The 72,089-nt window shown below is 42.5% G+C and overlaps 2 protein-coding genes and 1 long non-coding RNA gene across 7 annotated transcripts; 2 read left to right on the top strand and 1 right to left on the bottom strand.

Annotated features, from left to right (window-relative positions):
* Positions 1–33,179: 33,179 nt before the first annotated feature.
* Positions 33,180–37,175, top strand: LOC307031094. Its single transcript, XR_013805870.1, has 2 exons — positions 33,180–33,584; positions 34,080–37,175. It is a non-coding gene; the product is annotated as an uncharacterized lncRNA (long non-coding RNA).
* A 2,376-nt stretch (positions 37,176–39,551) lies between these two features.
* Positions 39,552–43,698, top strand: LOC307034351 (uncharacterized protein). Of its 4 annotated transcripts, none has more exons than XM_079673170.1 (5): positions 39,552–39,775; positions 40,489–40,588; positions 41,135–41,870; positions 42,222–42,440; positions 42,904–43,698. In XM_079673170.1, the coding sequence occupies exons 1-5, from the start codon at positions 39,728–39,730 to the stop codon at positions 43,118–43,120; spliced, it is 1,320 nt and encodes a 439-aa protein (XP_079529296.1). In that variant the 5' UTR covers positions 39,552–39,727; the 3' UTR covers positions 43,121–43,698. The 4 variants fall into 4 exon arrangements, with proteins under 4 accessions (XP_079529296.1, XP_079529295.1, XP_079529298.1 ...); XM_079673169.1 differs by having other exon boundaries at positions 41,129–41,870; XM_079673172.1 differs by lacking the exon at positions 42,222–42,440 and having other exon boundaries at positions 39,553–39,775; positions 41,129–41,870.
* A 77-nt stretch (positions 43,699–43,775) lies between these two features.
* Positions 43,776–48,929, bottom strand: LOC307034350 (G2/M phase-specific E3 ubiquitin-protein ligase-like). Of its 2 annotated transcripts, none has more exons than XM_079673168.1 (13): positions 48,714–48,929; positions 47,716–47,833; positions 47,469–47,581; positions 47,039–47,348; positions 46,822–46,913; positions 46,381–46,422; positions 46,086–46,153; positions 45,910–46,002; positions 45,493–45,803; positions 45,206–45,384; positions 44,884–45,056; positions 44,537–44,751; positions 43,776–44,425 (listed from the first exon to the last, which is right to left on the bottom strand). In XM_079673168.1, the coding sequence occupies exons 1-13, from the start codon at positions 48,759–48,761 to the stop codon at positions 44,184–44,186; spliced, it is 2,004 nt and encodes a 667-aa protein (XP_079529294.1). In that variant the 5' UTR covers positions 48,762–48,929; the 3' UTR covers positions 43,776–44,183. The 2 variants fall into 2 exon arrangements, with proteins under 2 accessions (XP_079529294.1, XP_079529293.1); XM_079673167.1 differs by having other exon boundaries at positions 47,460–47,581; positions 48,714–48,926.
* Positions 48,930–72,089: the final 23,160 nt, after the last annotated feature.

Below are 72,089 nucleotides of genomic sequence, written 5' to 3'. Positions count from 1 at the left end.
AGACGCGTTATCCATTGCGCCACTAACCCCTTGGTTTTGCTTTTGTAGCAGCTTTTAAACAGTAGAAAATTAACTAAAAAAGCAGTAGGTAGGTTGAAGCAAAAACATAAAAGCAGACTTGAACTGCTGCTGTGACCTGGATACAAACCGGGCTTGCTGCGGCCACAACGCAGAGTACTAACAACTAATAGATCACGGCCACTGTAGTTCTCACAGTATTGCAAAAATACCGTTCTAAAGACAAGTACACTTACAAAGGGGGCACCCAGATTTGAACTGGGGACCTCTTGATCTGCAGTCAAATGCTCTACCACTGAGCTATACCCCCTATGACTGACACATTTCAGACACGTACTGATAGGCTGGGCATTACTGTAAAGCTCAAATGACCAGAAGTCAAAAGCCCACGTAGGCTAAAAACCAAATACTTCACATTCGCTTGGTTTCATGTTGAAGGGCCATAATAGTGTTGTTCCTCATTTCAAATGTTCATTGACTTTGATGTACTGTTTGTTGAGAAGTACTGTTGGAAATGTTGAAAGCCCATTGACCCATCTCTATGTCGATCCCTCATTCCAGGTGTACTTTGACGGACAGTTTTTTGAGAAGTGCATTCGGAAATGAGGAACAATTGATTTACTAAAGTTAGACGAGCTAGCCAGGAGTCGAACCTGGAATCTTCTGATCCGTAGTCAGACGCGTTATCCATTGCGCCACTAACCCTTTGGTTTTGCTTTTGTAGCAGCTTTTAAACAGTAGAAAATTAACTAAAAAAGCAGTAGGTAGGTTGAAGCAAAAACATAAAAGCAGACTTGAACTGCTGCTGTGACCTGGATACAAACCGGGCTTGCTGCGGCCACAACGCAAAGTACTAACAACTAATAGATCACGGCCACTGTAGTTCTCACAGTATTGCAAAAATACCGTTCTAAAGACAAGTACACTTACAAAGGGGGCACCCAGATTTGAACTGGGGACCTCTTGATCTGCAGTCAAATGCTCTACCACTGAGCTATACCCCCTATGACTGACACATTTCAGACACGTACTGATAGGCTGGGCATTACTGTAAAGCTCAAATGACCAGAACTCAAAAGCCCACGTAGGCTAAAAACCAAATACTTCACATTCGCTTGGTTTCATGTTGAAGGGCCATAATAGTGTTGTTCCTCATTTCAAATGTTCATTGACTTTGATGTACTGTTTGTTGAGAAGTACTGTTGGAAATGTTGAAAGCCCATTGACCCATCTCTATGTCGATCCCTCATTCCAGGTGTACTTTGACGGACAGTTTTTTGAGAAGTGCATTCGGAAATGAGGAACAATTGATTTACTAAAGTTAGACGAGCTAGCCAGGAGTCGAACCTGGAATCTTCTGATCCGTAGTCAGACGCGTTATCCATTGCGCCACTAACCCCTTGGTTTTGCTTTTGTAGCAGCTTTTAAACAGTAGAAAATTAACTAAAAAAGCAGTAGGTAGGTTGAAGCAAAAACATAAAAGCAGACTCGAACTGCTGCCGTGACCTGGATACAAACCGGGGTTGCTGCGGCCACAACGCAGAGTACTAACAACTAATAGATCACGGCCACTGTAGTTCTCACAGTATTGCAAACATACCATTCTGAAGACAAGTACACTTACAAAGGGGGCACCCAGATTTGAACTGGGGACCTCTTGATCTGCAGTCAAATGCTCTACCACTGAGCTATACCCCCTATGACTGACACATTTCAGACACGTACTGATAGGCTGAGTATTACTGTAAAGCTCAAATGACCAGAAGTCAAAAGCCCACGTAGGCTAAAAACCAAATACTTCACATTCGCTTGGTTTCATGTTGAAGGGCAATAATAGTGTTGTTCCTCGTTTCAAATGTTCATTGACTTGATGCACTGTTTGTTGAGAAGTACTGTCGGGAATGTTGAAAGCCCATTGACCCATCATTATGTCGATCCCTCATTCCAGGTGTACTTTGACGGACAGTTTTTTGAGAAGTGCATTCGGAAATGAGGAACAATTGATTTACTAAAGTTAGACGAGCTAGCCAGGAGTCGAACCTGGAATCTTCTGATCCGTAGTCAGACGCGTTATCCATTGCGCCACTAACCCTTTGGTTTTGCTTTTGTAGCAGCTTTTAAACAGTAGAAAATTAACTAAAAAAGCAGTAGGTAGGTTGAAGCAAAAACATAAAAGCAGACTCGAACTGCTGCCGTGACCTGGATACAAACCGGGGTTGCTGCGGCCACAACGCAGAGTACTAACAACTAAAAGATCACGGCCACTGTAGTTCTCACAGTATTGCAAACATACCATTCTGAAGACAAGTACACTTACAAAGGGGGCACCCAGATTTGAACTGGGGACCTCTTGATCTGCAGTCAAATGCTCTACCACTGAGCTATACCCCCTATGACTGACACATTTCAGACACGTACTGATAGGCTGAGTATTACTGTAAAGCTCAAATGACCAGAAGTCAAAAGCCCACGTAGGCTAAAAACCAAATACTTCACATTCGCTTGGTTTCATGTTGAAGGGCAATAATAGTGTTGTTCCTCGTTTCAAATGTTCATTGACTTGATGCACTGTTTGTTGAGAAGTACTGTCGGGAATGTTGAAAGCCCATTGACCCATCATTATGTCGATCCCTCATTCCAGGTGTACTTTGACGGACAGTTTTTTGAGAAGTGCATTCGGAAATGAGGAACAATTGATTTACTAAAGTTAGACGAGCTAGCCAGGAGTCGAACCTGGAATCTTCTGATCCGTAGTCAGATGCATTATCCATTGCGCCACTAAGCCTTTGGTTTTATTTTTGTAGCAGCTTTTAAACAGTAGAAAATTAACTAAAAAAGCAGTAGGTAAGTTGAAGCAAAAACATAAAAGCAGACTTGAACTGCTGCCGTGACCTGGATACAAACCGCGGTTTCTGCGGCCACAACGCAGAGTACTAACAACTAAAAGATCACGGCCACTGTAGTTCTCACAGTATTGCAAACATACCATTCTGAAGACAAGTACACTTACAAAGGGGGCACCCAGATTTGAACTGGGGACCTCTTGATCTGCAGTCAAATGCTTTACCACTGAGCTATACCGCCTATGACTGACACATTTCAGACACGTACTGATAGGCTGGGCATTACTGTAAAGCTCAAATGACCAGAAGTCAAAAGCCCACGTAGGCTAAAAACCAAATACTTCACATTCGCTTGGTTTCATGTTGAAGGGCAATACTAGTGTTGTTCCTCGTTTCAAATGTTCATTGACTTGATGCACTGTTTGTTGAGAAGTACTGTCGGGAATGTTGAAAGCCCATTGACCCATCATTATGTCGATCCCTCATTCCAGGTGTACTTTGACGGACAGTTTTTTGAGAAGTGCATTCGGAAATGAGGAACAATTGATTTACTAAAGTTAGACGAGCTAGCCAGGAGTCGAACCTGGAATCTTCTGATCCGTAGTCAGATGCATTATCCATTGCGCCACTAAGCCTTTGTTTTTTTTTTGTAGCAGCTTTTAAACAGTAGAAAATTAACTAAAAAAGCAGTAGGTAAGTTGAAGCAAAAACATAAAAGCAGACTTGAACTGCTGCCGTGACCTGGATACAAACCGCGGTTTCTGCGGCCACAACGCAGAGTACTAACAACTAAAAGATCACGGCCACTGTAGTTCTCACAGTATTGCAAACATACCGTTCTAAAGACAAGTACACTTACAAAGGGGGCAACCAGATTTGAACTGGGGACCTCCTGATCTGCAGTCAAATGCTCTACCACTGAGCTATACCCCCTATGACTGACACATTTCAGACACGTACTGATAGGCTGGGCATTACTGTAAAGCTCAAATGACCAGAACTCAAAAGCCCACGTAGGCTAAAAACCAAATACTTCACATTCGCTTGGTTTCATGTTGAAGGGCCATAATAGTGTTGTTCCTCATTTCAAATGTTCATTGACTTTGATGTACTGTTTGTTGAGAAGTACTGTTGGAAATGTTGAAAGCCCATTGACCCATCTCTATGTCGATCCCTCATTCCAGGTGTACTTTGACGGACAGTTTTTTGAGAAGTGCATTCGGAAATGAGGAACAATTGATTTACTAAAGTTAGACGAGCTAGCCAGGAGTCGAACCTGGAATCTTCTGATCCGTAGTCAGACGCGTTATCCATTGCGCCACTAACCCCTTGGTTTTGCTTTTGTAGCAGCTTTTAAACAGTAGAAAATTAACTAAAAAAGCAGTAGGTAGGTTGAAGCAAAAACATAAAAGCAGACTTGAACTGCTGCTGTGACCTGGATACAAACCGGGCTTGCTGCGGCCACAACGCAGAGTACTAACAACTAATAGATCACGGCCACTGTAGTTCTCACAGTATTGCAAAAATACCGTTCTAAAGACAAGTACACTTACAAAGGGGGCACCCAGATTTGAACTGGGGACCTCTTGATCTGCAGTCAAATGCTCTACCACTGAGCTATACCCCCTATGACTGACACATTTCAGACACGTACTGATAGGCTGGGCATTACTGTAAAGCTCAAATGACCAGAAGTCAAAAGCCCACGTAGGCTAAAAACCAAATACTTCACATTCGCTTGGTTTCATGTTGAAGGGCCATAATAGTGTTGTTCCTCATTTCAAATGTTCATTGACTTTGATGTACTGTTTGTTGAGAAGTACTGTTGGAAATGTTGAAAGCCCATTGACCCATCTCTATGTCGATCCCTCATTCCAGGTGTACTTTGACGGACAGTTTTTTGAGAAGTGCATTCGGAAATGAGGAACAATTGATTTACTAAAGTTAGACGAGCTAGCCAGGAGTCGAACCTGGAATCTTCTGATCCGTAGTCAGACGCGTTATCCATTGCGCCACTAACCCTTTGGTTTTGCTTTTGTAGCAGCTTTTAAACAGTAGAAAATTAACTAAAAAAGCAGTAGGTAGGTTGAAGCAAAAACATAAAAGCAGACTTGAACTGCTGCTGTGACCTGGATACAAACCGGGCTTGCTGCGGCCACAACGCAAAGTACTAACAACTAATAGATCACGGCCACTGTAGTTCTCACAGTATTGCAAAAATACCGTTCTAAAGACAAGTACACTTACAAAGGGGGCACCCAGATTTGAACTGGGGACCTCTTGATCTGCAGTCAAATGCTCTACCACTGAGCTATACCCCCTATGACTGACACATTTCAGACACGTACTGATAGGCTGGGCATTACTGTAAAGCTCAAATGACCAGAACTCAAAAGCCCACGTAGGCTAAAAACCAAATACTTCACATTCGCTTGGTTTCATGTTGAAGGGCCATAATAGTGTTGTTCCTCATTTCAAATGTTCATTGACTTTGATGTACTGTTTGTTGAGAAGTACTGTTGGAAATGTTGAAAGCCCATTGACCCATCTCTATGTCGATCCCTCATTCCAGGTGTACTTTGACGGACAGTTTTTTGAGAAGTGCATTCGGAAATGAGGAACAATTGATTTACTAAAGTTAGACGAGCTAGCCAGGAGTCGAACCTGGAATCTTCTGATCCGTAGTCAGACGCGTTATCCATTGCGCCACTAACCCCTTGGTTTTGCTTTTGTAGCAGCTTTTAAACAGTAGAAAATTAACTAAAAAAGCAGTAGGTAGGTTGAAGCAAAAACATAAAAGCAGACTCGAACTGCTGCCGTGACCTGGATACAAACCGGGGTTGCTGCGGCCACAACGCAGAGTACTAACAACTAATAGATCACGGCCACTGTAGTTCTCACAGTATTGCAAACATACCATTCTGAAGACAAGTACACTTACAAAGGGGGCACCCAGATTTGAACTGGGGACCTCTTGATCTGCAGTCAAATGCTCTACCACTGAGCTATACCCCCTATGACTGACACATTTCAGACACGTACTGATAGGCTGAGTATTACTGTAAAGCTCAAATGACCAGAAGTCAAAAGCCCACGTAGGCTAAAAACCAAATACTTCACATTCGCTTGGTTTCATGTTGAAGGGCAATAATAGTGTTGTTCCTCGTTTCAAATGTTCATTGACTTGATGCACTGTTTGTTGAGAAGTACTGTCGGGAATGTTGAAAGCCCATTGACCCATCATTATGTCGATCCCTCATTCCAGGTGTACTTTGACGGACAGTTTTTTGAGAAGTGCATTCGGAAATGAGGAACAATTGATTTACTAAAGTTAGACGAGCTAGCCAGGAGTCGAACCTGGAATCTTCTGATCCGTAGTCAGACGCGTTATCCATTGCGCCACTAACCCTTTGGTTTTGCTTTTGTAGCAGCTTTTAAACAGTAGAAAATTAACTAAAAAAGCAGTAGGTAGGTTGAAGCAAAAACATAAAAGCAGACTCGAACTGCTGCCGTGACCTGGATACAAACCGGGGTTGCTGCGGCCACAACGCAGAGTACTAACAACTAAAAGATCACGGCCACTGTAGTTCTCACAGTATTGCAAACATACCATTCTGAAGACAAGTACACTTACAAAGGGGGCACCCAGATTTGAACTGGGGACCTCTTGATCTGCAGTCAAATGCTCTACCACTGAGCTATACCCCCTATGACTGACACATTTCAGACACGTACTGATAGGCTGAGTATTACTGTAAAGCTCAAATGACCAGAAGTCAAAAGCCCACGTAGGCTAAAAACCAAATACTTCACATTCGCTTGGTTTCATGTTGAAGGGCAATAATAGTGTTGTTCCTCGTTTCAAATGTTCATTGACTTGATGCACTGTTTGTTGAGAAGTACTGTCGGGAATGTTGAAAGCCCATTGACCCATCATTATGTCGATCCCTCATTCCAGGTGTACTTTGACGGACAGTTTTTTGAGAAGTGCATTCGGAAATGAGGAACAATTGATTTACTAAAGTTAGACGAGCTAGCCAGGAGTCGAACCTGGAATCTTCTGATCCGTAGTCAGATGCATTATCCATTGCGCCACTAAGCCTTTGGTTTTATTTTTGTAGCAGCTTTTAAACAGTAGAAAATTAACTAAAAAAGCAGTAGGTAAGTTGAAGCAAAAACATAAAAGCAGACTTGAACTGCTGCCGTGACCTGGATACAAACCGCGGTTTCTGCGGCCACAACGCAGAGTACTAACAACTAAAAGATCACGGCCACTGTAGTTCTCACAGTATTGCAAACATACCATTCTGAAGACAAGTACACTTACAAAGGGGGCACCCAGATTTGAACTGGGGACCTCTTGATCTGCAGTCAAATGCTTTACCACTGAGCTATACCGCCTATGACTGACACATTTCAGACACGTACTGATAGGCTGGGCATTACTGTAAAGCTCAAATGACCAGAAGTCAAAAGCCCACGTAGGCTGAAAACCAAATACTTCACATTCGCTTGGTTTCATGTTGAAGGTCAATAATAGTGTTGTTCCTCGTTTCAAATGTTCATTGACTTGATGCACTGTTTGTTGAGAAGTACTGTTGGAAATGTGGAAACCCCATTGACCCATCATCATGTCGATCCCTCATTCCAGGTGTACTTTGACGGACAGTATTTTGAGAAGTACAATAGGAAATGAGGAACAATTGATTTACTAAAGTTAGACGAGCTAGCCAGGAGTCGAACCTGGAATCTTCTGATCCGTAGTCAGACGCGTTATCCATTGCGCCACTAACCCCTTGGTTTTGCTTTTGTAGCAGCTTTTAAACAGTAGAAAATTAACTAAAAAAGCAGTAGGTAGGTTGAAGCAAAAACATAAAAGCAGACTTGAACTGCTGCTGTGACCTGGATACAAACCGGGCTTGCTGCGGCCACAACGCAGAGTACTAACAACTAATAGATCACGGCCACTGTAGTTCTCACAGTATTGCAAACATACCATTCTGAAGACAAGTACACTTACAAAGGGGGCAACCAGATTTGAACTGGGGACCTCTTGATCTGCAGTCAAATGCTCTACCACTGAGCTATACCCCCTATGACGGACACATTTCAGACACGTACTGATAGGCTGAGTATTACTGTAAAGCTCAAATGACCAGAAGTCAAAAGCCCACGTAGGCTAAAAACCAAATACTTCACATTCGCTTGGTTTCATGTTGAAGGGCAATACTAGTGTTGTTCCTCGTTTCAAATGTTCATTGACTTGATGCACTGTTTGTTGAGAAGTACTGTCGGGAATGTTGAAAGCCCATTGACCCATCATTATGTCGATCCCTCATTCCAGGTGTACTTTGACGGACAGTTTTTTGAGAAGTGCATTCGGAAATGAGGAACAATTGATTTACTAAAGTTAGACGAGCTAGCCAGGAGTCGAACCTGGAATCTTCTGATCCGTAGTCAGATGCATTATCCATTGCGCCACTAAGCCTTTGTTTTTTTTTTGTAGCAGCTTTTAAACAGTAGAAAATTAACTAAAAAAGCAGTAGGTAAGTTGAAGCAAAAACATAAAAGCAGACTTGAACTGCTGCCGTGACCTGGATACAAACCGCGGTTTCTGCGGCCACAACGCAGAGTACTAACAACTAAAAGATCACGGCCACTGTAGTTCTCACAGTATTGCAAACATACCGTTCTAAAGACAAGTACACTTACAAAGGGGGCAACCAGATTTGAACTGGGGACCTCCTGATCTGCAGTCAAATGCTCTACCACTGAGCTATACCCCCTATGACTGACACATTTCAGACACGTACTGATAGGCTGGGCATTACTGTAAAGCTCAAATGACCAGAACTCAAAAGCCCACGTAGGCTAAAAACCAAATACTTCACATTCGCTTGGTTTCATGTTGAAGGGCCATAATAGTGTTGTTCCTCATTTCAAATGTTCATTGACTTTGATGTACTGTTTGTTGAGAAGTACTGTTGGAAATGTTGAAAGCCCATTGACCCATCTCTATGTCGATCCCTCATTCCAGGTGTACTTTGACGGACAGTTTTTTGAGAAGTGCATTCGGAAATGAGGAACAATTGATTTACTAAAGTTAGACGAGCTAGCCAGGAGTCGAACCTGGAATCTTCTGATCCGTAGTCAGACGCGTTATCCATTGCGCCACTAACCCCTTGGTTTTGCTTTTGTAGCAGCTTTTAAACAGTAGAAAATTAACTAAAAAAGCAGTAGGTAGGTTGAAGCAAAAACATAAAAGCAGACTTGAACTGCTGCTGTGACCTGGATACAAACCGGGCTTGCTGCGGCCACAACGCAGAGTACTAACAACTAATAGATCACGGCCACTGTAGTTCTCACAGTATTGCAAAAATACCGTTCTAAAGACAAGTACACTTACAAAGGGGGCACCCAGATTTGAACTGGGGACCTCTTGATCTGCAGTCAAATGCTCTACCACTGAGCTATACCCCCTATGACTGACACATTTCAGACACGTACTGATAGGCTGGGCATTACTGTAAAGCTCAAATGACCAGAACTCAAAAGCCCACGTAGGCTAAAAACCAAATACTTCACATTCGCTTGGTTTCATGTTGAAGGGCCATAATAGTGTTGTTCCTCATTTCAAATGTTCATTGACTTTGATGTACTGTTTGTTGAGAAGTACTGTTGGAAATGTTGAAAGCCCATTGACCCATCTCTATGTCGATCCCTCATTCCAGGTGTACTTTGACGGACAGTTTTTTGAGAAGTGCATTCGGAAATGAGGAACAATTGATTTACTAAAGTTAGACGAGCTAGCCAGGAGTCGAACCTGGAATCTTCTGATCCGTAGTCAGACGCGTTATCCATTGCGCCACTAACCCCTTGGTTTTGCTTTTGTAGCAGCTTTTAAACAGTAGAAAATTAACTAAAAAAGCAGTAGGTAGGTTGAAGCAAAAACATAAAAGCAGACTTGAACTGCTGCTGTGACCTGGATACAAACCGGGCTTGCTGCGGCCACAACGCAGAGTACTAACAACTAATAGATCACGGCCACTGTAGTTCTCACAGTATTGCAAAAATACCGTTCTAAAGACAAGTACACTTACAAAGGGGGCACCCAGATTTGAACTGGGGACCTCTTGATCTGCAGTCAAATGCTCTACCACTGAGCTATACCCCCTATGACTGACACATTTCAGACACGTACTGATAGGCTGGGCATTACTGTAAAGCTCAAATGACCAGAAGTCAAAAGCCCACGTAGGCTAAAAACCAAATACTTCACATTCGCTTGGTTTCATGTTGAAGGGCCATAATAGTGTTGTTCCTCATTTCAAATGTTCATTGACTTTGATGTACTGTTTGTTGAGAAGTACTGTTGGAAATGTTGAAAGCCCATTGACCCATCTCTATGTCGATCCCTCATTCCAGGTGTACTTTGACGGACAGTTTTTTGAGAAGTGCATTCGGAAATGAGGAACAATTGATTTACTAAAGTTAGACGAGCTAGCCAGGAGTCGAACCTTGAATCTTCTGATCCGTAGTCAGACGCGTTATCCATTGCGCCACTAACCCTTTGGTTTTGCTTTTGTAGCAGCTTTTAAACAGTAGAAAATTAACTAAAAAAGCAGTAGGTAGGTTGAAGCAAAAACATAAAAGCAGACTTGAACTGCTGCTGTGACCTGGATACAAACCGGGCTTGCTGCGGCCACAACGCAAAGTACTAACAACTAATAGATCACGGCCACTGTAGTTCTCACAGTATTGCAAAAATACCGTTCTAAAGACAAGTACACTTACAAAGGGGGCACCCAGATTTGAACTGGGGACCTCTTGATCTGCAGTCAAATGCTCTACCACTGAGCTATACCCCCTATGACTGACACATTTCAGACACGTACTGATAGGCTGGGCATTACTGTAAAGCTCAAATGACCAGAACTCAAAAGCCCACGTAGGCTAAAAACCAAATACTTCACATTCGCTTGGTTTCATGTTGAAGGGCCATAATAGTGTTGTTCCTCATTTCAAATGTTCATTGACTTTGATGTACTGTTTGTTGAGAAGTACTGTTGGAAATGTTGAAAGCCCATTGACCCATCTCTATGTCGATCCCTCATTCCAGGTGTACTTTGACGGACAGTTTTTTGAGAAGTGCATTCGGAAATGAGGAACAATTGATTTACTAAAGTTAGACGAGCTAGCCAGGAGTCGAACCTGGAATCTTCTGATCCGTAGTCAGACGCGTTATCCATTGCGCCACTAACCCCTTGGTTTTGCTTTTGTAGCAGCTTTTAAACAGTAGAAAATTAACTAAAAAAGCAGTAGGTAGGTTGAAGCAAAAACATAAAAGCAGACTTGAACTGCTGCTGTGACCTGGATACAAACCGGGCTTGCTGCGGCCACAACGCAGAGTACTAACAACTAATAGATCACGGCCACTGTAGTTCTCACAGTATTGCAAAAATACCATTCTAAAGACAAGTACACTTACAAAGGGGGCACCCAGATTTGAACTGGGGACCTCTTGATCTGCAGTCAAATGCTCTACCACTGAGCTATACCCCCTATGACTGACATATTTCAGACACGTACTGATAGGCTGGGCATTACTGTAAAGCTCAAATGACCAGAACTCAAAAGCCCACGTAGGCTAAAAACCAAATACTTCACATTCGCTTGGTTTCATGTTGAAGGGCCATAATAGTGTTGTTCCTCATTTCAAATGTTCATTGACTTTGATGTACTGTTTGTTGAGAAGTACTGTTGGAAATGTTGAAAGCCCATTGACCCATCTCTATGTCGATCCCTCATTCCAGGTGTACTTTGACGGACAGTTTTTTGAGAAGTGCATTCGGAAATGAGGAACAATTGATTTACTAAAGTTAGACGAGCTAGCCAGGAGTCGAACCTGGAATCTTCTGATCCCTAGTCAGACGCGTTATCCATTGCGCCACTAACCCTTTGGTTTTGCTTTTGTAGCAGCTTTTAAACAGTAGAAAATTAACTAAAAAAGCAGTAGGTAGGTTGAAGCAAAAACATAAAAGCAGACTCGAACTGCTGCCGTGACCTGGATACAAACCGGGGTTGCTGCGGCCACAACGCAGAGTACTAACAACTAAAAGATCACGGCCACTGTAGTTCTCACAGTATTGCAAACATACCATTCTGAAGACAAGTACACTTACAAAGGGGGCACCCAGATTTGAACTGGGGACCTCTTGATCTGCAGTCAAATGCTCTACCACTGAGCTATACCCCCTATGACTGACACATTTCAGACACGTACTGATAGGCTGAGTATTACTGTAAAGCTCAAATGACCAGAAGTCAAAAGCCCACGTAGGCTAAAAACCAAATACTTCACATTCGCTTGGTTTCATGTTGAAGGGCAATAATAGTGTTGTTCCTCGTTTCAAATGTTCATTGACTTGATGCACTGTTTGTTGAGAAGTACTGTCGGGAATGTTGAAAGCCCATTGACCCATCATTATGTCGATCCCTCATTCCAGGTGTACTTTGACGGACAGTTTTTTGAGAAGTGCATTCGGAAATGAGGAACAATTGATTTACTAAAGTTAGACGAGCTAGCCAGGAGTCGAACCTGGAATCTTCTGATCCGTAGTCAGATGCATTATCCATTGCGCCACTAAGCCTTTGGTTTTATTTTTGTAGCAGCTTTTAAACAGTAGAAAATTAACTAAAAAAGCAGTAGGTAAGTTGAAGCAAAAACATAAAAGCAGACTTGAACTGCTGCCGTGACCTGGATACAAACCGCGGTTTCTGCGGCCACGACGCAGAGTACTAACAACTAAAAGATCACGGCCACTGTAGTTCTCACAGTATTGCAAACATACCATTCTGAAGACAAGTACACTTACAAAGGGGGCACCAGATTTGAACTGGGGACCTCTTGATCTGCAGTCAAATGCTCTACCACTGAGCTATACCCCCTATGACTGACACATTTCAGACACGTACTGATAGGCTGGGCATTACTGTAAAGCTCAAATGACCAGAAGTCAAAAGCCCACGTAGGCTAAAAACCAAATACTTCACATTCGCTTGGTTTCATGTTGAAGGGCAATAATAGTGTTGTTCCTCGTTTCAAATGTTCATTGACTTGATGCACTGTTTGTTGAGAAGTACTGTTGGAAATGTGGAAACCCCATTGACCCATCATTATGTCGATCCCTCATTCCAGGTGTACTTTGACGGACAGTTTTTTGAGAAGTGCATTCGGAAATGAGGAACAATTGATTTACTAAAGTTAGACGAGCTAGCCAGGAGTCGAACCTGGAATCTTCTGATCCGTAGTCAGACGCATTATCCATTGCGCCACTAACCCTTTGGTTTTGCTTTTGTAGCAGCTTTTAAACAGTAGAAAATTAACTAAAAAAGCAGTAGGTAGGTTGAAGCAAAAACATAAAAGCAGACTCGAACTGCTGCCGTGACCTGGATACAAACCGCGGTTGCTGCGGCCACAACGCAGAGTACTAACAACTAAAAGATCACGGCCACTGTAGTTCTCACAGTATTGCAAACATACCATTCTGAAGACAAGTACACTTACAAAGGGGGCACCCAGATTTGAACTGGGGACCTCTTGATCTGCAGTCAAATGCTTTACCACTGAGCTATACCGCCTATGACTGACACATTTCAGACACGTACTGATAGGCTGGGCATTACTGTAAAGCTCAAATGACCAGAAGTCAAAAGCCCACGTAGGCTAAAAACCAAATACTTCACATTCGCTTGGTTTCATGTTGAAGGTCAATAATAGTGTTGTTCCTCGTTTCAAATGTTCATTGACTTGATGCACTGTTTGTTGAGAAGTACTGTTGGAAATGTGGAAACCCCATTGACCCATCATCATGTCGATCCCTCATTCCAGGTGTACTTTGACGGACAGTTTTTTGAGAAGTGCATTCGGAAATGAGGAACAATTGATTTACTAAAGTTAGACGAGCTAGCCAGGAGTCGAACCTGGAATCTTCTGATCCGTAGTCAGATGCATTATCCATTGCGCCACTAAGCCTTTGTTTTTTTTTTGTAGCAGCTTTTAAACAGTAGAAAATTAACTAAAAAAGCAGTAGGTAAGTTGAAGCAAAAACATAAAAGCAGACTTGAACTGCTGCCGTGACCTGGATACAAACCGCGGTTTCTGCGGCCACAACGCAGAGTACTAACAACTAAAAGATCACGGCCACTGTAGTTCTCACAGTATTGCAAACATACCATTCTGAAGACAAGTACACTTACAAAGGGGGCACCCAGATTTGAACTGGGGACCTCTTGATCTGCAGTCAAATGCTCTACCACTGAGCTATACCCCCTATGACTGACACATTTCAGACACGTACTGATAGGCTGGGCATTACTGTAAAGCTCAAATGACCAGAAGTCAAAAGCCCACGTAGGCTAAAAACCAAATACTTCACATTCGCTTGGTTTCATGTTGAAGGGCAATAATAGTGTTGTTCCTCGTTTCAAATGTTCATTGACTTGATGCACTGTTTGTTGAGAAGTACTGTTGGAAATGTGGAAACCCCATTGACCCATCATTATGTCGATCCCTCATTCCAGGTGTACTTTGACGGACAGTTTTTTGAGAAGTCCATTCGGAAATGAGGAACAATTGATTTACTAAAATTAGACGAGCTAGCCAGGAGTCGAACCTGGAATCTTCTGATCCGTAGTCAGACGCGTTATCCATTGCGCCACTAACCCCTTGGTTTTGCTTTTGTAGCAGCTTTTAAACAGTAGAAAATTAACTAAAAAAGCAGTAGGTAGGTTGAAGCAAAAACATAAAAGCAGACTCGAACTGCTGCCGTGACCTGGATACAAACCGGGGTTGCTGCGGCCACAACGCAGAGTACTAACAACTAAAAGATCACGGCCACTGTAGTTCTCACAGTATTGCAAAAATACCGTTCTAAAGACAAGTACACTTACAAAGGGGGCACCCAGATTTGAACTGGGGACCTCTTGATCTGCAGTCAAATGCTTTACCACTGAGCTATACCGCCTATGACTGACACATTTCAGACACGTACTGATAGGCTGGGCATTACTGTAAAGCTCAAATGACCAGAAGTCAAAAGCCCACGTAGGCTAAAAACCAAATACTTCACATTCGCTTGGTTTCATGTTGAAGGGCCATAATAGTGTTGTTCCTCATTTCAAATGTTCATTGACTTTGATGTACTATTTGTTGAGAAGTACTGTTGGAAATGTTGAAAGCCCATTGACCCATCTCTATGTCGATCCCTCATTCCAGGTGTACTTTGACGGACAGTTTTTTGAGAAGTGCATTCGGAAATGAGGAACAATTGATTTACTAAAGTTAGACGAGCTAGCCAGGAGTCGAACCTGGAATCTTCTGATCCGTAGTCAGACGCGTTATCCATTGCGCCACTAACCCTTTGGTTTTGCTTTTGTAGCAGCTTTTAAACAGTAGAAAATTAACTAAAAAAGCAGTAGGTAGGTTGAAGCAAAAACATAAAAGCAGACTCGAACTGCTGCCGTGACCTGGATACAAACCGCGGTTGCTGCGGCCACAACGCAGAGTACTAACAACTAAAAGATCACGGCCACTGTAGTTCTCACAGTATTGCAAACATACCATTCTGAAGACAAGTACACTTACAAAGGGGGCACCCAGATTTGAACTGGGGACCTCTTGATCTGCAGTCAAATGCTTTACCACTGAGCTATACCGCCTATGACTGACACATTTCAGACACGTACTGATAGGCTGGGCATTACTGTAAAGCTCAAATGACCAGAAGTCAAAAGCCCACGTAGGCTAAAAACCAAATACTTCACATTCGCTTGGTTTCATGTTGAAGGTCAATAATAGTGTTGTTCCTCGTTTCAAATGTTCATTGACTTGATGCACTGTTTGTTGAGAAGTACTGTTGGAAATGTGGAAACCCCATTGACCCATCATCATGTCGATCCCTCATTCCAGGTGTACTTTGACGGACAGTATTTTGAGAAGTACAATAGGAAATGAGGAACAATTGATTTACTAAAGTTAGACGAGCTAGCCAGGAGTCGAACCTGGAATCTTCTGATCCGTAGTCAGACGCGTTATCCATTGCGCCACTAACCCCTTGGTTTTGCTTTTGTAGCAGCTTTTAAACAGTAGAAAATTAACTAAAAAAGCAGTAGGTAGGTTGAAGCAAAAACATAAAAGCAGACTTGAACTGCTGCTGTGACCTGGATACAAACCGGGCTTGCTGCGGCCACAACGCAGAGTACTAACAACTAATAGATCACGGCCACTGTAGTTCTCACAGTATTGCAAACATACCATTCTGAAGACAAGTACACTTACAAAGGGGGCACCCAGATTTGAACTGGGGACCTCTTGATCTGCAGTCAAATGCTCTACCACTGAGCTATACCCCCTATGACGGACACATTTCAGACACGTACTGATAGGCTGAGTATTACTGTAAAGCTCAAATGACCAGAAGTCAAAAGCCCACGTAGGCTAAAAACCAAATACTTCACATTCGCTTGGTTTCATGTTGAAGGGCAATAATAGTGTTGTTCCTCGTTTCAAATGTTCATTGACTTGATGCACTGTTTGTTGAGAAGTACTGTCGGGAATGTTGAAAGCCCATTGACCCATCATTATGTCGATCCCTCATTCCAGGTGTACTTTGACGGACAGTTTTTTGAGAAGTGCATTCGGAAATGAGGAACAATTGATTTACTAAAGTTAGACGAGCTAGCCAGGAGTCGAACCTGGAATCTTCTGATCCGTAGTCAGATGCATTATCCATTGCGCCACTAAGCCTTTGTTTTTTTTTTGTAGCAGCTTTTAAACAGTAGAAAATTAACTAAAAAAGCAGTAGGTAAGTTGAAGCAAAAACATAAAAGCAGACTTGAACTGCTGCCGTGACCTGGATACAAACCGCGGTTTCTGCGGCCACAACGCAGAGTACTAACAACTAAAAGATCACGGCCACTGTAGTTCTCACAGTATTGCAAACATACCATTCTGAAGACAAGTACACTTACAAAGGGGGCACCCAGATTTGAACTGGGGACCTCTTGATCTGCAGTCAAATGCTCTACCACTGAGCTATACCCCCTATGACTGACACATTTCAGACACGTACTGATAGGCTGGGCATTACTGTAAAGCTCAAATGACCAGAAGTCAAAAGCCCACGTAGGCTAAAAACCAAATACTTCACATTCGCTTGGTTTCATGTTGAAGGGCAATAATAGTGTTGTTCCTCGTTTCAAATGTTCATTGACTTGATGCACTGTTTGTTGAGAAGTACTGTTGGAAATGTGGAAACCCCATTGACCCATCATTATGTCGATCCCTCATTCCAGGTGTACTTTGACGGACAGTTTTTTGAGAAGTCCATTCGGAAATGAGGAACAATTGATTTACTAAAATTAGACGAGCTAGCCAGGAGTCGAACCTGGAATCTTCTGATCCGTAGTCAGACGCGTTATCCATTGCGCCACTAACCCCTTAGAAAATTAACTAAAAAAGCAGTAGGTAGGTTGAAGCAAAAACATAAAAGCAGACTCGAACTGCTGCCGTGACCTGGATACAAACCGCGGTTGCTGCGGCCACAACGCAGAGTACTAACAACTAAAAGATCACGGCCACTGTAGTTCTCACAGTATTGCAAACATACCATTCTGAATACAAGTACACTTACAAAGGGGGCACCCAGATTTGGACTGGGGACCTCTTGATCTGCAGTCAAATGCTCTACCACTGAGCTATACCGCCTATGACTGACACATTTCAGACACGTACTGATAGGCTGGGCATTACTGTAAAGCTCAAATGACCAGAAGTCAAAAGCCCACGTAGGCTAAAAACCAAATACTTCACATTCGCTTGGTTTCATGTTGAAGGGCCATAATAGTGTTGTTCCTCGTTTCAAATGTTCATTGACTTGATGCACTGTTTGTTGAGAAGTACTGTTGGAAAAGTGGAAAGCCCATTGACCCATCATCATGTCGATCCCTCATTCCAGGTGTACTTTGACGGACAGTATTTTGAGAAGTACAATAGGAAATGAGGAACAATTGATTTACTAAAGTTAGACGAGCTAGCCAGGAGTCGAACCTGGAATCTTCTGATCCGTAGTCAGACGCGTTATCCATTGCGCCACTAACCCCTTGGTTTTGCTTTTGTAGCAGCTTTTAAACAGTAGAAAATTAACTAAAAAAGCAGTAGGTAGGTTGAAGCAAAAACATAAAAGCAGACTTGAACTGCTGCTGTGACCTGGATACAAACCGGGATTGCTGCGGCCACAACGCAGAGTACTAACAACTAATAGATCACGGCCACTGTAGTTCTCACAGTATTGCAGAAATACAGTTCTAAAGACAAGTACACTTACAAAGGGGGCACCCAGATTTGAACTGGGGACCTCTTGATCTGCAGTCAAATGCTCTACCACTGAGCTATACCCCCTATGACTGACACATTTCAGACACGTACTGATAGGCTGGGCATTACTGTAAAGCTCAAATGACCAGAACTCAAAAGCCCACGTAGGCTAAAAACCAAATACTTCACATTCGCTTGGTTTCATGTTGAAGGGCCATAATAGTGTTGTTCCTCATTTCAAATGTTCATTGACTTTGATGTACTGTTTGTTGAGAAGTACTGTTGGAAATGTTGAAAGCCCATTGACCCATCTCTATGTCGATCCCTCATTCCAGGTGTACTTTGACGGACAGTTTTTTGAGAAGTGCATTCGGAAATGAGGAACAATTGATTTACTAAAGTTAGACGAGCTAGCCAGGCGTCGAACCTGGAATCTTCTGATCCGTAGTCAGACGCGTTATCTATTGCGCCACTAACCCTTTGGTTTTGCTTTTGTAGCAGCTTTTAAACAGTAGAAAATTAACTAAAAAAGCAGTAGGTAGGTTGAAGCAAAAACATAAAAGCAGACTCGAACTGCTGCCGTGACCTGGATACAAACCGCGGTTTCTGCGGCCACAACGCAGAGTACTAACAACTAAAAGATCACGGCCACTGTAGTTCTCACAGTATTGCAAACATACCATTCTGAAGACAAGTACACTTACAAATGGGGCACCCAGATTTGGACTGGGGACCTCTTGATCTGCAGTCAAATGCTCTACCACTGAGCTATACCCCCTATGACTGACAAAGTTCAGACACGTACTGATAGGCTGGGCATTACTGTAAAGCTCAAATGACCAGAAGTCAAAAGCCCACGTAGGCTGAAAACCAAATACTTCACATTCGCTTGGTTTCATGTTGAAGGGCCATAATAGTGTTGTTCCTCGTTTCAAATGTTCATTGACTTGATGCACTGTTTGTTGAGAAGTACTGTTGGAAAAGTGGAAAGCCCATTGACCCATCATTATGTCGATCCCTCATTCCAGGTGTACTTTGACGGACAGTTTTTTGAGAAGTGTATTCGGAAATGAGGAACAATTGATTTACTAAAGTTAGACGAGCTAGCCAGGAGTCGAACCTGGAATCTTCTGATCCGTAGTCAGATGCGTTATCCATTGCGCCACTAAGCCTTTGGTTTTATTTTTGTAGCAGCTTTTAAACAGTAGAAAATTAACTAAAAAAGCAATAGGTAGGTTGAAGCAAAAACATAAAAGCAGACTTGAACTGCTGCTGTGACCTGGATACAAACCGGGCTTGCTGCGGCCACAACGCAGAGTACTAACAACTAATAGATCACGGCCACTGTAGTTCTCACAGTATTGCAGAAATACAGTTCTAAAGACAAGTACACTTACAAAGGGGGCACCCAGATTTGAACTGGGGACCTCTTGATCTGCAGTCAAATGCTCTACCACTGAGCTATACCCCCTATGACTGACACATCTCAGACACGTACTGATAGGCTGGGCATTACTGTAAAGCTCAAATGACCAGAAGTCAAAAGCCCACGTAGGCTAAAAACCAAATACTTCACATTCGCTTGGTTTCATGTTGAAGGGCCATAATAGTGTTGTTCCTCATTTCAAATGTTCATTGACTTTGATGTACTATTTGTTGAGAAGTACTGTTGGAAATGTTGAAAGCCCATTGACCCATCTCTATGTCGATCCCTCATTCCAGGTGTACTTTGACGGACAGTTTTTTGAGAAGTGCATTCGGAAATGAGGAACAATTGATTTACTAAAGTTAGACGAGCTAGCCAGGAGTCGAACCTGGAATCTTCTGATCCGTAGTCAGACGCGTTATCCATTGCGCCACTAACCCTTTGGTTTTGCTTTTGTAGCAGCTTTTAAACAGTAGAAAATTAACTAAAAAAGCAGTAGGTAGGTTGAAGCAAAAACATAAAAGCAGACTCGAACTGCTGCCGTGACCTGGATACAAACCGGGGTTGCTGCGGCCACAACGCAGAGTACTAACAACTAAAAGATCACGGCCACTGTAGTTCTCACAGTATTGCAAACATACCATTCTGAAGACAAGTACACTTACAAAGGGGGCACCCAGATTTGAACTGGGGACCTCTTGATCTGCAGTCAAATGCTCTACCACTGAGCTATATCCCCTATGACTGACACATTTCAGACACGTACTGATAGGCTGGGCATTACTGTAAAGCTCAAATGACCAGAAGTCAAAAGCCCACGTAGGCTAAAAACCAAATACTTCACATTCGCTTGGTTTCATGTTGAAGGGCAATAATAGTGTTGTTCCTCGTTTCAAATGTTCATTGACTTGATGCACTGTTTGTTGAGAAGTACTGTTGGAAATGTGGAAAGCCCATTGACCCATCTCTATGTCGATCCCTCATTCCAGGTGTACTTTGACGGACAGTTTTTTGAGAAGTGTATTCGGAAATGAGGAACAATTGATTTACTAAAGTTAGACGAGCTAGCCAGGAGTCGAACCTGGAATCTTCTGATCCGTAGTCAGATGCGTTATCCATTGCGCCACTAAGCCTTTGGTTTTATTTTTGTAGCAGCTTTTAAACAGTAGAAAATTAACTAAAAAAGCAATAGGTAGGTTGAAGCAAAAACATAAAAGCAGACTTGAACTGCTGCTGTGACCTGGATACAAACCGGGCTTGCTGCGGCCACAACGCAGAGTACTAACAACTAATAGATCACGGCCACTGTAGTTCTCACAGTATTGAAAACATACCATTCTGAAGACAAGTACACTTACAAAGGGGGCACCCAGATTTGGACTGGGGACCTCTTGATCTGCAGTCAAATGCTCTACCACTGAGCTATACCCCCTATGACTGACACATTTCAGACACGTACTGATAGGCTGGGCATTACTGTAAAGCTCAAATGACCAGAAGTCAAAAGCCCACGTAGGCTAAAAACCAAATACTTCACATTCGCTTGGTTTCATGTTGAAGGGCAATAATAGTGTTGTTCCTCGTTTCAAATGTTCATTGACTTGATGCACTGTTTGTTGAGAAGTACTGTTGGAAATGTGGAAACCCCATTGACCCATCATTATGTCGATCCCTCATTCCAGGTGTACTTTGACGGACAGTTTTTTGAGAAGTGCATTCGGAAATGAGGAACAATTGATTTACTAAAGTTAGACGAGCTATCCAGGAGTCGAACCTGGAATCTTCTGATCTGTAGTCAGAAGCGTTATCCATTGCGCCACTAACCCTTTGGTTTTGCTTTTGTAGCAGCTTTTAAACAGTAGAAAATTAACTAAAAAAGCAATAGGTAGGTTGAAGCAAAAACATAAAAGCAGACTTGAACTGCTGCTGTGACCTGGATACAAACCGGGCTTGCTGCGGCCACAACGCAGAGTACTAACAACTAATAGATCACGGCCACTGTAGTTCTCACAGTATTGAAAACATACCATTCTGAAGACAAGTACACTTACAAAGGGGGCACCCAGATTTGGACTGGGGACCTCTTGATCTGCAGTCAAATGCTCTACCACTGAGCTATACCCCCTATGACTGACACATTTCAGACACGTACTGATAGGCTGGGCATTACTGTAAAGCTCAAATGACCAGAACTCAAAAGCCCACGTAGGCTAAAAACCAAATACTTCACATTCGCTTGGTTTCATGTTGAAGGGCCATAATAGTGTTGTTCCTCATTTCAAATGTTCATTGACTTTGATGTACTGTTTGTTGAGAAGTACTGTTGGAAATGTTGAAAGCCCATTGACCCATCTCTATGTCGATCCCTCATTCCAGGTGTACTTTGACTGACAGTTTTTTGAGAAGTGCATTTGGAAATGAGGAACAATTGATTTACTAAAGTTAGACGAGCTAGCCAGGAGTCGAACCTGGAATCTTCTGATCCGTAGTCAGACGCGTTATCCATTGCGCCACTAACCCTTTGGTTTTGCTTTTGTAGCAGCTTTTAAACAGTAGAAAATTAACTAAAAAAGCAGTAGGTAGGTTGAAGCAAAAAGATAAAAGCAGACTCGAACTGCTGCCGTGACCTGGATACAAACCGGGGTTGCTGCGGCCACAACGCAGAGTACTAACAACTAAAAGATCACGGCCACTGTAGTTCTCACAGTATTGCAAACATACCATTCTGAAGACAAGTACACTTACAAAGGGGGCAACCAGATTTGAACTGGGGACCTCTTGATCTGCAGTCAAATGCTCTACCACTGAGCTATACCCCCTATGACTGACACATTTCAGACACGTACTGATAGGCTGGGCATTACTGTAAAGCTCAAATGACCAGAAGTCAAAAGCCCACGTAGGCTAAAAACCAAATACTTCACATTCGCTTGGTTTCATGTTGAAGGGCCATAATAGTGTTGTTCCTCGTTTCAAATGTTCATTGACTTGATGCACTGTTTGTTGAGAAGTACTGTTGGAAATGTGGAAACCCCATTGACCCATCATTATGTCGATCCCTCATTCCAGGTGTACTTTGACGGACAGTGTTTTGAGAAGTGCATTCGGAAATGAGGAACAATTGATTTACTAAAGTTAGACGAGCTAGCCAGGAGTCGAACCTGGAATCTTCTGATCCGTAGTCAGACGCGTTATCCATTGCGCCACTAACCCTTTGGTTTTGCTTTTGTAGCAGCTTTTAAACAGTAGAAAATTAACTAAAAAAGCAGTAGGTAGGTTGAAGCAAAAACATAAAAGCAGACTCGAACTGCTGCCGTGACCTGGATACAAACCGCGGTTGCTGCGGCCACAACGCAGAGTACTAACAACTAAAAGATCACGGCCACTGTAGTTCTCACAGTATTGCAAACATACCATTCTGAAGACAAGTACACTTACAAAGGGGGCACCCAGATTTGAACTGGGGACCTCTTGATCTGCAGTCAAATGCTCTACCACTGAGCTATACCCCCTATGACTGACACATTTCAGACACGTACTGATAGGCTGGGCATTACTGTAAAGCTCAAATGACCAGAAGTCAAAAGCCCACGTAGGCTAAAAACCAAATACTTCACATTCGCTTGGTTTCATGTTGAAGGGCAATAATAGTGTTGTTCCTCGTTTCAAATGTTCATTGACTTGATGCACTGTTTGTTGAGAAGTACTGTTGGAAATGTGGAAACCCCATTGACCCATCATTATGTCGATCCCTCATTCCAGGTGTACTTTGACGGACAGTTTTTTGAGAAGTGCATTCGGAAATGAGGAACAATTGATTTACTAAAGTTAGAAGAGCTAGCCAGGAGTCGAACCTGGAATCTTCTGATCCGTAGTCAGAAGCGTTATCCATTGCGCCACTAACCCTTTGGTTTTGCTTTTGTAGCAGCTTTTAAAAAGTAGACAATTAACTAAAAAAGCAATAGGTAGGTTGAAGCAAAAACATAAAAGCAGACTTGAACTGCTGCTGTGACCTGGATACAAACCGGGCTTGCTGCGGCCACAACGCAGAGTACTAACAACTAATAGATCACGGCCACTGTAGTTCTCACAGTATTGCAAACATACCATTCTGAAGACAAGTACACTTACAAAGGGGGCACCCAGATTTGGACTGGGGACCTCTTGATCTGCAGTCAAATGCTCTACCACTGAGCTATACCCCCTATGACTGACAAAGTTCAGACACGTACTGATAGGCTGGGCATTACTGTAAAGCTCAAATGACCAGAAGTCAAAAGCCCACGTAGGCTGAAAACCAAATACTTCACATTCGCTTGGTTTCATGTTGAAGGGCCATAATAGTGTTGTTCCTCATTTCAAATGTTCATTGACTTGATGCACTGTTTGTTGAGAAGTACTGTTGGAAATGTTGAAAGCCCATTGACCCATCTCTATGTCGATCCCTCATTCCAGGTGTACTTTGACGGACAGTTTTTTGAGAAGTGCATTCGGAAATGAGGAACAATTGATTTACTAAAGTTAGACGAGCTAGCCAGGAGTCGAACCTGGAATCTTCTGATCCGTAGTCAGACGCGTTATCCATTGCGCCACTAACCCTTTGGTTTTGCTTTTGTAGCAGCTTTTAAACAGTAGAAAATTAACTAAAAAAGCAGTAGTTAGGTTGAAGCAAAAACATAAAAGCAGACTCGAACTGCTGCCGTGACCTGGATACAAACCGGGGTTGCTGCGGCCACAACGCAGAGTACTAACAACTAAAAGATCACGGCCACTGTAGTTCTCACAGTATTGCAAACATACCATTCTGAAGACAAGTACACTTACAAAGGGGGCACCCAGATTTGAACTGGGGACCTCTTGATCTGCAGTCAAATGCTCTACCACTGAGCTATACCCCCTATGACTGAGACATTTCAGACACGTACTGATAGGCTGGGCATTACTGTAAAGCTCAAATGACCAGAAGTCAAAAGCCCACGTAGGCTAAAAACCAAATACTTCACATTCGCTTGGTTTCATGTTGAAGGGCAATAATAGTGTTGTTCCTCGTTTCAAATGTTCATTGACTTGATGCACTGTTTGTTGAGAAGTACTGTTGGAAATGTGGAAACCCCATTGACCCATCATTATGTCGATCCCTCATTCCAGGTGTACTTTGACGGACAATTTTTTGAGAAGTGCATTCGGAAATGAGGAACAATTGATTTACTAAAGTTAGACGAGCTAGCCAGGAGTCGAACCTGGAATCTTCTGATCCGTAGTCAGACGCATTATCCATTGCGCCACTAACCCTTTGGTTTTGCTTTTGTAGCAGCTTTTAAACAGTAGAAAATTAACTAAAAAAGCAGTAGGTAGGTTGAAGCAAAAACATAAAAGCAGACTCGAACTGCTGCCGTGACCTGGATACAAACCGCGGTTGCTGCGGCCACAACGCAGAGTACTAACAACTAATAGATCACGGCCACTGTAGTTCTCACAGTATTGCAAACATACCATTCTGAAGACAAGTACACTTACAAAGGGGGCAACCAGATTTGAACTGGGGACCTCTTGATCTGCAGTCAAATGCTCTACCACTGAGCTATACCCCCTATGACTGACACATTTCAGACACGTACTGATAGGCTGGGCATTACTGTAAAGCTCAAATGACCAGAAGTCAAAAGCCCACGTAGGCTAAAAACCAAATACTTCACATTCGCTTGGTTTCATGTTGAAGGGCCATAATAGTGTTGTTCCTCGTTTCAAATGTTCATTGACTTGATGCACTGTTTGTTGAGAAGTACTGTTGGAAATGTGGAAACCCCATTGACCCATCATTATGTCGATCCCTCATTCCAGGTGTACTTTGACGGACAGTGTTTTGAGAAGTGCATTCGGAAATGAGGAACAATTGATTTACTAAAGTTAGACGAGCTAGCCAGGAGTCGAACCTGGAATCTTCTGATCCGTAGTCAGACGCGTTATCCATTGCGCCACTAACCCTTTGGTTTTGCTTTTGTAGCAGCTTTTAAACAGTAGAAAATTAACTACAAAAGCAGTAGGTAGGTTGAAGCAAAAACATAAAAGCAGACTCGAACTGCTGCCGTGACCTGGATACAAACCGCGGTTGCTGCGGCCACAACGCAGAGTACTAACAACTAAAAGATCACGGCCACTGTAGTTCTCACAGTATTGCAAACATACCATTCTGAAGACAAGTACACTTACAAAGGGGGCACCCAGATTTGAACTGGGGACCTCTTGATCTGCAGTCAAATGCTCTACCACTGAGCTATACCCCCTATGACTGACACATTTCAGACACGTACTGATAGGCTGGGCATTACTGTAAAGCTCAAATGACCAGAAGTCAAAAGCCCACGTAGGCTAAAAACCAAATACTTCACATTCGCTTGGTTTCATGTTGAAGGGCAATAATAGTGTTGTTCCTCGTTTCAAATGTTCATTGACTTGATGCACTGTTTGTTGAGAAGTACTGTTGGAAATGTGGAAACCCCATTGACCCATCATTATGTCGATCCCTCATTCCAGGTGTACTTTGACGGACAGTTTTTTGAGAAGTCCATTCGGAAATGAGGAACAATTGATTTACTAAAATTAGACGAGCTAGCCAGGAGTCGAACCTGGAATCTTCTGATCCGTAGTCAGACGCGTTATCCATTGCGCCACTAACCCTTTGGTTTTGCTTTTGTAGCAGCTTTTAAACAGTAGAAAATTAACTAAAAAAGCAGTAGGTAGGTTGAAGCAAAAACATAAAAGCAGACTCGAACTGCTGCCGTGACCTGGATACAAACCGCGGTTGCTGCGGCCACAACGCAGAGTACTAACAACTAAAAGATCACGGCCACTGTAGTTCTCACAGTATTGCAAACATACCATTCTGAAGACAAGTACACTTACAAAGGGGGCACCCAGATTTGAACTGGGGACCTCTTGATCTGCAGTCAAATGCTTTACCACTGAGCTATACCGCCTATGACTGACACATTTCAGACACGTACTGATAGGCTGGGCATTACTGTAAAGCTCAAATGACCAGAAGTCAAAAGCCCACGTAGGCTAAAAACCAAATACTTCACATTCGCTTGGTTTCATGTTGAAGGTCAATAATAGTGTTGTTCCTCGTTTCAAATGTTCATTGACTTGATGCACTGTTTGTTGAGAAGTACTGTTGGAAATGTGGAAACCCCATTGACCCATCATTATGTCGATCCCTCATTCCAGGTGTACTTTGACGGACAGTATTTTGAGAAGTACAATAGGAAATGAGGAACAATTGATTTACTAAAGTTAGACGAGCTAGCCAGGAGTCGAACCTGGAATCTTCTGATCCGTAGTCAGACGCGTTATCCATTGCGCCACTAACCCCTTGGTTTTGCTTTTGTAGCAGCTTTTAAACAGTAGAAAATTAACTAAAAAAGCAGTAGGTAGGTTGAAGCAAAAACATAAAAGCAGACTTGAACTGCTGCTGTGACCTGGATACAAACCGGGCTTGCTGCGGCCACAACGCAGAGTACTAACAACTAATAGATCACGGCCACTGTAGTTCTCACAGTATTGCAAACATACCATTCTGAAGACAAGTACACTTACAAAGGGGGCACCCAGATTTGAACTGGGGACCTCTTGATCTGCAGTCAAATGCTTTACCACTGAGCTATACCGCCTATGACTGACACATTTCAGACACGTACTGATAGGCTGGGCATTACTGTAAAGCTCAAATGACCAGAAGTCAAAAGCCCACGTAGGCTAAAAACCAAATACTTCACATTCGCTTGGTTTCATGTTGAAGGTCAATAATAGTGTTGTTCCTCGTTTCAAATGTTCATTGACTTGATGCACTGTTTGTTGAGAAGTACTGTTGGAAATGTGGAAACCCCATTGACCCATCATCATGTCGATCCCTCATTCCAGGTGTACTTTGACGGACAGTATTTTGAGAAGTACAATAGGAAATGAGGAACAATTGATTTACTAAAGTTAGACGAGCTAGCCAGGAGTCGAACCTGGAATCTTCTGATCCGTAGTCAGACGCGTTATCCATTGCGCCACTAACCCCTTGGTTTTGCTTTTGTAGCAGCTTTTAAACAGTAGAAAATTAACTAAAAAAGCAATAGGTAGGTTGAAGCAAAAACATAAAAGCAGACTTGAACTGCTGCTGTGACCTGGATACAAACCGGGCTTGCTGCGGCCACAACGCAGAGTACTAACAACTAATAGATCACGGCCACTGTAGTTCTCACAGTATTGCAAACATACCATTCTGAAGACAAGTACACTTACAAAGGGGGCACCCAGATTTGAACTGGGGACCTCTTGATCTGCAGTCAAATGCTCTACCACTGAGCTATACCCCCTATGATGGACACATTTCAGACACGTACTGATAGGCTGAGTATTACTGTAAAGCTCAAATGACCAGAAGTCAAAAGCCCACGTAGGCTAAAAACCAAATACTTCACATTCGCTTGGTTTCATGTTGAAGGACAATAATAGTGTTGTTCCTCATTTCAAATGTTCATTGACTTGATGCACTGTTTGTTGAGAAGTACTGTTGGAAATGTGGAAACCCCATTGACCCATCATTATGTCGATCCCTCATTCCAGGTGTACTTTGACGGACAGTTTTTTGAGAAGTGCATTCGGAAATGAGGAACAATTGATTTACTAAAGTTAGACGAGCTAGCCAGGAGTCGAACCTGGAATCTTTTGATCCGTAGTCAGACGCGTTATCCATTGCGCCACTAACCCTTTGGTTTTGCTTTTGTAGCAGCTTTTAAACAGTAGAAAATTAACTAAAAAAGCAGTAGGTAGGTTGAAGCAAAAACATAAAAGCAGAGTCGAACTGCTGCCGTGACCTGGATACAAACCGCGGTTTCTGCGGCCACAACGCAGAGTACTAACAACTAAAAGATCACGGCCACTGTAGTTCTCACAGTATTGCAAACATACCATTCTGAAGACAAGTACACTTACAAAGGGGGCACCCAGATTTGAACTGGGGACCTCTTGATCTGCAGTCAAATGCTCTACCACTGAGCTATACCCCCTATGACTGACACATTTCAGACACGTACTGATAGGCTGGGCATTACTGTAAAGCTCAAATGACCAGAAGTCAAAAGCCCACGTAGGCTAAAAACCAAATACTTCACATTCGCTTGGTTTCATGTTGAAGGGCAATAATAGTGTTGTTCCTCGTTTCAAATGTTCATTGACTTGATGCACTGTTTGTTGAGAAGTACTGTTGGAAATGTGGAAACCCCATTGACCCATCTCTATGTCGATCCCTCATTCCAGGTGTACTTTGACGGACAGTTTTTTGAGAAGTGCATTCGGAAATGAGGAACAATTGATTTACTAAAGTTAGACGAGCTAGCCAGGAGTCGAACCTGGAATCTTCTGATCCGTAGTCAGACGCATTATCCATTGCGCCACTAACCCCTTGGTTTTGCTTTTGTAGCAGCTTTTAAACAGTAGAAAATTAACTAAAAAAGCAGTAGGTAGGTTGAAGCAAAAACATAAAAGCAGACTTGAACTGCTGCTGTGACCTGGATACAAACCGGGCTTGCTGCGGCCACAACGCAGAGTACTAACAACTAATAGATCACGGCCACTGTAGTTCTCACAGTATTGAAAACATACCGTTCTAAAGACAAGTACACTTACAAAGGGGGCACCCAGATTTGAACTGGGGACCTCTTGATCTGCAATCAAATGCTCTACCACTGAGCTATACCCCCTATGACTGACACATTTCAGACACGTACTGATAGGCTGGGCATTACTGTAAAGCTCAAATGACCAGAAGTCAAAAGCCCACGTAGGCTAAAAACCAAATACTTCACATTCGCTTGGTTTCATGTTGAAGGGCAATAATAGTGTTGTTCCTCGTTTCAAATGTTCATTGACTTTGATGTACTATTTGTTGAGAAGTACTGTTGGAAATGTTGAAAGCCCATTGACCCATCTCTATGTCGATCCCTCATTCCAGGTGTACTTTGACGGACAGTTTTTTGAGAAGTGCATTCGGAAATGAGGAACAATTGATTTACTAAAGTTAGACGAGCTATCCAGGAGTCGAACCTGGAATCTTCTGATCTGTAGTCAGAAGCGTTATCCATTGCGCCACTAACCCTTTGGTTTTGCTTTTGTAGCAGCTTTTAAACAGTAGAAAATTAACTAAAAAAACAATAGGTAGGTTGAAGCAAAAACACAAAAGCAGACTTGAACTGCTGCTGTGACCTGGATACAAACCGGGCTTGCTGTGGCCACAACGCAGAGTACTAACAACTAATAGATCACGGCCACTGTAGTTCTCACAGTATTGAAAACATACCATTCTGAAGACAAGTACACTTACAAAGGGGGCACCCAGATTTGAACTGGGGACCTCTTGATCTGCAGTCAAATGCTCTACCACTGAGCTATACCCCCTATGACTGACACATTTCAGACACGTACTGATAGGCTGGGCATTACTGTAAAGCTCAAATGACCAGAAGTCAAAAGCCCACGTAGGCTAAAAACCAAATACTTCACATTCGCTTGGTTTCATGTTGAAGGGCAATAATAGTGTTGTTCCTCGTTTCAAATGTTCATTGACTTGATGCACTGTTTGTTGAGAAGTACTGTTGGAAATGTGGAAACCCCATTGACCCATCATTATGTCGATCCCTCATTCCAGGTGTACTTTGACGGACAGTTTTTTGAGAAGTGCATTCGGAAATGAGGAACAATTGATTTACTAAAGTTAGACGAGCTAGCCAGTAGTCGAACCTGGAATCTTCTGATCCGTAGTCAGACGCATTATCCATTGCGCCACTAACCCTTTGGTTTTGCTTTTGTAGCAGCTTTTAAACAGTAGAAAATTAACTAAAAAAGCAGTAGGTAGGTTGAAGCAAAAACATAAAAGCAGACTCGAACTGCTGCCGTGACCTGGATACAAACCGCGGTTGCTGCGGCCACAACGCAGAGTACTAACAACTAAAAGATCACGGCCACTGTAGTTCTCACAGTATTGCAAACATACCATTCTGAAGACAAGTACACTTACAAAGGGGGCACCCAGATTTGAACTGGGGACCTCTTGATCTGCAGTCAAATGCTTTACCACTGAGCTATACCGCCTATGACTGACACATTTCAGACACGTACTGATAGGCTGGGCATTACTGTAAAGCTCAAATGACCAGAAGTCAAAAGCCCACGTAGGCTGAAAACCAAATACTTCACATTCGCTTGGTTTCATGTTGAAGGTCAATAATAGAGTTGTTCCTCGTTTCAAATGTTCCTTGACTTGATGCACTGTTTGTTGAGAAGTACTGTTGGAAATGTGGAAACCCCATTGACCCATCATCATGTCGATCCCTCATTCCAGGTGTACTTTGACGGACAGTATTTTGAGAAGTACAATAGGAAATGAGGAACAATTGATTTACTAAAGTTAGACGAGCTAGCCAGGAGTCGAACCTGGAATCTTCTGATCCGTAGTCAGACGCGTTATCCATTGCGCCACTAACCCCTTGGTTTTGCTTTTGTAGCAGCTTTTAAACAGTAGAAAATTAACTAAAAAAGCAGTAGGTAGGTTGAAGCAAAAACATAAAAGCAGACTTGAACTGCTGCTGTGACCTGGATACAAACCGGGCTTGCTGCGGCCACAACGCAGAGTACTAACAACTAATAGATCACGGCCACTGTAGTTCTCACAGTATTGCAAACATACCATTCTGAAGACAAGTACACTTACAAAGGGGGCACCCAGATTTGAACTGGGGACCTCTTGATCTGCAGTCAAATGCTCTACCACTGAGCTATACCCCCTATGACGGACACATTTCAGACACGTACTGATAGGCTGAGTATTACTGTAAAGCTCAAATGACCAGAAGTCAAAAGCCCACGTAGGCTAAAAACCAAATACTTCACATTCGCTTGGTTTCATGTTGAAGGGCAATACTAGTGTTGTTCCTCGTTTCAAATGTTCATTGACTTGATGCACTGTTTGTTGAGAAGTACTGTCGGGAATGTTGAAAGCCCATTGACCCATCATTATGTCGATCCCTCATTCCAGGTGTACTTTGACGGACAGTTTTTTGAGAAGTGTATTCGGAAATGAGGAACAATTGATTTACTAAAGTTAGACGAGCTAGCCAGGAGTCGAACCTGGAATCTTCTGATCCGTAGTCAGATGCATTATCCATTGCGCCACTAAGCCTTTGGTTTTTTTTTGTAGCAGCTTTTAAACAGTAGAAAATTAACTAAAAAAGCAGTAGGTAAGTTGAAGCAAAAACATAAAAGCAGACTTGAACTGCTGCCGTGACCTGGATACAAACCGCGGTTTCTGCGGCCACAACGCAGAGTACTAACAACTAAAAGATCACGGCCACTGTAGTTCTCACAGTATTGCAAACATACCATTCTGAAGACAAGTACACTTACAAAGGGGGCACCCAGATTTGAACTGGGGACCTCTTGATCTGCAGTCAAATGCTCTACCACTGAGCTATACCCCCTATGACTGACACATTTCAGACACGTACTGATAGGCTGGGCATTACTGTAAAGCTCAAATGACCAGAAGTCAAAAGCCCACGTAGGCTAAAAACCAAATACTTCACATTCGCTTGGTTTCATGTTGAAGGGCCATAATAGTGTTGTTCCTCATTTCAAATGTTCATTGACTTTGATGTACTGTTTGTTGAGAAGTACTGTTGGAAATGTTGAAAGCCCATTGACCCATCTCTATGTCGATCCCTCATTCCAGGTGTACTTTGACGGACAGTTTTTTGAGAAGTGCATTCGGAAATGAGGAACAATTGATTTACTAAAGTTAGACGAGCTAGCCAGGAGTCGAACCTGGAATCTTCTGATCCGTAGTCAGACGCGTTATCCATTGCGCCACTAACCCTTTGGTTTTGCTTTTGTAGCAGCTTTTAAACAGTAGAAAATTAACTAAAAAAGCAGTAGGTAGGTTGAAGCAAAAACATAAAAGCAGACTCGAACTGCTGCCGTGACCTGGATACAAACCGCGGTTTCTGCGGCCACAACGCAGAGTACTAACAACTAAAAGATCACGGCCACTGTAGTTCTCACAGTATTGCAAACATACCATTCTGAAGACAAGTACACTTACAAAGGGGGCACCCAGATTTGAACTGGGGACCTCTTGATCTGCAGTCAAATGCTCTACCACTGAGCTATACCCCCTATGACTGACACATTTCAGACACGTACTGATAGGCTGGGCATTACTGTAAAGCTCAAATGACCAGAATAGTACAGCGGTTAAGCCCTCAAATCAAGGGAAATTGTGCACTTTTTGAAAGAAACATGAAACTTCTACCATAGTTAGTTTATATCATGAGGTTTATTTTTAGATGTGGAGGGAAGTCAGATTTGACCTCTGAGGCCCGGGAGAGGTCAAATCGGGGATGGCCACCAATAATATTCAAAACTGACTCACTTTGGAACCGAATACTGTAGAAAAACACTTAAGGTGTCATTTCCCACAAATGTTAGGGTGCCCATTCTGTTGGTGATACATTTGAGACCAATATAATTCAAGAAAATGCATTTATGTTAAAGTCAAGGTAAAAATATATCAAAATATTTATTTTTTATGTACCCAAGAACATTCTTCAATTGATTTCTTTGTAGTCTCAGTATTATTTAGTTATAAGTTATTATTTCATGGGGTGTGTGGATATTTGTATGCATTCTCAGCACAGATTTATCAGCAGTTGACCCCCCTAGACCATTTCCACAGACTACCTGCAATACCACCGCGGACCACTGGTTGAAAACCCCCTGCTCTAAAGCTTCAGTAGCCTACTTATTCGAGGGGTTGTTGCTAGACAACATGGTGAGAAGTATTCAGAAATGCCACTTCTGACACTTCGGACATTTCTAACAGGTAAAAAGATTGACTATGAACAAACAATATTATTAAAAACAATATTAATATTAATATATGCCTTTGAATGCGAATGTATTGAATTTGACTGTAGCCAGGAAGGAGTTTTCCTTGCTAGCTAGCAAGGAAAACTCCTAGCTAGCTAGCTAGCTAGCTAGTGTGATCAAAATAATTATCCTAGCTTAAGTAGAAGACAGTCTGGAACATTTCTGTTTGAGCTGAGTAGTTTAATGATTGAACAGAGTATTTTCTAGAGATGTCAACTTGGTTATTATGTCAAATTTGGGCAATATTTTACCTGTCATAACAGTAACAAAACACAGTCACGGACATGTCACGAACATGTCATAAACATTATGTCAATGTCATATATATATGACACATATATGTCATATCATTGTCATTAAGTGTCATTTGGTTTAACCTAACCCTACAAAAACCGAATGACACAATGACAACAGTGTTTAATACAATGTTAAATTGTTATCTTTTCAGATTCCCACGTCTTGCTGGAATTTTAACCCTCACCATGTCAAAGCGTCACAGCTTGATGGTCCCTACCCAGCCCTCGTTATCCAAGCAATCCAAGCCACCCCCCAGCACTAACTGGGACATTTGTGTCCTCTGTCAAGTCAAAACAGATGAACCTTTACAGTGTCCTCTCAGAAACAAATATAAACAGTCTGTTGGTAGTGGCTATGTATCCCTCACAGAAGACCTTCTCCGGTTCCATACCCTTCAGCATATGCCAATGGACCTCAACCTGGAGCGATTAGATGATGGAGATGGCATAGAATCCACTTTGAAGAGACACAAGGCAGAGTGGCACAAGAGATGTCGGCTAAAATTCAACAAAAAAGCATATGATGAGCTAAGTCGGGGGAAATTAACTACAGCACAACAACAAAGTACCTCATCTGTACACACGCGATCTGCCCACAGCCATTCACAGTCCACAGAACCTACTTGCTTCTTTTGCAATGAGCCTGCTGCAGGTTCCTCAGGTTTGCATAATGCATCAACCTACAACATTGACAGAAATGTGAGGAAGTGTGCCCTTGAGCTTGAGGACACTGCTCTGTTGGCCAAGCTCGCAGAGGGTGACATGATTGCCATTGAGGCCAAGTACCATCATCGCTGTCTGTCTTCATTGTACAACAAAGCCAGGCAGGCTGCATCTAAACACAATGATGGAGATGATACTTGCCTACATGGCATAGCCTTTGCACAGTTAGTGGCATATCTGGAAGACAAGAACAGTGATGAGAACACTTCCCCTGTCTTGAAATTGACTGACATCGCTCAGTTGTACAAGACCAGGCTGGAACAACTTGGTCTGACTAGATAAACGGATTCACACCACCAGACTGAAAGAACGACTGCTTTCTGAGCTTCCACATCTGAGGGCACATTCACAAGGAAGAGACACACTTCTGAGTTTTGAGAATGACATTGGACCAGCTCTCATGATAGCCTGTCAAACTGACAGTGATGCCATGCACTTAATGCGAGCAGCACAAGTAGTGCGCAAAGAAATCTTTGGTTCGTCTTTCTCTTTTGACGGATCATTCCAAGAAAACTGCCAGCAGAGGGCTGTGCCACCATCTCTCTTGGCTCTCGTCAACATGGTACTTGATGGTACAAACATTAAGCATCAGACCACCACAAAACCTGCCCTAACAATCTCCCAATTGATGGTCTTTAACAGTAAGAAGCAGGCACGGAACATGGATTCACCAAGCTCAGCACGTACAAGGCACACCCGAGAAACTCCACTCCCTCTATATCTGTCCCTCAAGATCCATGCAGTTACACGAAGTAGGGGGTTAGTTGACACACTGTTCAACCTGGGATTGTGTGTTTCCTATGACAGGCTGCTGCAAGTCACATCAAACATTGCCAATGGTGTCTGCCAGCAATTTAGGATGGAAGATGTTGTGTGCCCACCAAAGTTGCGTAATGGACTGTTCACAACAGGAGCTGTGGACAATATAGACCATAACCCAAGTTCTGCAACAGCCAAAGATTCCTTCCACGGCACTGGAATCTCACTAATGCAGCATCCATCACACACACAAAGCGGAACTGATCGTGGTGTACTAGTGATTAGTCAAGATGGCTCTTCCACCAAGTCAGTGAAACCTCTGCCAACATCATACACAGTCGTGCCACCAGCTTCCCTCCACAAAAAGGAATTTAGTGTGCCACCTGTACAAGGTCCTGTGAGACCCTCCACCCTCCTAGTTTCTACAGCCGCCACAGAGGATGAATATGCATGGCTCAGAAAAGTCAAGACAGCTGTTGAAACGTCAGCCATTGATGGCATGATATCGTGGTCTGCCTACCATGCCTGTGTTCACCATGCCGTCATCCCTCCTGCAGCAATCAATGCATTATTACCTCTCTTTCTTGACAATGCACATTCAGTAGCAATGATTCGGCACTCTATGGAAATCGTAAAAAGAGCAATTCAACATGTGAACCCTGGTCAGATTCCTGTCATTGCTGCTGACCAACCACTGTATGCTCTCGCTAAACAAGTACAGTGGACCTGGCCAGACACTTATGGAGAAGATCACTTTGTGATCATGTTTGGTGGTCTACACATCGAAATGGCTATGTTGAAGTTGCTGGGAGACTGGCTAGAAGACAGTGGCTGGACCAATGCTCTGGTCCAGGCTGATATTGCAAGTTCTGGAACAGCAAATTCCTTCATACATGCCAAACATGTCACCAAGACCCGCCATGCACACCAGGTCACAGCTGCAAGCCTCTATACACTACTGCAATGAGCATACAATGAAAATTGCATATCTGATGATACAGATGCCATGCCACCTGACAGTCTATCTTTTGAGGAGTGGTGCATACAACAAGCAAAGGCTAATGTTCACTTGACTACTGGCATAAGACCCTGTCATTGCAGCTTCTCGTTTTGCGGTACATGAGGTCCATTCGTGAAGGCAACTTCCAGCTGTACGTGGAATCCCTAACACAGATCATGCCCTGGATGTTCGCCCTGGATCACACACACTACAGCAGATGGCTTCCCGTACACATCCGTGATATGATGACTCTTGCGGACAGACACCCAGATGTCCTGGCAGAATTCAAGTCTGGACATTTCGTGGTGCACAAAACCAGCAACCAGTTCTCTGCCATGGCACTTGACCAGTGCCATGAACAGAACAATGCCATGGTCAAAGGTTCTGGTGGGGCTATCGGACTGACTGGCAATCCAGAAGCACTCAGACGCTGGATGGTAGCAGGACCAGAAATCGCCAGGATCACTAAAGAGTTTGAAGAACAGGCAACACACCAACAGCATGGACCCAGTGACTCTAGACACCATGACCAGCAACCTGGAGTGTAAGCCACATTCCTGAAGGAGGTTAAGGCACTTGTCACGGTGCTGGAAGAGATGGGGAATCCATTTCTAGAACACAGCCAAGATCTTTTAGTCATTGACACAAGAGACATCGTTGATACCCAAGTTGCTGATACTGTAAGAAGGATTTATACCATTGGTGAGGAGCAGTACACCGAGTTTGTGACCCAAAGGCTGGAAAGGTGTACAACACCTATCACACACCCTCTTCCAAAAAAAAAGTTGCCACTATTCAGCAGACCACCTGTGAAGGTCAAATCAAAAGAGAAAGCACAACTCGCTGCACTGAAGAGTGACTGTGGTCTTTTTTCAAGGCTGTACATCTCATGTCAAACACGAGATGGAGACATCAACCACTTCTTTTCCCACGAAAACCAGGCAGCACCTCCAGCTCTGTCAAGTGGAGGAAAACTTCGGTTCGGGGTTAAAGCAGATCTGCTTCGCTGCCTGGAGTCAAATCTGCTTGAAATCAAGAGTGTTCCTACTAAGACTGATATAGTAATTCTAGATGGTGCAGCTGTGGTTCAAATGCTGAATCCAAAGTTATCAAGAACATTTCAAGAGTATGGAGAAACAGTGTTCATACCATACATCTCTGCTCAACTAGAGGTAAGCATCCGTGTTGACCTTGTCTGGGATGTATACCTATCTGCCAGCCTGAAAGCTTCAACAAGACAGAAGAGGGGAAATGGCAAGAGGAAAAGGGTGGCTCCCCTTACTGTGATGCCCAAGAACTGGAAAGACTTCCTTCGATGTGATGAAAACAAAACAGAGTTATTTTCCTTCCTGGCCCGAGAAGCCGTAAGTCTGCCAGTAGCACAGGGCAAGGAACTGTATGCAACAGATGGAACTGGAGTCCTCTGCTCTCCTGCCGATTCATGTGTGACCTGCCTTGCCCCATGTTCACAAGAAGAGGCAGACACCCGGCTACTTCTGCATGTGGCAGACGCTGTGCATAAAGGTTGTAAGAAGGTGACCATACGTACCGTTGATACAGATGTGGTGGTGTTGGCAGTGGCTTGTTTTAGCAAAATAGCTCCCGATGAACTGTGGGTTTCCTTTGGTGTTGGGTCGAGTTTCCGGTTTATCGCTATTCATGAAATGGTTGCCACAATGACTCCTATCCAATGCCTGACTCTCCCTGTCTTTCACGCTTTCACTGGATGTGACACCGTGTCTGCATTTGCTGGCCGTGGAAAGAAGATTGCCTGGGAGAGATGGAAGTCTTTCCCAGAGGTCAGTGATGCTTTCCAGGAACTCCTGTGCATGCCAAGTGAGGTCAGTGAAGATTCCATGTTACTGCTGGAAAGATTTGTGGTGCTCATGTATGACCGAACGAGTGAGTGCATGGAAGTGAATGATGCCAGGAAACAGCTTTTCTCCCAGAAGTCCAGGAGTTTAGAAAACATCCCTCCAACCCAGGCTGCCCTCAAACAGCACATCAAGCGTACTTGCTTTCAGGCTAACGTTTGGAACCAGTCACTGGTCCTGGACCCAGAGATGCCAGAGCCATCTGATTGGGGCTGGACAAAAGAAACCACTGGGTGGCAGCCACTCTGGACAACTCTCCCTGAAGCAGCAAAGTCTTGCCATGAGCTGATCCGCTGTAACTGTCAGAAAGGGTGCACTGGACGGTGCTCATGTGTCAAAGCTGCACTTAAGTGTACAGATCTCTGCTTTTGTTCTGGGGACTGTTAAGATTTTTGATCACTACCAATATGTGATCCTGACATGAAAGGACTCTGGTGTTGTTAACCACTTCTCCGTCCCTTGATGATGATTAAAAAGTTAAATAATAAATCAGTTAAAAAATTACTTATTATTTCAATGACTGTTGTTATTGGCATTGTTATTATTGTTATTGACATCATTATTAACCTTATCATTACTGTTATTATTTTGAAAATAAACTACCTTTTTGCATCGTTCACCACCCTATGTTTGCATTATTTGACCTCCACATTGATCTAAATGCATTTTCTTGAATTCTATTGGTCTCAAAGGTATCACCAACAGAATGGGCACCCTAAAATGTGTCGGAAATGACACCTTAAGTGTTTTTCTACAGTGTTTGGTTCCAAAGTGAGGCATTTTTGAGTATTATTGGCGGCCATCTTGGATTTGACCTCTCCCGGGCCTCAGAGGTCAAATCTGACTTCCCTCCACATCTGAAAATAAACCTCATGGTATAAACTAACTATGGTAGAAGTTTCATGTTTCTTTCAAAAAGTGCACAATTTCATGGTTATCCGCTCTACTAGAAGTCAAAAGCCCACGTAGGCTAAAAACCAAATACTTCACATTCGCTTGGTTTCATGTTGAAGGGCAATAATAGTGTTGTTCCTCGTTTCAAATGTTCATTGACTTGATGCACTGTTTGTTGAGAAGTACTGTTGGAAATGTGGAAACCCCATTGACCCATCATTATGTCGATCCCTCATTCCAGGTGTACTTTGACGGACAGTTTTTTGAGAAGTCCATTCGGAAATGAGGAACAATTGATTTACTAAAATTAGACGAGCTAGCCAGGAGTCGAACCTACGGTGGCCCTGAGAGGCCAGGGTGCTGCAAATAAAAGAACGCTGCAAATAAAAAAAACGCTGCAAATAAAAAAAACGCTGCAAATAAAAAACGCCGCGATGCAAATAAAAAAGCCACAACGGAAGTGAATTACCGGGGACTATTATTGCTGATGCACATACGACGGAAGTTAATTACCGGGGACTATTATTGCTGATGCACATGCGTTTTTTTTATGCGAGAGAAGAAGAAGGCTGGGGGATCTCCGGGAAACATCTCATGGGTAAGTTTATAATGTTAAAGTTACACAGGATGTAGATAATATCTGTCGCTGCCGTATTTATGACTTTAAATGACGTTATTTTGTGTGTGGGAGCAGATTATGTGTGTAGTGTATAATGTTAGTAGAACATAGCTACTTTTATCTGCTAACGTTAGCTGTTTTCTAAACAAACGGATCTGAGCCGACCGGGACTTAAAGATGATGCTAAGACACACAAAGTAAGTTGAATATGCCTTTATTCAACAGACGAGCTCGGGTCCTCTCCTCAACATGCTCTGAAGGAACAACTTTTACTGAATTAGGGCTGGGCAAGTTAACGCGTTATAATCGTTGCCCAGCCCTATATTGAATACATACAAGTATAGATCTTCACTAACATCCTGTAGTCAATCTTGACTCCATCAACATGTCATCTAAATGTGCCTGTCTAGAGATAAATGAGGGTCTCTTATCCTGCTTAGAGATAGAGAAGGGTCTCTATCCTATCCAAGACGTGCTTCCTTTGAGAAGTGTACTGGCTTTAAATCTTTCTTTTTTTTTTAATGTATTTTGACATTGTAGATGCATGGTTCAGATATTAAGTGATTGCAGCTGATATCTGCTGTTAAATTAGTGTCAGCTGTTTGCAGGTAACATTACCTGCTGCAATAGCTTACCAAGTAGCTGTTACTTAATTGCAAATGAATAACATTCACATTGCTCTTTTTCCACAGGCAATGTATTGTCCATATTGTGGGACTGCTGGGTGTTTTGGGAGGTTTTGCGGCTCCTGTGGCAGCAACATTGAATGTTTGGCTCCCTTTCTCGAAGATGGTAAGCTCCTCCTTAAAAGTCAAGAATTTCACCAGTACAGTGATAATGTCTTATTTGTATATGATTTGTTGCCATTTTAATATATGCTATACACATATTATTGTAAGTCATGGCAATTTCAACATGATTTAGAACTACTGATAAAAAAAAATGCCAACAAGTAAAAAAATCAGGTGAAATACCAAAGTTGACCAATTATGTGCTCCTTCATGTGCTGAGGGTTGAGCCTTCTGATGCGTTTATGCACAAATACAGGCATTAAAAGGGTACCTTTTTGTTTGCTACCTCTAGATTGATATGTATTTTTATCCTTACCAATTATGTAAGTATCCCAATATGTTGTACTTTGCCTGTTTATTTCTCTTCTTTTTTGCTCCTCATGTCTGGAATTGTTCACGCATTGAACATACTGAAAACATACACTTATGCATCAAACATTTCAGGTATTTTCCTCATTACTGATACATTTTCATTTTTTTCTTAATAGGTTTTTTGTTATTAAGTTTCATTCCTAATGACACTGTTGTCTTTTCCCTTCAGTAACAGCATCTAATGAAGGAATCAAGGCAGGCCTCATCCACAAGTACTTCACGGAGGGACACGCTTATGAAGTGATACTTGATTTTCTAGAAAAAAGACACAACATTTTTCTTAGTCTGAGGACCTTAAAGAGGAGGCTACAGAACGCTGGCTTAACAAGAAGGACAGACTACACTCCCATTGGCACTGTACACCAAACTGTTGCACATGAACTGAGAGGCTCGGGTCGGCTGTTGGGTTACAGAGCTATGTGGCAGACATTGCAACAAAAGTATCACCTGACAGTAAAAAGGGAGGATGTTAGACAGACGATTTCCAGACTAGATCCATCTGGTGTTCAACTTCGTTCCAGGCGAAGGTTTGTCCGAAGGGGATACGTCACAGCAGGACCAAACCAAGTGTGGCACGCTGATGGATATGATAAACTTAAACCCTTTGGTATTGCCATCAGTGGCTGCATCGACGGCTTTTCAAGGAAAGTTATGTGGCTCAGGAGTGGCAGCACTAACAACGATCCGGGCATCATTGCGCAGTACTACCTGCAGTGTGTATCGGAGTTTGGACTACTTCCAGCCCGCCTTCGCACTGACTGTGGAACTGAAAACGGCACTATGGCAGCCATTAACTGCACATTACGATCTCAACACACAGATGATTTTGCAGGAGCCCTCAGTCACATGTATGGTACCTCAACTGCAAACCAGCGCATCGAGAGTTGGTGGTCTTTCTTCAGAAAGCAAAGGTATAGCCTTTTAAGGTCAGGTCCAATAATGTGTGTGTGTGTGTGTGTGTGTGTGTGTGTGTGTGTGTGTGTGGGGGTGTGTGTGTGGGGGGGTGTGTGTGGGGGTGTGTGGGTGGGTGGGGGTGTGTGGTACAGAGGTGCCCAAATACTTTAAATCTATCTGGATGAAAAAAATTGTGAAATTACATTAGAGCTGTACACTAACATTTTCCCAAGGGGGTTTATGTGCTCCCAAATGAAATAATGTAGGAGCGCACCAAGAAATGTTCAACATCTCTAGAAATATTGTGACTTTTTACTTGAAGTTGTCTTTTTTTCATGAAATACAAAAGTTTTGAATTCCACCATTAGGACTCAGTTCTGGATCGAGCTCTTCAGTGACCTTAGAGAGAGGCACCTCTTCAATGGGAGCCATGAGCACAAGTGTCTGCTGCGATATGTGTTTTTGGGCATCTTCCAAAAAGACATCGATGAGTACAGACAGCTGTGGAACAACCACACCATCAGACCTGTTCGCCTGTCTCAGTGTCCATCAGGTAAACCTGATGCTATGTACCACCTGCCTCACAGGTTTGTATTCAAATTTTTTGGTAATATTACTTTAAAATATATCTGACTTCATATAATTTGGTGTATCAGCCCAATATGACAAGTTTGTCACTTGATAAATAACGTGATTCATTTAGTCTGAAAACTCATTATTTCAAAAATGATTTCAAGTCTTAAACGACTAAAAATGGATTCCAACACAAAACCTAAATCAGAAGATATCCAAAGCTATTCTGTCGATTTATCTTACTCAATTCCAAAAAGTACCTTGTGTTAGAAAGTGAGTAGAATGACCATATTTGACTGAAAGAGCTGCTGTCAACCTGAGATTAATTTCTCAAGTCAAAGCTCTTTGTTTAGGATTTAATTAACGAAGAACTGACTCAATGGAGTTTTAGTTATAATGCTTATCTAGCATGTTTGGGGGGTTAAATGATCCATTTGTAATCACTTGACTCATGTTTCAATTTATGACTGGTCATAGGTTTGGCGGAAGGGAGTGTGGATTTCCAGTGTCCTGGGAAGCCCTACACCACTTTGATGGCATCATGCAAGCATCATCCCAGTACAATTTGTGTGGTGATGAGAATCTGGAGATGCATTTTGTGGACTTGCAAAGACGGAGTGGGTTGGCTCCACCAGTGAACTGGACAGCTGCTGTTCAGAATTACATTTCCATGAAAAACATGTCTGGAGTGTAGAATACATTGCCCCACCAGCCCCCCAGAACCTTTTTTGTGTGTACAAGTTTCCAATGTAGGTTGAATATTATTTAGAATGCTGCAATTCTGAGTAGATAAGTCCAGTGAAATATTCAGCTTGTATCTTTGCATAAGTCATTAGACTGAAACCTTTCTTTGTTTAAATAAACATACAGCATATTCATGTATTTTGTAAAACATGTTTAGTGTTACATCCGTGTTATCAGTTGAATGGTCGATCGTCAGAAGATTATACACCTAATATTTTGGTAATTGATTTTAATTTTGAATATAAGCAGGTTCCAGCCTCTAAAATGTGAATATTTGCTGGATTAATTTGTTCTCTGTGAGGCTTCACTTTCTGACATTTTAAAGACCAAGGCGTGTCCGAAATCACTCATTCACTACTCCCTACTCCTTATATAGGGAATTCTATATAGGGAGTATTGAGTGATTTCAGACACAGCCCATAACAAATTGATGAATCAACAATAACATTCATTCATTGCATCAGTCACATATGCTACTGTTATTTCTGTTTTCACAGTGGATCTGAGAATAAAATCTTGTGAACCAGCTACAGCTGTGTCATCTTTGTAGCGAGTGTGTAACATATGCTATACGTAGAAAAACAAGTCCTTACGTTAAAATGAAACACTTTTAAACCATTTAATGAAGAGTCATTCAGCTTTACTCTTTCACAAAGTCCATGTAAAAACATGTTGATAAAATGGGCAAAACAAAATTTGCACAACAAGGTGCCTTTTGCAGTCTTTATTTACTGTTTATGTAAATATTTGTAAAACATCTTAACACATGTTCTGAACTCTTGATTTAACCACGGTCTACCTTACCTACCTAACGAGAATACAATAACAATACAATACAAATGTGTGGTGTTGTTCACATGTTAGATATGAAATAGGACAAATCTGCCATGAAAAATACTCACATCTCTCTTACGTCACAACATTTTGGTCTGACAGATCGCAACATTAAAACAACGGACTGTGTAGCTACTGTGTGTGGGAACATTAACTTTTACCACAAGTTATTTAATTGTTTAAAGGCACCCAAAGCCGGGGGAATTATTAATGCCAAAGTTCATGTTGGCTTTGAAGGCACCATAAGTGTCCAAAAGAGGAAGCTTTAAAATGTTGGCACAGGTATTTGTCATTGGGAATGTTGACGTTGTAGAACATAGGAACTGAAGGCGTGGCAGAGGACTCATACCAGCAGGAGGCACACATGGCACACCTGTAGCGAACATTAACACCTCCTCCAAGGTCACTGAGCTGTCATTTTCTAAAAAGTAGAGAACATTGGAATCAATTGACAGTAAATACTATCTACATCAACACCGGAACTCTTTATAATCTGTGTGTATAAAAATCAGACAAGAGCAAATTGACTAACCTTCACAATCGAGAAGATAATCTGCCCAGTAACTCATAGCTTTCTCTTCCTGAGCCCTTCTGTTGCTTCCCTGTTGACTAAATTCAGGCTGGAACAGATTTTCCATCTCTGCAGCAGACAGCTTCACATCGGCATGACAGAGAGCAGGGGTCAGGACCGTCGGATGCTGCTGCAGAGCTGTCAGAAACTGCAAACTTTCAAGTCCAGCCTTGAATCTAAAATACAATTAAAAGATGCATGCAAAGATACATGTGCATCATGTAGAAGTAAGTAAGCAAGAAAATGGGACAACAGCAACACGTTTTTCATAATTATTTTAGCAATAACAATGAAATACAAAAACCTACCTTTCGATTGCAGTGTTGTTCCTGTGGATTATGTACCACTTCAGGTAATCCTCTACTATCATTCTTTTTTCTTCACATGACCTGACATGTCTGAAGCACCCAGCAGTCTGCAACATGGCACTGTTCCGTATCATCAAGTCCTGAAGGATCTCCACTGAGGGTGAATTCTGAATCTAAAAGAAGAGATAACAGAGTCCCACACATTTCAAATATGACACGTAATTATAAAATATGGTAATGCCAGAAGTATATCTTGAAAGAATGGTTTAAGTGGACAAAACTCTCTCTTTACCTATTCTAGAATTTCACACCCTTCTCATACCTCTTGTAGGACTTTCCCTATCTCCTCATCTGTAATGTCTCCGACAGATGCCTTGAAACTGCTCTGCCCTGAGATGTAGCTGACCAGATCCTCTGACAGAAAATTAGGACCTGGTCCACCATGCACAATGGACACAGCAATCATCTTCCCTGCTAAATAATACTCATCCTCTCTGATAGCTGTCCAAGATAATGCAGAATAAAGAAATATTAAATCAGTTTCTATATTTGAAAACACTGCAAGGTTGAAATATGGGTTCTTTTAAAACATTATACACAAAACAGAACCTGTTGAATTGTAGACCAGGTAGCGGCTCTCCACAGGTCCATCAAATATGGGCCGTTTGTTCAGCTCTTTCATGAGAAGGGAGAGGAATTCTCTCTTGGGGCCACCTGTATCGAGACCTTCCTCAAACCTCCCTTCATCGTCAGAGAATTTCACCAGGATGTCTTTCTTTTCTGAGAATGTTGCCCTTTTGAATCCTCTGACTGCTCCATCCCAGATGTTCGAGCGACAGATGTTAAATCTGCTGACAGCTCGATGGTCAATCTCTAGGGCCAGGTTTGCAGTTATCTCAGAAAGTGATTGCTGGTCCACCCTGTCATCAGATAAATTATGACCATGTGAAATGGTACACCATAGCACACATTTTTGATCAGGAAAAATAACAACCACAGTTGAAGTAAGGGTAACTTTTCTCTTACTTTGTATCCTCTGGAATGTCATGACTGCACTCAACACTGTCTGAGTCATCCTTATCCTCTATTACAATGGGCGCATACAGCTGAGTATATTTGCTGAGAAATTGACATACACAAGTTTACATTGTTGATGTTTTCATATAAAACATACTTGAATTGTAGAAAGGAAAGTATAATACCTATAGCACGCAGTTTCCAGCACACCTCCTGATGTTCCTGGGCCCTCTTGTGAGTCAGAAAATAAGACCTGAATCACAAACCATAACAGGGATAGGACAGGTAAGTTGAAGTATTTTAAATCATGGCTATCTGAAGGCTGATTTAGAAAGAAAAGACTATTCTAATGTACACAAACGTGGATCTCTGGGTCAGTGTGACACGTTATTTCATGTAGTTTAAGACATTAATTGTGTGACAATATTTCCAGACAAGGCTAAATGTGAACAAAAGACAATGTTTTGGAGCCACAATTACCGGAGCTGCTGAATCACTGCCTGACTCTGCAGGTTCCCATACCTGGAAGTAAAAAACAATATATCAGTGTGACACTTCAAATTTGACAGAACTAGAGCTTAACACATTTGAACATAAATATTGAATTCTATTATTCTAACAGAAAGTGTATGTGATTTGCGCCAGGGGGAATGATCCTTCTTACATTATTACTTTCAGTGAAAAACATACACATTATTATGGTGTGATTTTGCAGGGATCTGCACTAAATAAAGTTGTTTTCTTAAGTTTGTATAATATGTGTAAGCCAGGACGCTGCAACATTTACCGCAATTTAAAATGCTATTTTGGGACATGTTTCATCGTAAAAATATGCCGTCTATGTGAAATCTAGAAACATTTTCACTTCCAGATAGAATTTACAATATAAGCGATCTAAGATACAACAAATGTAGTACTCACTAATGTATCAGCTGCATTGAATTCTGCAGAAGTTGGACTCATGATGATCACCTCTGAATCCGATGAGTTGGATTCAGAGCTGGTTTCCTGAGCTGTGAAATACAAGAACAGGTATAAGAGGATTTTAGACTACTCAGAACAACAGAGTGCTTTCCTTGACAAACAAATCAATTTAAAAAGCTCTTCTTGGTTGGTAATTAATTTCACAATTACTTACAAGATGTAAAGAAATCTTCAGCTGTACAAATGTACAGTGTGATACGTTGGTAGGCCTTCCCCACTACCTCTTTGTACTCGTTTAGAGTGAAGGGTACTTCTGTTCCTGGTATATTAGTTATCTTTGTACCGTCAGGGTAGAGCAGTACGTAGGGACCACCATGTAAATTTCTGTCGAAGGTCTTCATTTTTTGCTCAGCAGCTCTCTGCAATTCGTCCGCATCCGACTCTGGTCGCATCAAAAGGGGAAGTACTGTTCCTCTTACAGTCTTCAGTACACCATCTTTCAGCCTCATAAGGCCTACTGAAATCTACAGAGAAACAACGAAATAGGCGACTGTTAACTAGTTCAGTGACACTATAAATACATGACAGAATGGACTGTCGGCAAATTATTAGTCTATCTCAGCAAAAAAATGTACCTTCACAACCTTCAGGTTGTCTTTTGATGGTGTTTTTTTTTTCTTAAAACCTGCTCGTCTCTCCTTCTCTTTTACACTCCGGAAAGTCCGGAATAACTCCAGTGTGCTTTTTCCTGTAGCCTCTGCTTGAAATAAGAGTCCAATCAATCGTCAATGACAAAGAACAGAGAGACATAGAGTGTTCTCACCCATACTCATAAGATATAGAGTGTACATTGCCTAAGCCTAATTCAAAAAATAAAAAAATAAAAATTACCTCCACTTGTGCCTGTTTTATCAACATCACACAGGAATTTGAGGTCCTTGCCACATGAACAGCAAAAGGCTGATTTAGAGTCCTGCTGCTGTCCACAAAAAGGACAATACATTATGACCTGCAAGAAAACAAATAAAGTATCATTAGGTTGCTTTGCGCTTCAATTGCATGAACATCTTTCTATCTATCTATCTATCTATATATAAAGCAAGAAATGTCCGTGTGTGTGTGTCTGTGTGTGTGTCTGTGGCTCGCATATCTCTCTGACTGTTTGTCAGATCGACCTAAGCTTTCGGATATGGCTTGCGGATTGCATGATGATTTGCATCCTTCATTTAGAATTTTTTGGGATTCATTTTTCTAAACCTGTATTTTTGACGAATCTACGCGCTCCGGTACGCCCCCCGGACAACATTGCAAGCAGCAATTATGGGAGCCAAACAATCGGTCCGCTTAGTACAGGCACAAGCTTTGAACGGCCATGCCCCGAACGGGCACTGCACTAGTTTTTAAATAACACTAACACATTTGGAAAGACTAATCAGTACTACTTTCAACGCTGGCTTAATACAAGGAATCTCCCAAAATGGATTGCAAGTGTGTCTTAATCACGACATTCCCCACTGACAAGGGCAAGACAAGTTTCAGGCAGTTAAACACGCAAGAATACTGTGAGTCTGTGAGTGTGTGTGTGTGTGTGTGTGTGTGTGTGTGTGTGTGTGTGTGTGTGTGTGTGTGTGTGTGTGTGTGTGTGTGTGGTCTAGATTTAAAACGGTTCAAGCTGCACGGATAAATCGAGCAGAATCAAACAGTTTTTACAGACAAGCAAACAACTTGAAAATAGCTTTCTGCAGTTTTGATCAAAGCTATGTTCTACTAACATTATACACTACACACATAATCTGCTCCCACACACAAAATAACGTCATTTAAAGTCATAAATACGGCAGCGACAGATATTATCTACATCCTGTGTAACTTTAACATTATAAACTTACCCATGAGATGTTTCCCGGAGATCCCCCAGCCTTCTTCTTCTCTCGCATAAAAAAAACGCATGTGCATCAGCAATAATAGTCCCCGGTAATTAACTTCCGTCGTATGTGCATCAGCAATAATAGTCCCCGGTAATTCACTTCCGTTGTGGCTTTTTTATTTGCATCGCGGCGTTTTTTATTTGCAGCGTTTTTTTTATTTGCAGCGTTTTTTTTATTTGCAGCGTTCTTTTATTTGCAGCACCCTGGCCTCTCAGGGCCACCGTACGAACCTGGAATCTTCTGATCCGTAGTCAGACGCGTTATCCATTGCGCCACTAACCCTTTGGTTTTGCTTTTGTAGCAGCTTTTAAACAGTAGAAAATTAACTAAAAAAGCAGTAGGTAGGTTGAAGCAAAAACATAAAAGCAGACTCGAACTGCTGCCGTGACCTGGATACAAACCGGGGTTGCTGCGGCCACAACGCAGAGTACTAACAACTAAAAGATCACGGCCACTGTAGTTCTCACAGTATTGCAAACATACCATTCTGAAGACAAGTACACTTACAAAGGGGGCACCCAGATTTGAACTGGGGACCTCTTGATCTGCAGTCAAATGCTCTACCACTGAGCTATACCCCCTATGACTGACACATTTCAGACACGTACTGATAGGCTGGGCATTACTGTAAAGCTCAAATGACCAGAAGTCAAAAGCCCACGTAGGCTAAAAACCAAATACTTCACATTCGCTTGGTTTCATGTTGAAGGGCAATAATAGTGTTGTTCCTCGTTTCAAATGTTCATTGACTTGATGCACTGTTTGTTGAGAAGTACTGTTGGAAATGTGGAAACCCCATTGACCCATCATTATGTCGATCCCTCATTCCAGGTGTACTTTGACGGACAGTTTTTTGAGAAGTGCATTCGGAAATGAGGAACAATTGATTTACTAAAGATAGACGAGCTAGCCAGGAGTCGAACCTGGAATCTTCTGATCCGTAGTCAGACGCATTATCCATTGCGCCACTAACCCTTTGGTTTTGCTTTTGTAGCAGCTTTTAAACAGTAGAAAATTAACTAAAAAAGCAGTAGGTAGGTTGAAGCAAAAACATAAAAGCAGACTCGAACTGCTGCCGTGACCTGGATACAAACCGCGGTTGCTGCGGCCACAACGCAGAGTACTAACAACTAAAAGATCACGGCCACTGTAGTTCTCACAGTATTGCAAACATACCATTCTGAAGACAAGTACACTTACAAAGGGGGCACCCAGATTTGAACTGGGGACCTCTTGATCTGCAGTCAAATGCTTTACCACTGAGCTATACCGCCTATGACTGACACATTTCAGACACGTACTGATAGGCTGGGCATTACTGTAAAGCTCAAATGACCAGAAGTCAAAAGCCCACGTAGGCTAAAAACCAAATACTTCACATTCGCTTGGTTTCATGTTGAAGGTCAATAATAGTGTTGTTCCTCGTTTCAAATGTTCATTGACTTGATGCACTGTTTGTTGAGAAGTACTGTTGGAAATGTGGAAACCCCATTGACCCATCATTATGTCGATCCCTCATTCCAGGTGTACTTTGACGGACAGTATTTTGAGAAGTACAATAGGAAATGAGGAACAATTGATTTACTAAAGTTAGACGAGCTAGCCAGGAGTCGAACCTGGAATCTTCTGATCCGTAGTCAGACGCGTTATCCATTGCGCCACTAACCCTTTGGTTTTGCTTTTGTAGCAGCTTTTAAACAGTAGAAAATTAACTAAAAAAGCAGTAGGTAGGTTGAAGCAAAAACATAAAAGCAGACTCGAACTGCTGCCGTGACCTGGATACAAACCGCGGTTGCTGCGGCCACAACGCAGAGTACTAACAACTAAAAGATCACGGCCACTGTAGTTCTCACAGTATTGCAAACATACCATTCTGAAGACAAGTACACTTACAAAGGGGGCACCCAGATTTGAACTGGGGACCTCTTGATCTGCAGTCAAATGCTCTACCACTGAGCTATACCCCCTATGACTGAGACATTTCAGACACGTACTGATAGGCTGGGCATTACTGTAAAGCTCAAATGACCAGAAGTCAAAAGCCCATGTAGGCTAAAAACCAAATACTTCACATTCGCTTGGTTTCATGTTGAAGGGCAATAATAGTGTTGTTCCTCGTTTCAAATGTTCATTGACTTGATGCACTGTTTGTTGAGAAGTACTGTTGGAAATGTGGAAACCCCATTGACCCATCATTATGTCGATCCCTCATTCCAGGTGTACTTTGACGGACAGTTTTTTGAGAAGTCCATTCGGAAATGAGGAACAATTGATTTACTAAAGTTAGACGAGCTAGCCAGGAGTCGAACCTGGAATCTTCTGATCCGTAGTCAGAAGCGTTATCCATTGCGCCACTAACCCTTTGGTTTTGCTTTTGTAGCAGCTTTTAAACAGTAGAAAATTAACTAAAAAAGCAATAGGTAGGTTGAAGCAAAAACATAAAAGCAGACTTGAACTGCTGCTGTGACCTGGATACAAACCGGGCTTGCTGCGGCCACAACGCAGAGTACTAACAACTAATAGATCACGGCCACTGTAGTTCTCACAGTATTGCAAACATACCGTTCTAAAGACAAGTACACTTACGAAGGGCGCACCCAGATTTGAACTGGGGACCTCTTGATCTGCAGTCAAATGCTCTACCACTGAGCTATACCCCCTATGACTGACACGTTTCAGACACGTACTGATAGGCTGGGCATTACTGTAAAGCTCAAATGACCAGAAGTCAAAAGCCCACGTAGGCTAAAAACCAAATACTTCACATTCGCTTGGTTTCATGTTGAAGGGCCATAATAGTGTTGTTCCTCATTTCAAATGTTCATTGACTTTGATGTACTGTTTGTTGAGAAGTACTGTTGGAAATGTTGAAAGCCCATTGACCCATCTCTATGTCGATCCCTCATTCCAGGTGTACTTTGACGGACAGTTTTTTGAGAAGTGCATTCGGAAATGAGGAACAATTGATTTACTAAAGTTAGACGAGCTAGCCAGGAGTCAAACCTGGAATCTTCTGATCCGTAGTCAGACGCGTTATCCATTGCACCACTAACCGTTTGGTTTTGCTTTTGTAGCAGCTTTTAAACAGTAGAAAATTAACAAAAAAAGCAGTAGGTAGGTTGAAGCAAAAACATAAAAGCAGACTCGAACTGCTGCCGTGACCTGGATACAAACCGGGGTTGCTGCGGCCACAACGCAGAGTACTAACAACTAATAGATCACGGCCACTGTAGTTCTCACAGTATTGCAAACATACCATTCTGAAGACAAGTACACTTACAAAGGGGGCACCCAGATTTGAACTGGGGACCTCTTGATCTGCAGTCAAATGCTCTACCACTGAGCTATACCCCCTATGACTGACACATTTCAGACACGTACTGATAGGCTGGGCATTACTGTGAAGCTCAAATGACCAGAAGTCAAAAGCCCACGTAGGCTAAAAACCAAATACTTCACATTCGCTTGGTTTCATGTTGAAGGGCAATAATAGTGTTGTTCCTCGTTTCAAATGTTCATTGACTTGATGCACTGTTTGTTGAGACGTACTGTTGGAAATGTGGAAAGCCCATTGACCCATCATTATGTCGATCCCTCATTCCAGGTGTACTTTGACGGACAATTTTTTGAGAAGTGCATTCGGAAATGAGGAACAATTGATTTACTAAAGTTAGACGAGCTAGCCAGGAGTCGAACCTGGAATCTTCTGATCCGTAGTCAGACGCGTTATCCATTGCGCCACTAACCCCTTGGTTTTGCTTTTGTAGCAGCTTTTAAACAGTAGAAAATTAACTAAAAAAGCAGTAGGTAGGTTGAAGCAAAAACATAAAAGCAGACTTGAACTGCTGCTGTGACCTGGATACAAACCGGGCTTGCTGCGGCCACAACGCAGAGTACTAACAACTAATAGATCACGGCCACTGTAGTTCTCACAGTATTGCAAAAATACCGTTCTAAAGACAAGTACACTTACAAAGGGGGCACCCAGATTTGAACTGGGGACCTCTTGATCTGCAGTCAAATGCTCTACCACTGAGCTATACCCCCTATGACTGACACATTTCAGACACGTACTGATAGGCTGGGCATTACTGTAAAGCTCAAATGACCAGAAGTCAAAAGCCCACGTAGGCTAAAAACCAAATACTTCACATTCGCTTGGTTTCATGTTGAAGGGCAATAATAGTGTTGTTCCTCGTTTCAAATGTTCATTGACTTGATGCACTGTTTGTTGAGAAGTACTGTTGGAAATGTGGAAACCCCATTGACCCATCATTATGTCGATCCCTCATTCCAGGTGTACTTTGACGGACAGTTTTTTGAGAAGTGCATTCGGAAATGAGGAACAATTGATTTACTAAAGTTAGACGAGCTAGCCAGGAGTCGAACCTGGAATCTTCTGATCCGTAGTCAGACGCGTTATCCATTGCGCCACTAACCCTTTGGTTTTGCTTTTGTAGCAGCTTTTAAACAGTAGAAAATTAACTAAAAAAGCAATAGGTAGGTTGAAGCAAAAACATAAAAGCAGACTTGAACTGCTGCTGTGACCTGGATACAAACCGGGCTTGCTGCGGCCACAACGCAGAGTACTAACATCTAATAGATCACGGCCACTGTAGTTCTCACAGTATTGCAAACATACCATTCTGAAGACAAGTACACTTACAAAGGGGGCACCCAGATTTGAACTGGGGACCTCTTGAACTGCAGTCAAATGCTCTACCACTGAGCTATACCCCCTATGACTGACACATTTCAGACACGTACTGATAGGCTGTGCATTACTGTAAAGCTCAAATGACCAGAAGTCAAAAGCCCATGTAGGCTAAAAACCAAATACTTCACATTCGCTTGGTTTCATGTTGAAGGGCAATAATAGTGTTGTTCCTCGTTTCAAATGTTCATTGACTTGATGCACTGTTTGTTGAGAAGTACTGTTGGAAATGTGGAAACCCCATTGACCCATCATTATGTCGATCCCTCATTCCAGGTGTACTTTGACGGACAGTTTTTTGAGAAGTCCATTCGGAAATGAGGAACAATTGATTTACTAAAGTTAGACGAGCTAGCCAGGAGTCGAACCTGGAATCTTCTGATCCGTAGTCAGAAGCGTTATCCATTGCGCCACTAACCCTTTGGTTTTGCTTTTGTAGCAGCTTTTAAACAGTAGAAAATTAACTAAAAAAGCAATAGGTAGGTTGAAGCAAAAACATAAAAGCAGACTTGAACTGCTGCTGTGACCTGGATACAAACCGGGCTTGCTGCGGCCACAACGCAGAGTACTAACAACTAATAGATCACGGCCACTGTAGTTCTCACAGTATTGCAAACATACCGTTCCAAAGACAAGTACACTTACGAAGGGCGCACCCAGATTTGAACTGGGGACCTCTTGATCTGCAGTCAAATGCTCTACCACTGAGCTATACCCCCTATGACTGACACATTTCAGACACGTACTGATAGGCTGGGCATTACTGTAAAGCTCAAATGACCAGAAGTCAAAAGCCCACGTAGGCTAAAAACCAAATACTTCACATTCGCTTGGTTTCATGTTGAAGGGCCATAATAGTGTTGTTCCTCATTTCAAATGTTCATTGACTTTGATGTACTGTTTGTTGAGAAGTACTGTTGGAAATGTTGAAAGCCCATTGACCCATCTCTATGTCGATCCCTCATTCCAGGTGTACTTTGACGGACAGTTTTTTGAGAAGTGCATTCGGAAATGAGGAACAATTGATTTACTAAAGTTAGACGAGCTAGCCAGGAGTCGAACCTGGAATCTTCTGATCCGTAGTCAGACGCGTTATCCATTGCACCACTAACCGTTTGGTTTTGCTTTTGTAGCAGCTTTTAAACAGTAGAAAATTAACTAAAAAAGCAGTAGGTAGGTTGAAGCAAAAACATAAAAGCAGACTCGAACTGCTGCCGTGACCTGGATACAAACCGGGGTTGCTGCGGCCACAACGCAGAGTACTAACAACTAATAGATCACGGCCACTGTAGTTCTCACAGTATTGCAAACATACCATTCTGAAGACAAGTACACTTACAAAGGGGGCACCCAGATTTGAACTGGGGACCTCTTGATCTGCAGTCAAATGCTCTACCACTGAGCTATACCCCCTATGACTGACACATTTCAGACACGTACTGATAGGCTGGGCATTACTGTAAAGCTCAAATGACCAGAAGTCAAAAGCCCACGTAGGCTAAAAACCAAATACTTCACATTCGCTTGGTTTCATGTTGAAGGGCAATAATAGTGTTGTTCCTCGTTTCAAATGTTCATTGACTTGATGCACTGTTTGTTGAGACGTACTGTTGGAAATGTGGAAAGCCCATTGACCCATCATTATGTCGATCCCTCATTCCAGGTGTACTTTGACGGACAATTTTTTGAGAAGTGCATTCGGAAATGAGGAACAATTGATTTACTAAAGTTAGACGAGCTAGCCAGGAGTCGAACCTGGAATCTTCTGATCCGTAGTCAGACGCGTTATCCATTGCGCCACTAACCCCTTGGTTTTGCTTTTGTAGCAGCTTTTAAACAGTAGAAAATTAACTAAAAAAGCAGTAGGTAGGTTGAAGCAAAAACATAAAAGCAGACTTGAACTGCTGCTGTGACCTGGATACAAACCGGGCTTGCTGCGGCCACAACGCAGAGTACTAACAACTAATAGATCACGGCCACTGTAGTTCTCACAGTATTGCAAACATACCATTCTGAAGACAAGTACACTTACAAAGGGGGCACCCAGATTTGGACTGGGGACCTCTTGATCTGCAGTCAAATGCTCTACCACTGAGCTATACCCCCTATGACTGACAAAGTTCAGACACGTACTGATAGGCTGGGCATTACTGTAAAGCTCAAATGACCAGAAGTCAAAAGCCCACGTAGGCTGAAAACCAAATACTTCACATTTGCTTGGTTTCATGTTGAAGGGCCATAATAGTGTTGTTCCTCGTTTCAAATGTTCATTGACTTGATGCACTGTTTGTTGAGAAGTACTGTTGGAAATGTGGAAACCCCATTGACCCATCATTATGTCGATCCCTCATTCCAGGTGTACTTTGACGGACAGTTTTTTGAGAAGTCCATTCGGAAATGAGGAACAATTGATTTACTAAAATTAGACGAGCTAACCAGGAGTCGAACCTGGAATCTTCTGATCCGTAGTCAGAAGCGTTATCCATTGCGCCACTAACCCTTTGGTTTTGCTTTTGTAGCAGCTTTTAAACAGTAGAAAATTAACTAAAAAAGCAATAGGTAGGTTGAAGCAAAAACATAAAAGCAGACTTGAACTGCTGCTGTGACCTGGATACAAACCGGGCTTGCTGCGGCCACAACGCAGAGTACTAACAACTAATAGATCACGGCCACTGTAGTTCTCACAGTATTGCAAACATACCATTCTGAAGACAAGTACACTTACAAAGGGGGCACCCAGATTTGGACTGGGGACCTCTTGATCTGCAGTCAAATGCTCTACCACTGAGCTATACCCCCTATGACTGACAAAGTTCAGACACGTACTGATAGGCTGGGCATTACTGTAAAGCTCAAATGACCAGAAGTCAAAAGCCCACGTAGGCTGAAAACCAAATACTTCACATTTGCTTGGTTTCATGTTGAAGGGCCATAATAGTGTTGTTCCTCGTTTCAAATGTTCATTGACTTGATGCACTGTTTGTTGAGAAGTACTGTTGGAAAAGTGGAAAGCCCATTGACCCATCATTATGTCGATCCCTCATTCCAGGTGTACTTTGACGGACAGTTTTTTGAGAAGTACAATAGGAAATGAGGAACAATTGATTTACTAAAGTTAGACGAGCTAGCCAGGAGTCGAACCTGGAATCTTCTGATCCGTAGTCAGAAGCGTTATCCATTGCGCCACTAACCCCTTGGTTTTGCTTTTGTAGCAGCTTTTAAACAGTAGAAAATTAACTAAAAAAGCAGTAGGTAGGTTGAAGCAAAAACATAAAAGCAGACTTGAACTGCTGCTGTGACCTGGATACAAACCGGGCTTGCTGCGGCCACAACGCAGAGTACTAACAACTAATAGATCACGGCCACTGTAGTTCTCACAGTATTGCAAAAATACCGTTCTAAAGACAAGTACACTTACAAAGGGGGCACCCAGATTTGAACTGGGGACCTCTTGATCTGCAGTCAAATGCTCTACCACTGAGCTATACCCCCTATGACTGACACATTTCAGACACGTACTGATAGGCTGGGCATTACTGTAAAGCTCAAATGACCAGAAGTCAAAAGCCCACGTAGGCTAAAAACCAAATACTTCACATTCGCTTGGTTTCATGTTGAAGGGCCATAATAGTGTTGTTCCTCATTTCAAATGTTCATTGACTTTGATGTACTGTTTGTTGAGAAGTACTGTTGGAAATGTTGAAAGCCCATTGACCCATCTCTATGTCGATCCCTCATTCCAGGTGTACTTTGACGGACAGTTTTTTGAGAAGTGCATTCGGAAATGAGGTACAATTGATTTACTAAAGTTAGACGAGCTAGCCAGGAGTCGAACCTGGAATCTTCTGATCCGTAGTCAGACGCGTTATCCATTGCACCACTAACCGTTTGGTTTTGCTTTTGTAGCAGCTTTTAAACAGTAGAAAATTAACTAAAAAAGCAGTAGGTAGGTTGAAGCAAAAACATAAAAGCAGACTCGAACTGCTGCCGTGACCTGGATACAAACCGGGGTTGCTGCGGCCACAACGCAGAGTACTAACAACTAATAGATCACGGCCACTGTAGTTCTCACAGTATTGCAAACATACCATTCTGAAGACAAGTACACTTACAAAGGGGGCACCCAGATTTGAACTGGGGACCTCTTGATCTGCAGTCAAATGCTCTACCACTGAGCTATACCCCCTATGACTGACACATTTCAGACACGTACTGATAGGCTGGGCATTACTGTAAAGCTCAAATGACCAGAAGTCAAAAGCCCACGTAGGCTAAAAACCAAATACTTCACATTCGCTTGGTTTCATGTTGAAGGGCAATAATAGTGTTGTTCCTCGTTTCAAATGTTCATTGACTTGATGCACTGTTTGTTGAGACGTACTGTTGGAAATGTTGAAAGCCCATTGACCCATCATTATGTCGATCCCTCATTCCAGGTGTACTTTGACGGACAATTTTTTGAGAAGTGCATTCGGAAATGAGGAACAATTGATTTACTAAAGTTAGACGAGCTAGCCAGGAGTCGAACCTGGAATCTTCTGATCCGTAGTCAGACGCGTTATCCATTGCGCCACTAACCCCTTGGTTTTGCTTTTGTAGCAGCTTTTAAACAGTAGAAAATTAACTAAAAAAGCAGTAGGTAGGTTGAAGCAAAAACATAAAAGCAGACTTGAACTGCTGCTGTGACCTGGATACAAACCGGGCTTGCTGCGGCCACAACGCAGAGTACTAACAACTAATAGATCACGGCCACTGTAGTTCTCACAGTATTGCAAAAATACCGTTCTAAAGACAAGTACACTTACAAAGGGGGCACCCAGATTTGAACTGGGGACCTCTTGATCTGCAGTCAAATGCTCTACCACTGAGCTATACCCCCTATGACTGACACATTTCAGACACGTACTGATAGGCTGGGCATTACTGTAAAGCTCAAATGACCAGAAGTCAAAAGCCCACGTAGGCTAAAAACCAAATACTTCACATTCGCTTGGTTTCATGTTGAAGGGCAATAATAGTGTTGTTCCTCGTTTCAAATGTTCATTGACTTGATGCACTGTTTGTTGAGAAGTACTGTTGGAAATGTGGAAACCCCATTGACCCATCATTATGTCGATCCCTCATTCCAGGTGTACTTTGACGGACAGTTTTTTGAGAAGTGCATTCGGAAATGAGGAACAATTGATTTACTAAAGTTAGACGAGCTAGCCAGGAGTCGAACCTGGAATCTTCTGATCCGTAGTCAGACGCGTTATCCATTGCGCCACTAACCCTTTGGTTTTGCTTTTGTAGCAGCTTTTAAACAGTAGAAAATTAACTAAAAAAGCAGTAGGTAGGTTGAAGCAAAAACATAAAAGCAGACTTGAACTGCTGCTGTGACCTGGATACAAACCGGGCTTGCTGCGGCCACAACGCAGAGTACTAACAACTAAAAGATCACGGCCACTGTAGTTCTCACAGTATTGCAAACATACCATTCTGAAGACAAGTACACTTACAAAGTGGGCACCCAGATTTGGACTGGGGACCTCTTGATCTGCAGTCAAATGCTCTACCACTGAGCTATACCCCCTATGACTGACAAAGTTCAGACATGTACTGATAGGCTGGGCATTACTGTAAAGCTCAAATGACCAGAAGTCAAAAGCCCACGTAGGCTGAAAACCAAATACTTCACATTCGCTTGGTTTCATGTTGAAGGGCCATAATAGTGTTGTTCCTCGTTTCAAATGTTCATTGACTTGATGCACTGTTTGTTGAGAAGTACTGTTGGAAAAGTGGAAAGCCCATTGACCCATCATTATGTCGATCCCTCATTCCAGGTGTACTTTGACGGACAGTTTTTTGAGAAGTACAATAGGAAATGAGGAACAATTGATTTACTAAAGTTAGACGAGCTAGCCAGGAGTCGAACCTGGAATCTTCTGATCCGTAGTCAGACGCGTTATCCATTGCGCCACTAACCCCTTGGTTTTGCTTTTGTAGCAGCTTTTAAACAGTAGAAAATTAACTAAAAAAGCAGTAGGTAGGTTGAAGCAAAAACATAAAAGCAGACTTGAACTGCTGCTGTGACCTGGATACAAACCGGGCTTGCTGCGGCCACAACGCAGAGTACTAACAACTAATAGATCACGGCCACTGTAGTTCTCACAGTATTGCAAACATACCATTCTGAAGACAAGTACACTTACAAAGGGGGCACCCAGATTTGGACTGGGGACCTCTTGATCTGCAGTCAAATGCTCTACCACTGAGCTATACCCCCTATGACTGACAAAGTTCAGACACGTACTGATAGGCTGGGCATTACTGTAAAGCTCAAATGACCAGAAGTCAAAAGCCCACGTAGGCTGAAAACCAAATACTTCACATTTGCTTGGTTTCATGTTGAAGGGCCATAATAGTGTTGTTCCTCGTTTCAAATGTTCATTGACTTGATGCACTGTTTGTTGAGAAGTACTGTTGGAAAAGTGGAAAGCCCATTGACCCATCATTATGTCGATCCCTCATTCCAGGTGTACTTTGACGGACAGTTTTTTGAGAAGTACAATAGGAAATGAGGAACAATTGATTTACTAAAGTTAGACGAGCTAGCCAGGAGTCGAACCTGGAATCTTCTGATCCGTAGTCAGACGCGTTATCCATTGCGCCACTAACCCCTTGGTTTTGCTTTTGTAGCAGGTTTTAAACAGTAGAAAATTAACTAAAAAAGCAGTAGGTAGGTTGAAGCAAAAACATAAAAGCAGACTTGAACTGCTGCTGTGACCTGGATACAAACCGGGCTTGCTGCGGCCACAACGCAGAGTACTAACAACTAATAGATCACGGCCACTGTAGTTCTCACAGTATTGCAAAAATACCGTTCTAAAGACAAGTACACTTACAAAGGGGGCACCCAGATTTGAACTGGGGACCTCTTGATCTGCAGTCAAATGCTCTACCACTGAGCTATACCCCCTATGACTGACACATTTCAGACACGTACTGATAGGCTGGGCATTACTGTAAAGCTCAAATGACCAGAAGTCAAAAGCCCACGTAGGCTGAAAACCAAATACTTCACATTCGCTTGGTTTCATGTTGAAGGGCCATAATAGTGTTGTTCCTCGTTTCAAATGTTCATTGACTTGATGCACTGTTTGTTGAGAAGTACTGTTGGAAAAGTGGAAAGCCCATTGACCCATCATTATGTCGATCCCTCATTCCAGGTGTACTTTGACGGACAGTTTTTTGAGAAGTGCATTCGGAAATGAGGAACAATTGATTTACTAAAGTTAGACGAGCTAGCCAGGAGTTGAACCTGGAATCTTCTGATCCGTAGTCAGACGCGTTATCCATTGCGCCACTAACCCCTTGGTTTTGCTTTTGTAGCAGCTTTTAAACAGTAGAAAATTAACTAAAAAAGCAGTAGGTAGGTTGAAGCAAAAACATAAAAGCAGACTTGAACTGCTGCTGTGACCTGGATACAAACCGGGCTTGCTGCGGCCACAACGCAGAGTACTAACAACTAATAGATCACGGCCACTGTAGTTCTCACAGTATTGCAAAAATACCGTTCTAAAGACAAGTACACTTACAAAGGGGGCACCCAGATTTGAACTGGGGACCTCTTGATCTGCAGTCAAATGCTCTACCACTGAGCTATACCCCCTATGACTGACACATTTCAGACACGTACTGATAGGCTGGGCATTACTGTAAAGCTCAAATGACCAGAAGTCAAAAGCCCACGTAGGCTGAAAACCAAATACTTCACATTCGCTTGGTTTCATGTTGAAGGGCCATAATAGTGTTGTTCCTCGTTTCAAATGTTCATTGACTTGATGCACTGTTTGTTGAGAAGTACTGTTGGAAAAGTGGAAAGCCCATTGACCCATCATTATGTCGATCCCTCATTCCAGGTGTACTTTGACGGACAGTTTTTTGAGAAGTGCATTCGGAAATGAGGAACAATTGATTTACTAAAGTTAGACGAGCTAGCCAGGAGTCGAACCTGGAATCTTCTGATCCGTAGTCAGACGCGTTATCCATTGCGCCACTAACCCTTTGGTTTTGCTTTTGTAGCAGCTTTTAAACAGTAGAAAATTAACTAAAAAAGCAGTAGGTAGGTTGAAGCAAAAACATAAAAGCAGACTCGAACTGCTGCCGTGACCTGGATACAAACCGCGGTTGCTGCGGCCACAACGCAGAGTACTAACAACTAAAAGATCACGGCCACTGTAGTTCTCACAGTATTGCAAACATACCATTCTGAAGACAAGTACACTTACAAAGGGGGCACCCAGATTTGAACTGGGGACCTCTTGATCTGCAGTCAAATGCTCTACCACTGAGCTATACCCCCTATGACTGACACATTTCAGACACGTACTGATAGGCTGGGCATTACTGTAAAGCTCAAATGACCAGAAGTCAAAAGCCCACGTAGGCTAAAAACCAAATACTTCACATTCGCTTGGTTTCATGTTGAAGGGCAATAATAGTGTTGTTCCTCGTTTCAAATGTTCATTGACTTGATGCACTGTTTGTTGAGAAGTACTGTTGGAAATGTGGAAACCCCATTGACCCATCATTATGTCGATCCCTCATTCCAGGTGTACTTTGACGGACAGTTTTTTGAGAAGTCCATTCGGAAATGAGGAACAATTGATTTACTAAAATTAGACGAGCTAGCCAGGAGTAGAACCTGGAATCTTTTGATCCGTAGTCAGAAGCGTTATCCATTGCGCCACTAACCCTTTGGTTTTGCTTTTGTAGCAGCTTTTAAACAGTAGAAAATTAACTAAAAAAGCAATAGGTAGGTTGAAGCAAAAACATAAAAGCAGACTTGAACTGCTGCTGTGAACTGGATACAAACCGGGCTTGCTGCGGCCACAACGCAGAGTACTAACAACTAATAGATCACGGCCACTGTAGTTCTCACAGTATTGCAAACATACCATTCTGAAGACAAGTACACTTACAAAGGGCGCACCCAGATTTGAACTGGGGACCTCTTGATCTGCAGTCAAATGCTCTACCACTGAGCTATACCCCCTATGACTGACACATTTCAGACACGTACTGATAGGCTGGGCATTACTGTAAAGCTCAAATGACCAGAAGTCAAAAGCCCACGTAGGCTAAAAACCAAATACTTCACATTCGCTTGGTTTCATGTTGAAGGGCAATAATAGTGTTGTTCCTCGTTTCAAATGTTCATTGACTTGATGCACTGTTTGTTGAGAAGTACTGTTGGAAATGTGGAAACCCCATTGACCCATCATTATGTCGATCCCTCATTCCAGGTGTACTTTGACGGACAGTTTTTTGAGAAGTCCATTCGGAAATGAGGAACAATTGATTTACTAAAATTAGACGAGCTAGCCAGGAGTAGAACCTGGAATCTTTTGATCCGTAGTCAGAAGCGTTATCCATTGCGCCACTAACCCTTTGGTTTTGCTTTTGTAGCAGCTTTTAAACAGTAGAAAATTAACTAAAAAAGCAATAGGTAGGTTGAAGCAAAAACATAAAAGCAGACTTGAACTGCTGCTGTGAACTGGATACAAACCGGGCTTGCTGCGGCCACAACGCAGAGTACTAACAACTAATAGATCACGGCCACTGTAGTTCTCACAGTATTGCAAACATACCATTCTGAAGACAAGTACACTTACAAAGGGCGCACCCAGATTTGAACTGGGGACCTCTTGATCTGCAGTCAAATGCTCTACCACTGAGCTATACCCCCTATGACTGACACATTTCAGACACGTACTGATAGGCTGGGCATTACTGTAAAGCTCAAATGACCAGAAGTCAAAAGCCCACGTAGGCTAAAAACCAAATACTTCACATTCGCTTGGTTTCATGTTGAAGGGCCATAATAGTGTTGTTCCTCATTTCAAATGTTCATTGACTTTGATGTACTGTTTGTTGAGAAGTACTGTTGGAAATGTTGAAAGCCCATTGACCCATCTCTATGTCGATCCCTCATTCCAGGTGTACTTTGACGGACAGTATTTTGAGAAGTACAATAGGAAATGAGGAACAATTGATTTACTAAAGTTAGACGAGCTAGCCAGGAGTCGAACCTGGAATCTTCTGATCCGTAGTCAGACGCGTTATCCATTGCGCCACTAACCCCTTGGTTTTGCTTTTGTAGCAGCTTTTAAACAGTAGAAAATTAACTAAAAAAGCAGTAGGTAGGTTGAAGCAAAAACATAAAAGCAGACTTGAACTGCTGCTGTGACCTGGATACAAACCGGGCTTGCTGCGGCCACAACGCAGAGTACTAACAACTAATAGATCACGGCCACTGTAGTTCTCACAGTATTGCAAAAATACCGTTCTAAAGACAAGTACACTTACAAAGGGGGTACCCAGATTTGAACTGGGGACCTCTTGATCTGCAGTCAAATGCTCTACCACTGAGCTATACCCCCTATGACTGACACATTTCAGACACGTACTGATAGGCTGGGCATTACTGTAAAGCTCAAATGACCAGAAGTCAAAAGCCCACGTAGGCTAAAAACCAAATACTTCACATTCGCTTGGTTTCATGTTGAAGGGCCATAATAGTGTTGTTTCTCATTTCAAATGTTCATTGACTTTGATGTACTGTTTGTTGAGAAGTACTGTTGGAAATGTTGAAAGTCCATTGACCCATCTCTATGTCAATCCCTCATTCCAGGTGTACTTTGACGGACAGTTTTTTGAGAAGTACAATAGGAAATGAGGAACAATTGATTTACTAAAGTTAGACGAGCTAGCCAGGAGTCGAACCTGGAATCTTCTGATCCGTAGTCAGACGCGTTATCCATTGCGCCACTAACCCCTTGGTTTTGCTTTTGTAGCAGCTTTTAAACAGTAGAAAATTAACTAAAAAAGCAGTAGGTAGGTTGAAGCAAAAACATAAAAGCAGACTTGAACTGCTGCTGTGACCTGGATACAAACCGGGCTTGCTGCGGCCACAACGCAGAGTACTAACAACTAATAGATCACGGCCACTGTAGTTCTCACAGTATTGCAAACATACCATTCTGAAGACAAGTACACTTACAAAGGGGGCACCCAGATTTGGACTGGGGACCTCTTGATCTGCAGTCAAATGCTCTACCACTGAGCTATACCCCCTATGACTGACAAAGTTCAGACACGTACTGATAGGCTGGGCATTACTGTAAAGCTCAAATGACCAGAAGTCAAAAGCCCACGTAGGCTGAAAACCAAATACTTCACATTTGCTTGGTTTCATGTTGAAGGGCCATAATAGTGTTGTTCCTCGTTTCAAATGTTCATTGACTTGATGCACTGTTTGTTGAGAAGTACTGTTGGAAAAGTGGAAAGCCCATTGACCGATCATTATGTCGATCCCTCATTCCAGGTGTACTTTGACGGACAGTTTTTTGAGAAGTACAATAGGAAATGAGGAACAATTGATTTACTAAAGTTAGACGAGCTAGCCAGGAGTCGAACCTGGAATCTTCTGATCCGTAGTCAGACGCGTTATCCATTGCGCCACTAACCCCTTGGTTTTGCTTTTGTAGCAGGTTTTAAACAGTAGAAAATTAACTAAAAAAGCAGTAGGTAGGTTGAAGCAAAAACATAAAAGCAGACTTGAACTGCTGCTGTGACCTGGATACAAACCGGGCTTGCTGCGGCCACAACGCAGAGTACTAACAACTAATAGATCACGGCCACTGTAGTTCTCACAGTATTGCAAAAATACCATTCTGAAGACAAGTACACTTACAAAGGGCGCACCCAGATTTGAACTGGGGACCTCTTGATCTGCAGTCAAATGCTCTACCACTGAGCTATACCCCCTATGACTGACACATTTCAGACACGTACTGATAGGCTGGGCATTACTGTAAAGCTCAAATGACCAGAAGTCAAAAGCCCACGTAGGCTAAAAACCAAATACTTCACATTCGCTTGGTTTCATGTTGAAGGGCCATAATAGTGTTGTTCCTCATTTCAAATGTTCATTGACTTTGATGTACTGTTTGTTGAGAAGTACTGTTGGAAATGTTGAAAGCCCATTGACCCATCTCTATGTCGATCCCTCATTCCAGGTGTACTTTGACGGACAGTATTTTGAGAAGTACAATAGGAAATGAGGAACAATTGATTTACTAAAGTTAGACGAGCTAGCCAGGAGTCGAACCTGGAATCTTCTGATCCGTAGTCAGACGCGTTATCCATTGCGCCACTAACCCCTTGGTTTTGCTTTTGTAGCAGCTTTTAAACAGTAGAAAATTAACTAAAAAAGCAGTAGGTAGGTTGAAGCAAAAACATAAAAGCAGACTTGAACTGCTGCTGTGACCTGGATACAAACCGGGCTTGCTGCGGCCACAACGCAGAGTACTAACAACTAATAGATCACGGCCACTGTAGTTCTCACAGTATTGCAAAAATACCGTTCTAAAGACAAGTACACTTACAAAGGGGGTACCCAGATTTGAACTGGGGACCTCTTGATCTGCAGTCAAATGCTCTACCACTGAGCTATACCCCCTATGACTGACACATTTCAGACACGTACTGATAGGCTGGGCATTACTGTAAAGCTCAAATGACCAGAAGTCAAAAGCCCACGTAGGCTAAAAACCAAATACTTCACATTCGCTTGGTTTCATGTTGAAGGGCCATAATAGTGTTGTTTCTCATTTCAAATGTTCATTGACTTTGATGTACTGTTTGTTGAGAAGTACTGTTGGAAATGTTGAAAGTCCATTGACCCATCTCTATGTCAATCCCTCATTCCAGGTGTACTTTGACGGACAGTTTTTTGAGAAGTACAATAGGAAATGAGGAACAATTGATTTACTAAAGTTAGACGAGCTAGCCAGGAGTCGAACCTGGAATCTTCTGATCCGTAGTCAGACGCGTTATCCATTGCGCCACTAACCCCTTGGTTTTGCTTTTGTAGCAGCTTTTAAACAGTAGAAAATTAACTAAAAAAGCAGTAGGTAGGTTGAAGCAAAAACATAAAAGCAGACTTGAACTGCTGCTGTGACCTGGATACAAACCGGGCTTGCTGCGGCCACAACGCAGAGTACTAACAACTAATAGATCACGGCCACTGTAGTTCTCACAGTATTGCAAACATACCATTCTGAAGACAAGTACACTTACAAAGGGGGCACCCAGATTTGGACTGGGGACCTCTTGATCTGCAGTCAAATGCTCTACCACTGAGCTATACCCCCTATGACTGACAAAGTTCAGACACGTACTGATAGGCTGGGCATTACTGTAAAGCTCAAATGACCAGAAGTCAAAAGCCCACGTAGGCTGAAAACCAAATACTTCACATTTGCTTGGTTTCATGTTGAAGGGCCATAATAGTGTTGTTCCTCGTTTCAAATGTTCATTGACTTGATGCACTGTTTGTTGAGAAGTACTGTTGGAAAAGTGGAAAGCCCATTGACCCATCATTATGTCGATCCCTCATTCCAGGTGTACTTTGACGGACAGTTTTTTGAGAAGTACAATAGGAAATGAGGAACAATTGATTTACTAAAGTTAGACGAGCTAGCCAGGAGTCGAACCTGGAATCTTCTGATCCGTAGTCAGACGCGTTATCCATTGCGCCACTAACCCCTTGGTTTTGCTTTTGTAGCAGGTTTTAAACAGTAGAAAATTAACTAAAAAAGCAGTAGGTAGGTTGAAGCAAAAACATAAAAGCAGACTTGAACTGCTGCTGTGACCTGGATACAAACCGGGCTTGCTGCGGCCACAACGCAGAGTACTAACAACTAATAGATCACGGCCACTGTAGTTCTCACAGTATTGCAAAAATACCGTTCTAAAGACAAGTACACTTACAAAGGGGGCACCCAGATTTGAACTGGGGACCTCTTGATCTGCAGTCAAATGCTCTACCACTGAGCTATACCCCCTATGACTGACACATTTCAGACACGTACTGATAGGCTGGGCATTACTGTAAAGCTCAAATGACCAGAAGTCAAAAGCCCACGTAGGCTGAAAACCAAATACTTCACATTCGCTTGGTTTCATGTTGAAGGGCCATAATAGTGTTGTTCCTCGTTTCAAATGTTCATTGACTTGATGCACTGTTTGTTGAGAAGTACTGTTGGAAAAGTGGAAAGCCCATTGACCCATCATTATGTCGATCCCTCATTCCAGGTGTACTTTGACGGACAGTTTTTTGAGAAGTGCATTCGGAAATGAGGAACAATTGATTTACTAAAGTTAGACGAGCTAGCCAGGAGTCGAACCTGGAATCTTCTGATCCGTAGTCAGACGCGTTATCCATTGCGCCACTAACCCCTTGGTTTTGCTTTTGTAGCAGCTTTTAAACAGTAGAAAATTAACTAAAAAAGCAGTAGGTAGGTTGAAGCAAAAACATAAAAGCAGACTTGAACTGCTGCTGTGACCTGGATACAAACCGGGCTTGCTGCGGCCACAACGCAGAGTACTAACAACTAATAGATCACGGCCACTGTAGTTCTCACAGTATTGCAAAAATACCGTTCTAAAGACAAGTACACTTACAAAGGGGGCACCCAGATTTGAACTGGGGACCTCTTGATCTGCAGTCAAATGCTCTACCACTGAGCTATACCCCCTATGACTGACACATTTCAGACACGTACTGATAGGCTGGGCATTACTGTAAAGCTCAAATGACCAGAAGTCAAAAGCCCACGTAGGCTGAAAACCAAATACTTCACATTCGCTTGGTTTCATGTTGAAGGGCCATAATAGTGTTGTTCCTCGTTTCAAATGTTCATTGACTTGATGCACTGTTTGTTGAGAAGTACTGTTGGAAAAGTGGAAAGCCCATTGACCCATCATTATGTCGATCCCTCATTCCAGGTGTACTTTGACGGACAGTTTTTTGAGAAGTGCATTCGGAAATGAGGAACAATTGATTTACTAAAGTTAGACGAGCTAGCCAGGAGTCGAACCTGGAATCTTCTGATCCGTAGTCAGACGCGTTATCCATTGCGCCACTAACCCTTTGGTTTTGCTTTTGTAGCAGCTTTTAAACAGTAGAAAATTAACTAAAAAAGCAGTAGGTAGGTTGAAGCAAAAACATAAAAGCAGACTCGAACTGCTGCCGTGACCTGGATACAAACCGCGGTTGCTGCGGCCACAACGCAGAGTACTAACAACTAAAAGATCACGGCCACTGTAGTTCTCACAGTATTGCAAACATACCATTCTGAAGACAAGTACACTTACAAAGGGGGCACCCAGATTTGAACTGGGGACCTCTTGATCTGCAGTCAAATGCTCTACCACTGAGCTATACCCCCTATGACTGACACATTTCAGACACGTACTGATAGGCTGGGCATTACTGTAAAGCTCAAATGACCAGAAGTCAAAAGCCCACGTAGGCTAAAAACCAAATACTTCACATTCGCTTGGTTTCATGTTGAAGGGCAATAATAGTGTTGTTCCTCGTTTCAAATGTTCATTGACTTGATGCACTGTTTGTTGAGAAGTACTGTTGGAAATGTGGAAACCCCATTGACCCATCATTATGTCGATCCCTCATTCCAGGTGTACTTTGACGGACAGTTTTTTGAGAAGTCCATTCGGAAATGAGGAACAATTGATTTACTAAAATTAGACGAGCTAGCCAGGAGTAGAACCTGGAATCTTTTGATCCGTAGTCAGAAGCGTTATCCATTGCGCCACTAACCCTTTGGTTTTGCTTTTGTAGCAGCTTTTAAACAGTAGAAAATTAACTAAAAAAGCAATAGGTAGGTTGAAGCAAAAACATAAAAGCAGACTTGAACTGCTGCTGTGAACTGGATACAAACCGGGCTTGCTGCGGCCACAACGCAGAGTACTAACAACTAATAGATCACGGCCACTGTAGTTCTCACAGTATTGCAAACATACCATTCTGAAGACAAGTACACTTACAAAGGGCGCACCCAGATTTGAACTGGGGACCTCTTGATCTGCAGTCAAATGCTCTACCACTGAGCTATACCCCCTATGACTGACACATTTCAGACACGTACTGATAGGCTGGGCATTACTGTAAAGCTCAAATGACCAGAAGTCAAAAGCCCACGTAGGCTAAAAACCAAATACTTCACATTCGCTTGGTTTCATGTTGAAGGGCCATAATAGTGTTGTTCCTCATTTCAAATGTTCATTGACTTTGATGTACTGTTTGTTGAGAAGTACTGTTGGAAATGTTGAAAGCCCATTGACCCATCTCTATGTCGATCCCTCATTCCAGGTGTACTTTGACGGACAGTATTTTGAGAAGTACAATAGGAAATGAGGAACAATTGATTTACTAAAGTTAGACGAGCTAGCCAGGAGTCGAACCTGGAATCTTCTGATCCGTAGTCAGACGCGTTATCCATTGCGCCACTAACCCCTTGGTTTTGCTTTTGTAGCAGCTTTTAAACAGTAGAAAATTAACTAAAAAAGCAGTAGGTAGGTTGAAGCAAAAACATAAAAGCAGACTTGAACTGCTGCTGTGACCTGGATACAAACCGGGCTTGCTGCGGCCACAACGCAGAGTACTAACAACTAATAGATCACGGCCACTGTAGTTCTCACAGTATTGCAAAAATACCGTTCTAAAGACAAGTACACTTACAAAGGGGGTACCCAGATTTGAACTGGGGACCTCTTGATCTGCAGTCAAATGCTCTACCACTGAGCTATACCCCCTATGACTGACACATTTCAGACACGTACTGATAGGCTGGGCATTACTGTAAAGCTCAAATGACCAGAAGTCAAAAGCCCACGTAGGCTAAAAACCAAATACTTCACATTCGCTTGGTTTCATGTTGAAGGGCCATAATAGTGTTGTTTCTCATTTCAAATGTTCATTGACTTTGATGTACTGTTTGTTGAGAAGTACTGTTGGAAATGTTGAAAGTCCATTGACCCATCTCTATGTCAATCCCTCATTCCAGGTGTACTTTGACGGACAGTATTTTGAGAAGTACAATAGGAAATGAGGAACAATTGATTTACTAAAGTTAGACGAGCTAGCCAGGAGTCGAACCTGGAATCTTCTGATCCGTAGTCAGACGCGTTATCCATTGCGCCACTAACCCCTTGGTTTTGCTTTTGTAGCAGCTTTTAAACAGTAGAAAATTAACTAAAAAAGCAGTAGGTAGGTTGAAGCAAAAACATAAAAGCAGACTTGAACTGCTGCTGTGACCTGGATACAAACCGGGCTTGCTGCGGCCACAACGCAGAGTACTAACAACTAATAGATCACAGCCACTGTAGTTCTCACAGTATTGCAAAAATACCGTTCTAAAGACAAGTACACTTACAAAGGGGGCACCCAGATTTGAACTGGGGACCTCTTGATCTGCAGTCAAATGCTCTACCACTGAGCTATACCCCCTATGACTGACACATTTCAGACACGTACTGATAGGCTGGGCATTACTGTAAAGCTCAAATGACCAGAAGTCAAAAGCCCACGTAGGCTAAAAACCAAATACTTCACATTCGCTTGGTTTCATGTTGAAGGGCCATAATAGTGTTGTTTCTCATTTCAAATGTTCATTGACTTTGATGTACTGTTTGTTGAGAAGTACTGTTGGAAATGTTGAAAGTCCATTGACCCATCTCTATGTCAATCCCTCATTCCAGGTGTACTTTGACGGACAGTTTTTTGAGAAGTGCATTCGGAAATGAGGAACAATTGATTTACTAAAGTTAGACGAGCTAGCCAGGAGTCGAACCTGGAATCTTCTGATCCGTAGTCAGACGCGTTATCCATTGCGCCACTAACCCTTTGGTTTTGCTTTTGTAGCAGCTTTTAAACAGTAGAAAATTAACTAAAAAAGCAGTAGGTAGGTTGAAGCAAAAACATAAAAGCAGACTCGAACTGCTGCCGTGACCTGGATACAAACCGCGGTTGCTGCGGCCACAACGCAGAGTACTAACAACTAAAAGATCACGGCCACTGTAGTTCTCACAGTATTGCAAACATACCATTCTGAAGACAAGTACACTTACAAAGGGGGCACCCAGATTTGAACTGGGGACCTCTTGATCTGCAGTCAAATGCTCTACCACTGAGCTATACCCCCTATGACTGACACATTTCAGACACGTACTGATAGGCTGGGCATTACTGTAAAGCTCAAATGACCAGAAGTCAAAAGCCCACGTAGGCTAAAAACCAAATACTTCACATTCGCTTGGTTTCATGTTGAAGGGCCATAATAGTGTTGTTCCTCGTTTCAAATGTTCATTGACTTGATGCACTGTTTGTTGAGAAGTACTGTTGGAAATGTGGAAAGCCCATTGACCCATCATTATGTCGATCCCTCATTCCAGGTGTACTTTGACGGACAATTTTTTGAGAAGTGCATTCGGAAATGAGGAACAATTGATTTACTAAAGTTAGACGAGCTAGCCAGGAGTCGAACCTGGAATCTTCTGATCCGTAGTCAGACGCGTTATCCATTGCGCCACTAACCCTTTGGTTTTGCTTTTGTAGCAGCTTTTAAACAGTAGAAAATTAACTAAAAAAGCAGTAGGTAGGTTGAAGCAAAAACATAAAAGCAGACTCGAACTGCTGCCGTGACCTGGATACAAACCGCGGTTGCTGCGGCCACAACGCAGAGTACTAACAACTAAAAGATCACGGCCACTGT

Source organism: Notothenia rossii (genome assembly GCF_949606895.1).
Source record: "Notothenia rossii genome assembly, chromosome: 3".
Classification (NCBI taxonomy): Eukaryota; Metazoa; Chordata; class Actinopteri; order Perciformes; family Nototheniidae; genus Notothenia; species Notothenia rossii.
The sequence above is the reverse complement of the archived record's forward strand: the minus strand, read 5'-3'. Positions and strand labels throughout refer to the sequence as shown.

Excerpts from the sequence above, each read along its gene's own strand:
- LOC307034351 (XM_079673169.1), top strand. The coding sequence starts at position 39,728 with ATGCGAGAGAAGAAGAAGGCTGGGGGATCTCCGGGAAACATCTCATGG. Across the intron at positions 39,776-40,488 it reads CTCCGGGAAACATCTCATGG|GCAATGTATTGTCCATATTG; the intron begins GTAAGTTTATAA and ends CTTTTTCCACAG. Across the intron at positions 41,871-42,221 it reads TCTTTCTTCAGAAAGCAAAG|GACTCAGTTCTGGATCGAGC; the intron begins GTATAGCCTTTT and ends TTCCACCATTAG.
- LOC307034350 (XM_079673167.1), bottom strand. The coding sequence starts at position 48,761 with ATGCGAGAGAAGAAGAAGGCTGGGGGATCTCCGGGAAACATCTCATGG. Across the intron at positions 46,154-46,380 it reads GCAGTGATTCAGCAGCTCCG|GTCTTATTTTCTGACTCACA; the intron begins GTAATTGTGGCT and ends TTTGTGATTCAG. Across the intron at positions 45,057-45,205 it reads TAGGGAAAGTCCTACAAGAG|ATTCAGAATTCACCCTCAGT; the intron begins GTATGAGAAGGG and ends CTCTTCTTTTAG.